We start from the raw sequence: 63,029 nt of genomic DNA, 5'->3' as shown, positions 1-63,029 counted from the left end.
TACAGAGCAGCATAGGCAAGATACAGTAGATGGTATCGAGTACAGTATATACACATGAGATGAGTATGTAAACAAAGTGGCATAGTTAAAGTGGCTAGTGATACATGTATTACATAAAGATGCAGTAGATGATATAGAGTACAGTATATACGTATACATATGAGATGAATAATGTAGGGTATGTAAACATTATATTAGGTAGCATTGTTTAAAGTGGCTAGTGATATATTTTACATCATTTCCCATCAATTCCCATTATTAAAGTGGCTGGAGTTGAGTCAGTGTGTTGGCAGCAGCCACTCAATGTTAGTGGTGGCTGTTTAACAGTCTGATGGCCTTGAGATAGAAGCTGTTTTTCAGTCTCTCGGTCCCAGCTTTGATGCACCTGTACTGACCTCGCCTTCTGGATGATAGCGGGGTGAACAGGCAGTGGCTCGGGTGGTTGTTGTCCTTCATGATCTTTATGGCCTTCCTGTAACATCGGGTGGTGTAGGTGTCCTGGAGGGCAGGTAGTTTGCCCCCGGTTATGCGTTGTGCAGACCTCACTACCCTCTGGAGAGCCTTACGGTTGTGGGCGGAGCAGTTGCCGTACCAGGCGGTGATACAGCCTGCCAGGATGCTCTCGATTGTGCATCTGTAGAAGTTTGTGAGTGCTTTTGGTGACAAGCCAAATTTCTTCAGCCTCCTGAGGTTGAAGAGGCGCTGCTGCGCCTTCTTCACGATGCTGTCCGTGTGGGTGGACCAATTCAGTTTGTCTGTGATGTGTATGCCGAGGAACTTAAAACTTGCTACCCTCTCCACTACTGTTCCATCGATGTGGATAGGGGGGTGTTCCCTCTGCTGTTTCCTGAAGTCCACAATCATCTCCTTAGTTTTGTTGACGTTGAGTGTGAGGTTATTTTCCTGACACCACACTCCGAGGGCCCTCACCTCCTCCCTGTAGGCCGTCTCGTCGTTGTTGGTAATCAAGCCTACCACTGTTGTGTCGTCCGCAAACTTGATGATTGAGTTGGAGGTGTGCGTGGCCACGCAGTCGTGGGTGAACAGGGAGTACAGGAGAGGGCTCAGAACGCACCCTTGTGGGGCCCCAGTGTTGAGGATCAGCGGGGTGGAGATGTTGTTGCCTACCCTCACCACCTGGGGGCGGCCCGTCAGGAAGTCCAGTACCCAGTTGCACAGGGCGGGGTCGAGACCCAGGGTCTCGAGCTTGATGACGAGCTTGGAGGGTACTATGGTGTTAAATGCCGAGCTGTAGTCGATGAACAGCATTCTCACATAGGTATTCCTCTTGTCCAGATGGGTTAGGGCAGTGTGCAGTGTGGTTGAGATTGCATCGTCTGTGGACCTATTTGGGCGGTAAGCAAATTGGAGTGGGTCTAGGGTGTCAGGTAGGGTGGAGGTGATATGGTCCTTGACTAGTCTCTCAAAGCACTTCATGATGACGGAAGTGAGTGAGTGCTTTCTTGGGAACAGGAACAATGGTGGCCCTCTTGAAGCATGTGGGAACAGCAGACTGGTATGGGATTGATTGAATATGTCCGTAAACACACCAGCCAGCTGGTCTGCGCATGCTCTGAGGGCGCGGCTGGGGATGCCGTCTGGGCCTGCAGCCTTGCGAGGGTTAACACGTTTAAATGTTTTACTCACCTCGGCTGCAGTGAAGGAGAGGCCGCATGTTTTGGTTGCAGGCCGTGTCAGTGGCACTGTATTGTCCTCAAAGCGGGCAAAAAAGTAATTTAGTCTGCCTGGGAGCAAGACATCCGGGTCCGTGACGGGGCTGGTTTTCTTTTTGTAATCCGTGATTGACTGTAGACCCTGCCACATACCTCTTGTGTCTGAGCCGTTGAATTGAGATTCTACTTAGTCTCTATACTGACGCTTAGCTTGTTTGATTGCCTTGCGGAGGGAATAGCTAGACTGTTTGTATTCGGTCATATTTCCGGTCACCTTGCCCTGATTAAAAGCAGTGGTTCGCGCTTTCAGTTTCATGCGAATGCTGCCATCAAGCCACGGTTTCTGGTTTGGGAATGTTTTAATCGTTGCTATGGGAACGACATCTTCAACACACGTTCTTATGAACTCGCACACCGAATCAGCGTATTCGTCAATGTTGTTGTCTGACGCAATACAAAACATATCCCAGTCCACGTGATGGAATCAGTCTTGGAGTGTGGAATCAGATTGGTCGGACCAGCGTTGAACAGACCTCAGCGTGGGAGCTTCTTGTTTTAGTTTCTGTCTGTAGGCAGGGATCAACAAAATGGAGTCGTGGTCAGCTTTTCCGAAAGGAGGGCGAGGCAGGGCCTTATATGCATTGCGGAAGTTAGAATAGCAGTGATCCAAGGTTTTGCCAGCCCTTGTTGCGCAATCGATATGCTGATACAATTTAGGGAGTCTTGTTTTCAGATTAGCCTTGTTAAAATCCCCAGCTACAATGAATGCAGCCTCAGGATGTATGGATTCCAGTTTGCAAAGAGTCGAATAAAGTTCGTTCAGAGCCATCGATGTGTCTGCTTGGGGGGGGAATATATACGGCTGTGATTATAATCGAAGAGAATTCCCTTGGTAGATAATGCGGTCGACATTTGATTGTGAGGAATTCTAAATCAGGTGAACAGAAGGACTTGAGTTCCTGTATGCTTTTGTGACCACACCACGTCTCGTTAGCCATAAGGCATACGCCCCCGCCCCTCTTCTTACCAGAAAGATGTTTGTTTCTGTCGGCGCGATGCGTGGAGAAACCAGCTGGCTGCACCGACTCCCATAGCGTCTCTCCAGTGAGCCATGTTTCCGTGAAGCAAAGAACGTTACAGTCTCTGATGTCCCTCTGGAATGCTACCCTTGCTCGGATTTCATCAACCTTGTTGTCAAGAGACTGGACATTGGCGAGAAGTATACTGGGGAGTGGTGCACGATGAGTCCGTCTCCGGAGTCTGACCAGAAGACCGCTACGTTTTCCTCTTTTACAAAGTCGTTTTTTTGGGTCGCCGGCTGGGATCCATTCCGTTGTCCTGGGTGAAAGGCAGAACACAGGATCCGCTTCGCGAAAGTCATATTCTTGGTCGTACTGATGGTGAGTTGACGCTGCTCTTATATTCAGTAGTTCTTCTCGACTGTATGTAATGAAACCTAAGATGACCTGGGGTTCTAATGTAAGAAATAACACGTAAAAAAACAAAAAACTGCATAGTTTCCTAGGAACGCGAAGCGAGGCGGCCATCTCTGTTGGCGCCGGAAGTAGGGGCACATTTCCATGAACTCTCACTTCACCTTTGTCATTATAGATATACAGTGGGGAGAACATGTATTTGATAACCTGCAAAATCGGCAGTGTTTCTTACTTACAAAGCATGTAGAGGTCTGTAATTTTTATCATAGGTACACTTCAACTATGAGAGACGGAATCCAAAACAAAAATCCAGAAAATCACGTATGATTTTTAAGTAATTAATTTGCATTTTATTGCATGACATAAGTATTTCATCACCTACCAACCAGTAAGAATTCTGGCTCTCATAGACCTATTAGTTTTTCTTTAAGAAGCCCTCCTGTTCTCCACTCATTACCTGTATTAACTGCACCTGTTTGAACTCGTTACCTGTATAAAAGACACCTGTCCACACACTCAATCAAACAGACTCCAACCTCTCCACAATGGCCAAGACCAGAGAGCTGAGTAAGGACAATTGTAGACCTGCACAAGGCTGGGATGGGCTACAGGACAATAGGCAAGCAGCTTGGTGAGAAGGCAACAACTGTTGGCGCAATTATTAGAAAATGGAAGAAGTTCAAGATGATGGTCAATCACCCTCAGTCTGGGGCTCCTTGCAAGATCTCACCTCGTGGGGCATCAATGATCATGAGGAAGGTGAGGGATCAGTCCAGAACTACATGGCAGGACCTGGTCAATGACCTGAAGAGAGCTGGGACCACAGTCTCAAAGAAATCCATTAGTAACACACTACACCGTCATGGATTAAAATCCTGCAGCGCACGCAAGGTCGCCCTGCTCAAGCCAGCGCATGTCCAGGCCCGTCTGAAGTTTGCCAATGACCATATGGATGATCCAGAGGAGGAATGGGAGAAGGTCATGTGGTCTGATGAGACAAAAATAGAGCTTTTTGGTCTAAACTCCACTCACTGTGTTTGGAGGAAGAAGGATGAGTACAATCCCAAGAACACCATCCCAACCGTGAAGCATGGAGGTGGAAACATCATTCTTTGGGGATGTTTTTCTGCAAAGGGGACAGGACGACTGCACCGTATTGAGGGGAGGATGGATGGGGCCATGTATCGCGAGATCTTGGCCAACAACCTCCTTCCCTCAGTAAGAGCATTGAAGATGGGTCGTGGCTGGGTCTTCCAGCATGACAACTACCCGAAACACACAGCCAGGGCAACTAAGGAGTGGCTCCGTAAGAAGCATCTCAAGGTCCTGGAGTGGCCTATCCAGTCTCCAGATCTGAACCCAATAGAGAATCTTTGGAGGGAGCTGAAAGTCCGTGTTTCCCAGCGAAAGCCCCAAAACCTGAAGGATCTAGAGAAGGCCTGTATGGAGGAGTTTGCCAAAATCCCTGCTGCAGTGTGTGCAAACCTGGTCAAGAACTACAGGAAACGTATGATCTCTGTAATTGCAAACAAAGGTTTCTTAAACAAATATTAAGTTCTGCTTTTCTGATGTATCAAATACTTATGTCATGCAATAAAATGCTAATTAATTACTTAAAAATCATACAATGTGATTTTCTGGATTTTTTGTCTCTCACAGTTGAAGTGTACCTATGATAAAAATTACAGACCTTTACATGCTTTGTAAGTAGGAAAACCTGCAAAACCGGCAGTGTATCAAATACTTGTTCTCCCCCTGTACTTCAAAGCAACATTTATTTCCTCATTATTGATATGACAGGCATGAGTATTAAAATTATATGGTGTCCCTCTGTTCCCATGCAGATAATCTTTCTACAGTATGGCAACTATGTACTCATGGTATGCTTTGATGGCTCCATGTTACGATGGGGGCTTATGAGCCTCTGTGTGGGAAGGTGAATTGGGACCTCCCCCTTTTCAACCCCTCATCTTTGATTTTGGGAAAGACTGTTTGTACCGGTGGCGGAGAGACACTCCCTCTGTCTGAGCATAAAGAAATACGATGTGGAGGAAGAGAGACAGGGAGGAGGTTCTTTTACTCTACTGTGTTTGTAAATCAATGTACCATGTCCCTCACAGCTCCTGGAAGTGCAGGCTACACAATAGCACATGGGGTTATTATAGTTCTAACCTTCAGCTATGGCCGTCAACAAGCTCCTTTATCTTGATGGGCATGTTCTTTTACACCATGTTGCCAGAGACACACTGAGAGATACTGTCAGATTTCTAATTCGTCAAAACAGATGCTATCTCCTCTTCACTACCTGTGTCCTCCAAGGGCCTTGTTCACAAAATATAGCTTGCTAGAGATGAATGGGGATGTAGTCATCATTTTTACAGTTATTCTTTCATTTAGAACATCTGCTTAGATTTGACTTCACACTCGCATAATAATGAGAAACCATAAGCCAGCAGCACCGGTACAGTGCAACTTATTGTTAGACTATGAAACATGCATAGTGAAACTACACTGAACAAAAATATAAACGCAACATTCAATAATTTCTAAGATTTTACTGAGTGACAGTTCATATAAGGAAATTAGTCAATTGAAATAAATTCATTAGGCCCTAATCTAAGGATTTCACATACGTAACTGGGAATACGAATATGCATCTGTTGGTCACAGATACAGTTGAAGTCGGAAGTTTATGTACACCTTAGCCAAATACATTTAAACTCAGTTTTTCACAATTCTTGACATTTAATACTAGTAAAAAATCCCTGTCTTAGGTCAGTTAGGATCTCCACTTTATTTTAAGAATGTAAAATGTCAGAATAATAGTAGAAAGTGATTTATTTCAGCTTTTATTTATTTCATCACATTCCCAGTGGGTCAGAAGTTTACATACAGTTAACTAGTATTTGGTAGCATTGCCTTTAAATTGTTAAACTTGAGTCAACCATTTTGGGTAGCCTTCCACAAGCTTCCCACAATAAGTTGGGAGAATATTAGCCCATTCCTCCTGACAGAGCTGGTGTAACTGAGTCAGGTTTGTAGACCTTGCTCGCACACGCTTTTTCAGTTCTGCCCACAAATTGTCTATGGGATTGAGGTCAGGGCTTTGTGATGGCCACTCCAATAACTTGACTTTGTTGTCCTTAAGCCATTTTGCCACACCTTTGGAAGTATGCTTTGGATCATTGTCCATTTGGAAGACCCATTTCCGACCAAGCTTTAACTTCCTGACTGATGTCTTGAGATGTTGCTTCAATATATCCACATCATTTTCATGCCTCATGATGGCATCTATTTTGTGAAGTGCACCAGTCCCTCCTGCAGCAAAGCACCCCCACAACATGATGCTGCCCCCCCTGTGCTCCACGGTTGGGTTGGTGTTCTTCAGCTTGCAAGCCTCCCCTTTTTTCCTCCAAAGATAACGATGGTCATTATGTCCAAACACTTCTACTTTTGTTTCATCAGACCAGAGGACATTTCTCCAAAAAAGTATGACCTTTGTCCCCATGTTCAGTTGCAAACTGTAGTCTGGCTTTTTTATGGCAGTTTTGGAGCAGTGGCTTCTTCTTTGCTGAGCTGCCTTTCAGGTTGTGTCGATATAGGACTCGTTTTACTGTGGATATAGATACTTTTGTACCCGTTTCCTCCAGCATCTTCACAAGGTCCTTTGCTGTTGTTCTGGGATTGATTTGCACTTTTCACAGCAAAGTACGTTCATCTCTAGGAGACAGAACACATTTCCTTCCTGAGCGGTATGACGGCTGCATTGTCCCATGGTGTTTATACTTGCGTACTATTGTTTGTACAGATGAACGTGGTACCTTCAGGCTTTTGGAAATTGCTCCAAAGGATGAACCACAATTCTTCTTCTGAGGTCTTGGCTGATTTCTTTTGATTCTCCCATGATGTCAAGCAAAGAGGCACTGAGTTTGAAGGTAGGCCTTGAAATACATCCACAGGTACACCTCCAATTGACTCAAATGATGTCAATTAGCCTGTCAGAAGCTTCCAAAGCCATGATATAATTTTCTGGAATTTTCCAAGCTGTTAAAGGCACAGTCAACTTATTGTATGTAAAACTTCTAACCCACTGGAATTGTGATGCAGTGAATTATAAGTGAAATAATCTATCTGAAAACAATTGGTGAAAAAAAATACCCTGATCAGGATGACTAGATGATGCAGATTATTTTCCCTGAGACAGTTTCTGACTTCGGTTGTGCAAAACCCACAGTTTCATCAGCTGTCCAGGTCACTGGTCTCAGACGATCCCGCAGGTGAAGAAGCCGGATGTTGAGGTCCTGGGCTTGCGTGATTACACGTGGTCGGTCGGTGGTTGTGAGGCTGGCTGGACGTTCTGCCAAATTCTCTAAAACAACGTTGGAGGTGGCTTATGGTAGAGAAATTAACATTAAATTATCTGGCAACAGCTCTGGTGGACAATCATCATTCCAATTGCACGCTCCCTCAAAACGTCAGACATCTGTGGCATTGTGTGACAAAACTGCACATTTTAGAGTGGCCTTTTATTGTCCCCAACACAATGACATGCTGTTAAATCAGCTTCTTGATATGCCACACCTGTCAGGTGGATGGATTATCTTGGCAAAGGAGAAATGCTCACTAACAGGGATGTAAACAAATTTGTGCACAACACGGAATAAGCTTTTTATGCGTATGGAAAATGTTTGGTTTCTTTTATTTCAACTCATGAAACATGTTACCAACACCTTACATGTTGCGTTTATATTTTTATTCAATGTTACCATGTAAGTATTACACTTTTTATAACTGTACAGTTACACATTATTTGTAAACAGGTTACTATTTGTTATTATTCATTTTATAGGGATATGATCCCTATATTTGATATTGGAGTTACCAGTTAAATACCACTGTATGTAACATGTTGGGTACGTTGCCTGAGGAGGATCCCTAAGCTCAGTGAGTTAGTTATCGGTCTCAAACAGGTTATTGGCATGGCCTCGTCAAACCTCCAGATAAAGGCTTTGGTTATCTTAACTGGATCAGACCTCTGTCGACACTGGAGTTCATCAAGATCATCAAGGACATCAACCACCCGAGCCACTGCCTGTTCACCCCGCTGTCATCCAGAAGGCGAGGTCAGTACAGGTGCATCAAAGCCGGGACCGAGAGACTGAAAAACAGCTTCTATCTCAAGGCCATCAGACTGTTAAACAGCCACCATTAACATTGAGTGGCTACTGCCAACACACTGTCAATGACACTGACTCTACTCCAGCCACTTTAATCATGGGAATTGATGGGAAATGTCACTAGCCACTTTAAACAATGCTACCTTATATAATGTTACTTACCCTACATTATTCATCTCATATGCATACGTAGATACTGTACTCTATATCATCGACTGCATCCTTATGTAATACATGTATCACTAGCCACTTTAACTATGCCACTTGGTTTACATACTCATCTCATATGTATATACTGTACTCGATATCATCTACTGTATCTTGCCTATGCTGCTCTGTACCATCACTCATTCATATATCCTTATGTACATATTCTTTATCCCCTTACACTGTGTATAAGACAGTAGTTTTTTTTGGAATTGTTAGTTAGATTACTTGTTCGTTATTACTGCATTGTCGGAACTAGAAGCACAAGCATTTCGCTACACTCGCATTAACATCTGCTAACCATGTGTATGTGACAAATAAAATTTGATTTGATTTGATTTGATTTTGAGTTGTGCAACTGTAAACATACCCTTCCTCATACAGCCCCAGACCATGTCATCTTATCAGCAATGTTTGGATGATGTTGTCCTCATTTCTTTTTCTGTTTATCTGGCTACTCTTATAGCTAAAACTTCACTTTGTTGCTGTGTTCCTCGCAATTTATTTGTTTTAGTGGGGGATTATTTTTCAAATAATTATTTCAATCTAAAAGATATAACAGTGCATTCGGAAAGTATTCAGACCCCTTGACTTTTTCCACATATTCAAAAATGGACTAAATAAATAAAAGCCCTCATCAATCTAGACACAATAATGACAAAGCGAAATAGGTTTTTAGAAATATTTGCTAAATATTTACATAAGTATTCAGTCCCTTTGCTATGAGACTCGAAATTGAGCTCAGGTGCATCCTGTTTCCATTGATCATCTTTGAGATGTTTCTCCTACTTGATTGGATTCCACCTGTGGTAAATTCAATTGATTAGACATGATTTGGAAAGGCCCACACCTGTCTATATAAGCAGTGTCCTCCATTATTCTTAAATGGAAGAATTTTGGAACAACCAAGACTCTTCCTAGAGCTGGCCACCCGGCCAAACTGAGCAATCGGGAGAGATGGGCCTTGGTCAGGGAGGTGACCAAGAACCCAATGATCACTGACAGAGCTCCAGAGTTCCTCTGTGGAGATTGGAGAACCTTCCAGAAGGACAACCATCTCTGCAGCACTCTACCAATCAGGCCTTTATGCTAGAGTGGCATAAACTCCTCAGTAAAAGGCACATGACAGCCCGCTTCGAGTTTGCCAAAAAGCACCTAAAGGACTCTCAGACCATGAGAAACAAGATTCTCTGGTCTGATGAAACAAAGATTGAACTCTTTGACCTGAATACCAAGCGTCTGGAAGAAACCTGGCACCATCCCTACGGTGACGCATGGTGGTGGCAGCATCATGCTGTGGTGATGTTTTTCAGCAGCAGGGACTGGGAGACTAATCAGGATCAAGGAAAAGATTAACAGAGCAAAGTGCAGAGAGATCCTTGATGAAAAGCGCTCTGGAGCAGGTTAGGACCTCAGACTGGGGCGAAGTTTCACCTTCCAACAGGACAATGACCCGAAGCACACAGCCAAGACAACGCAGCAGTGGCTTTGGGACAAGTCTCTGAATGTCCTTGAGTGACCAAGCCAGAACCCAGACTTGAACCTGATCGAACATCTCTGGAGAGACCTGAAAATAGCTGTGCAGCAACGCTCCCCATCCAACCTGACAGAACTTGAGAAGATCTGATCACTTTTTTTCACACTTTTACAGTTAGTTTCATCAGCTGTTGTACATATGATACGAATCACACAGGAAAACAGAATTTTGACTACACTGGTACGATAAAAATGCATTGCACCCACTACCCTCTTTGTATCTGAGATCAAATCAAGACAGGCTCTGCTCGAGCAAGGGGGACCAGTGATTATCAGGGGAGGGGATCAAAGTGGGTCTGTGCTGCAGGTGAATGCTGCTTGGTCTGACTCAGCGTCATGGCCCATTGTTCCTGCCCTCACTCTGAGTGTCATGGATGAGAACTCATCTGTCCAGGAGAGGGGCTTCTGGAGAACAAAACCACCAACTCAAAACACATGTAGTGTGTCATGTACAATGAGTCACAAGAACAGGCCAATGACAATCAAGGTACATTGAGCTACATTGAGATGGAGTAGTAGACAGCCCCTCCAGACACTGAGACCTCAGGCTTGGGAAAGCAGTGTCTCTGTGTCTGCTGATAAAAGCGAGCCCCTTGCCCTTTGGCAACATGCCTACAGGAGGCTATGTGATTGAGTGGGGTGAGGAGGCACCAAATACAAGCCATGGATTTCAGAGTTTGCTGGAAACAGTCAACTGGAGAGAGTACATTCCATGGCTGCCACAGAGGTGAGTGGGTGGCATTCCATTTTTCACCATGATATCTTACTCTAGGCTACCCTTACGCCACCCTGCCTATCTCAATGAAAACATTGTCAGTACAGAGATTGCTATTATTAACTGGCTTGACATTACTGAGAAATACAGTTTGGGTGGCTCTGTTTTACACATAACCACATGCTAGTGGCAAGAACAATAGTGCTATCTTGTGTATCAATATGACGTCAGGACAGGACAACAATAATGTCTGAGAGAGACAGATCTAGACAAGACATTTCCTAGATAGATGTTGTTTTTTATACTGAAGGTATGGCTACCTACAGTACCTGTATCTCCTGTTCCTGTTCCATCATCAAATATGTTATAAGTGTTTATTACTGATTTATAAAATATAAACAAAAACTAACTATAGTAGCCTACTTATAAAGCATTTGCAAAACCTTCATAAACCATTACAAAAATGCACCTTAAAATGTTACCAAAGTATCACCACAATTACGTGCAAGATTACCTGGCTGCCATGCGAGAGTCACATGCTGAACTCAACAACCATTTACTTGTGGGCATTCTACCAATAGTGTTAGTCCCATATTTGATCCTGAAGGATACACTAACTTTGATTTCCCCCATAGCTCCATGTGTCCATCCCTTGCCTGTCTCACATCCCTTGCCTGTCTCAAGTGTGATTGTGGGGGAAACCATTTCACATTTCACGTAGTCACCACAATGAGGAACTTACTTCAGTATAGGTCAATTAACTAAGGTCGATTTCCGAGCCCCCGAGGAGATCTAATTTGCATAATACAAACATCCCCATAAAAATCTATCAGTTTAATCTAGAGATTTTTTTTTCTTTCATGGGATGTGTCTCAATCAACCGCATCCTCTTATGTAACACTTCCACATTTGTGGTGAAAGGTGACAGAGCTAGAGTGGAATTTGTCAGAAGGTGAGACATCCGGAAAATTGGTCTTCTTACAAAATCATCTGTAGTGTCCGAACTATTATGAAATCTCTATGGAAAGATGAGACTCTCACGAACACATACATGTCTGTTGTTTTGCTCTAGGAAGCCCACTCCTCTGAAGGTCCCCCAGTACCAGTTGACAAAATGAATGGAATTGTATATATAGACAATGTTTAGTGCCAAATAAAAAGGGTTAAATACATGTAAAAAAAAAAAATAATTATCGTAATGTTTCCTGATCTTTCTTATATTGCTCAGATATAGGACAGACACTTTATAACAAACTTCCTTTAGATTTTTTTGGGGGGGACTATCAGTTGTTCCATGTAGTGAATCTGTTATTCAATGCGTTTGTATGGGCTAATAGCAGTTAGGGGAAGAAAAAAAAATCAAATACATGTTTTGTATATTTTTTTGATAATTTTTTTAATTAAAAATCAATCAGCTAACTAATCCTTGGTATGACCTTCTTAAAACAATCCCATATAACTATGTACAGGTTCCCAAACTGGGGTACGCGCAATGCCGTCGGGGGTACGCCAAATAAAAATGTGATTCACATTAAAAAATATATAAAAACTTGACCCCTTGCATGATGACGAGTTTCTCCCACAACTGGCCTATCTGGGTGATGTCTTTTCACGCCTGAATGATCTGAATCTAGGATTACAAGGACTCTCCGCGACTATATTCAATGTGCGGGAAAACATTGAGGCTATGATTAAGAAGTTGGAGCTCTTCTCTGTCTGCATTAACAAGGACAACACACAGGTCTTTCCGTCATTGTATGATTTTTTTGTGTGGAAATGAACTCAAGCTTACGGACAATGTCAAATGTAGTATATCGAAGCACCTGAGTGAGTTGGGTGCGCAATTACGCAGGTACGTTCCCAAAATGGATGACACAAACAACTGGATTTGTTATCCCTTCCATGCCCTGACTCCAGTCCACTTACCGATATCGGAACAAGACAGCCTCATCGAAATTGCAACAAGCGGCTCTGTGAAAATGGAATTTAATCAGAAGCCACTGCCAGATTTCTGGATTGGGCTGCGCTCCAAGTATCCTGCCTTGACAAATCGTGCTGTTAAGACACTGATGCCCTTTGCAACTACGTGTCTATGTGAGAGTGGATTCTCGGCCCTCTCTAAGAATGAAAAGTAAATACAGGCACAGACTGCTTGTGGAAAATGATTTAAGACTGAGACTCTCTCCAATACAGCCCAACATTGCAGAGTTATGTGAGTCCTTTCAAGCACACCCTTCTCATTAACCTGTGGTGAGTTATTCACAATTTTTGATGAACAAATACGGTTTTATATGTAAGATGGTTAAATAAAGAGCAAAATGATTGATTATTATTATATTATTATTTGTGCCCTGGTCCTACCACGACCCGGGTCGTGGGAGGTGACAAAAACTCACACTCATTCTTATGTTTAATAAATATATCATATAGTGTGTGTGTGGCAGGCTTACAATGATGGCAAAAAAACAACATTTGAGAGTGTGCTGACCCTGGTGCTAGAGGGGGTAAGCAGCTGGAGGTTGAATGTTTGAAGGGGCACGGGACTTTAAAAAGTTTGGGAACCACTGGCTTTTAGTAGAACCCCTCCCCGGCTCAGACAGGGTTTAGACTCTAGGTTTTTTTTAAAGACAAGTTGATGTCGAATCAAATCTCAGTTTAAATGGATAGATAGGGGCTATTTATCTGTTAAAGAAGACAAGCATTGTTGTTTAGAGAAGGCCCTCATCACTCAGGTTTTCCAGCCAAACCCTTATCTGCTCATGCAATTTGCTAGTATTATCAGAGTTTAACTACAGGTACAACCATTGTTTGCCTCGAGCAACAGTTTCTGTAGACCCTATTTCAAGCATTCATTCCTGCATGTAAGTATATACATTCAGTTTAAAGCGACACTTATGGCTCGCACAGGGAGAGGTGTTTGTCAAGAAATGGCAAAATAACTGTTGAGTCATACCTTATTTTCACAACCAGCCATGGCCGAGTACATAGTGTTCTTTATCTTAATCATCTCAGAGCTCAGAATAGTGCCATTTATGCTTGCTTAGCTGTAACTCAGCAAAATGGAAAGAGTAAACTTGAGTAAACACTGTTTCATTTTTAATAACCATAACTAGGCTACTCCCTAAATGAAATGGTGAGCTGCATGGGTACTGACAAATTTAGCACGACTTCTATTACTACAGCTGGCAAAACTTTTCATAGACCTTGACTCTGCAATATCATTTGAGTTACTTTAGTCTCAACTTCAAATCAGTCACTCTTTATTTTCTTGCAACATACATTTTCAGGAAAAAAACAAATAAATAACTATTTTTGCTGTGATAACATACTTATTAGAGGTATAGGCTACAAATATAAAAGAATGACAGCTGACAGTTTATGTCATAGGTAGGTTACAGTGTATAGCCATAGAAAAGTAGATCAAATACCTGTTACATAATTAGCTTAACATGCTCCCTCATAAGGAATAGTGACCATATTGACATTAATATTATCCAGTAGATTTAATGTTCACCACAGAGTTGGTCTCCATGTGCGATTAAAGTCATACACATATGGTCGGAATTGATATGTTTTGTACAACGTGGTGAGAAGTGATGCTCTGACTAAATCGTCCTCTGTATTTAGTCCTTCTGACTTTTGAAATAAATTCTTACAGTACTCCGTAGCTTGCTGCTTGCGTTTGGTTTTGTATCTTCTGTTCTGAAACCAGATTTTAATTTGCGTCTCCGTCAGTCTCAACGTGTTAGCAAGATTGGCTCTTTCAGGAGCGGACAGGTACTTCTGGTGGTTAAATTTAGTCTCCAGTTCTAGTACTTGCAGATGCGAAAAGGCAGCGCGCGAGCGTTTCTGTTTTCCCGCTGATGTAAAACGGTTCATAGCATCTGGGGTGCTGGAACTAGAGCTGGATATGGAATCTGTAAAAGAAAGTAATGATTAGCCCGTTTGTGGTCAAAATTTAGCAATTGACAGGTGAGCTGCCTACTCCACAGGTTCATATATCGAATATTACCTTTTATAAATTTGTATGATTCCAGGGAATCTGGCACACCCCCGTCAAAATATAAATTTGCCTACAGGCCTACACTTTCTTTAAGTTGCCTAAATAAGATCCCAATGTGCTCACCTTTCCGCGCTCCAAATGCGGTGTGCTTTGCGCAAAGTTCCGCCGACTGTGATACCTGATCGTGCTGTTGGTTATTCCATTGAGCGCATCCCTCCTTGGACTTGTGTGAAGAAGAGCACCTTACGTTTAGCCGTGTCTTTTCTTTAATGGACAAGATGTCCTCGATGAAAAATGAAGTTAGTGGCTTGACAGTCTCCGACATTTCTGCAGTTAGTAATCCAATTTATTTGCCAACGAATGTAGACTAAGGCTTGAAAGAAGCGCGCAAGCTAAGTACGGAATGTTGTCCCGACACTGGGCTGACTCATATCTTACTGGCGCCTCAATTTATACTAATACTGTAGTGGTCATGACAGCAGCAACGACTGGCGAGGCGGGTCATCTCGTCGAATCAAATGCATCTCTGCCACATAGCAAATTATTAGAATTGCATGAATTAGTTTAATTAAGTTGCACAATTTTCTCTATGCCTCAATGTCAAATGTGTAGAACTGCAGAAAACTTCACAAATGTAAAGTACCAGTCAAAAGTTTGGACACACCTTCTCATTCAAGAGTTTCTTTATTTTTACTATTTTCTCCATTTTAGAATAGTAGTGAAGACATCAAAACTATGAAATAACACAGATGGAATAATGTAGTAACCAAAAAAGTGTTAAACAAGTCAAAATATATGTTATATTTGAGATTCTTCAAAGTAGCCACCCTTTGCCTTAATGACAGCTTTGCACACTCTTGGCATTTTCTCAACCAGCTTCACCTGGAAAGGTTTTCCAACAGTCTTGAAGGAGTTCCCACTTATGCTGAGCACTTGTTGGCTGCTTTTCCTTCACTCTGCAGTCCAACTCATCCCAAACCATCTCAATTGGGTTGAGGTTGGGTGATTGTGGAGGCCAGGTCATCTGATGCAGCACTCCATCACTCTCCTTTTTGGTCAAATAGACCTTCCACAGCCTGGAGGTGTATTGGTTCATTTTCCTGTTAGAAAAAAATGATAGTCCCACTAAGCGCAAACCAGATGGGATGGCGTATCACTGTAGAATCCTGTGGTAGCCATGCTGGTTAACTGTACTTTGAATTCTAAATACATCACAGACAGTGTCACCAGCAAATCAAATGTCAATTTGCTCGTGTTTCTTGGCCCAAGCAAGTCTCTTCTTCTTATTTGTGTCCTTTAGTGATTTCTTTGCAGCAATTCGACCATGAAGGCCTGATTCACACAGTCTCCTCTGAACAGTTGATGTTGAGATGTGTCTGTTACTTGAACTCTGGTGAAGCATTTATTTGGGCTGCAATTTCTGAGGCTGGAAACTCTAATGAACATATCCTCTGCAGCAGAGGTAACTATTCCTTTCCTGTGGTGGTGCTCGTGAGAGCTAATTTCATCATAGAGCTTGAGAGTTTTTGCGACTGCACTTGAAGAAACTTTAAAAGTTTCGGATTGACTGACCTTCATGTCTTAAAGTAACGATGGACTGTCATGTCTCTTTGCTTATTTGAGCTGTTTTTGCAATAATATGGACTTGGTCTTTTACCAAATAGGACTTTCTTCTGTATACCAACCCTACCTTGTCACAACACAACTGATTGGCTCAAACAAATTAAGAAGGAAAGAAATTCAACAAATTAACTTTTAACAAGGCACACCTGTTAATTCAAATGCATTCCTGGTGACTATCTCATGAAGCTGGTTGAGAGAATGCCAAGAGTGTGCAAAGTTGTCATCAAAGCAAGGGGCAGCTACTTTGAAGAATCTCAAATCTGAAATATATTTGGATTTGTTTAACACTTTTTTGGTTACCACATGATTTAATATGTGTTATGTCATAGTTTTGATGTCTTCACTATTATTCTACAATGTAGAAAATAATAAAAATGAACAAAAACCCTTGAATGAGTATGTCCAAACTTTTGACTGAAACTGCATCTCTTCCCCATTGCAAAATGAGTAGAATTGCTTTTAAGGTGTTATAAAATTGCTAAATGTTTTCTCTGCCCCATGACAAAATGTGTAGAACTGCAGAAAAATTGCTTTAAAATGGCAACATTTTCTCTATGCCCCATTGCAAAATGTGTATAATTACAGGAAATTCACTTTAAAAAGTACATTTTTCTCTCCTCAGACCAGAGGGGGGCCACTAAAAGATTCGACCTGCTTGAGCCGGCCCTGTGTTGATGTAATTAGATTTTATTTGAGTCATTTAGCAGACAATCTTATCCGGAACAGTTAGGGTTAAGTGCCTTGCTCAAAGGCACAGACAGATTTTTCACCTAGTCAGCTCGGGGATTCGACTTTTCGCTTACTGGCCCAGCACTCTTAACGGCTAGGCTACCTGCCACCCATATGACCTAGATGACTAATGATAGGGACAGACCTGCTGTGCTCAATTACATTGTTTTATTATTTTAAGATCTCTTTATGTCATGCCAGTTCATATATGTGAGATGTGTGACTAAAATTGACCAAAATTATTTATATTTATTTGTTAGTACAAGAAATTCAATGTACAACTGTATTTACCAGTGTCTCCCTGATCTTTAGAAATCTTTAGAAATGGCAGGATTAATTAATAAAATATTACTGTTCAATAGTGGAAATACTATTGTGATGTGATCAGATAGGACTTGGAAGATCTGGGGATGTGGCCCTTTGTCTTGTGCCCGTTATTTCAGCTGTGAGATGTATTATTGAGAGATTTATTGCTAAGTGTTTGTAACAGGATAGTCATATTCATTACTGCCCTGGCCTGGGTTAAAGGCCCCTGTTACCGCAGGTCTAGGGGAGTAAGTGACCCTTGTGTCTTCGCCTGCAGTGGGCTGCTAGTGCCAGGGAGGGGTCAGGGTGGGTGGCCAGCCGTCTTGGAGTGGGTAATGTGTTCAGCAGATTTGGGCCGGCTCCTTAACCAACAAATACATTGTTCAACGGCTGTTTGTTTGTTGTGCTCTACCATTTTCTGCCTGACCTCTGCCTGGGAAAGGGGGGTGTTGCAGTGGCACTAGTCCTCTGAGAATTGAGACTCTGTTTGTAATAACAATAATCTAGGGATGACAAACAGATCCGTTTTCCTCCACATGCCCTCTGCCCTCGCCTATTACCTCCATCAGCTTCCCTTGACATCTCTCTTCCCTACCACACCACACCATGGAAAGCTACTCATTCTACGTTCAATTTTACTTTCCCTTTTTTTATTACACTGCAGATCAAATGCAAATAACATGTTTGTTTTAGAGATGTACTTACAATTATTGTCAATTCATTACACCCCCACTTTTGTTTATTCCCCGTATTTTATATGACAGATTGGATCTCAACAGAGGTCAGGTTGATTTGAGTTACCTTTCTAAGTAGATCATGTAGCCTAGTACATTAAGTAGAAAAACTTTACCAGTGCATGGATATTTTAGGGTCCAACTTAATTTCAAACATGAGTTGCTTTCATGTAAACATTGTATTAAGATGTTTTGTTTGATAAGGTTCACCTTGAATTCTTTCTCTGTCTACCTCTCTCCCCCAGATCCCTCTGTGAGTAAGTTTCACTGTAGGATGTATCTTCTCACAGTGTCTTTATCCCGTGTGTACGTCTTTGAGTCTCTTTCCTGTTTAATGTTTTCCCCTGATGCCTATCTTAATTGTAAATGCACAAACCCTGTTTATCCAGTATCCTGGCTATGTCATCCTCTACCCTGACTATTAAACAAGCGGAGTAATTAAGATTGCATTTCTCATATCATGTGGACACTGGTCTCTGTCTCTCCTATAGACCACCATTGTGTGCCTAAAGTTGATAGGATGGTGCAGATATGTAGTAGCTTTCACTTGGCTGGCCCCACCAGATGTTGACTTTTTAGAATCTGACCCTTTAGCCTAGGAAGGCATTAGTCTTCCACCCTACATAATAATGTGTTACAGTCTGTTGTTTTGTTTCCACCCAGTCAGGAAGTCTTAGTTTGGACTATCAGGCTTCTGTTTTTATTCAGTACCTCAGTGCTATGTTCCTGACTGAGTTGAGGAATAGTTGAATATGAAACCAAATTGATGTGGATATTTTGCACATTTTGACTTATCAAATATTTGTATAATTAACCCAAGATGGACCAAAGCCTGTTGTTTCCAATGGGAGCAAATTAATCCTAGTGGGCCGAACAAGCAAGGAGGTGAGCAGAGCCAAGCATGAGCTAGTGAGATCCTATTAGCGTGTTCTAGCATTTATTATCATATTTCCGTTAGGGCACTGAAGTGTGTGTGTGTGCAATAACTCAATTCGCCCCTGAATTATTCTAAAAAATGTGATTTTTGACAACTTTGGAAAAGGGTCAAGTCTACAAAATGCTGTCCACTCTGTTTGTTACAGAATCTAGTTTTGGAAACAGAACTTTATGTAGAGCAAATGTTTCATTGATGAGAAAATGAGAAGAATGTCAACCAAAAACATTTCTCAATTTTCTCCCACTGCTGGCCACTGGGCTTCTTCTCATCACCATATTTGGTAGTGAGTGGAAACTACAACCGGATGCTTCACATTTATACATCCGGTGAAATACTGTGTCTGGCTTATTGTTCTCTCTTTGTTATTAGTAGGCCTACAGTATCAATTGTATTTTGTGTTATTCATACTGTTTGTAATGAATACATTACACATTTAATGTACAAATCACTTTTCTCTACTTTTTGCCTCAATACAGCACCGCCAAAAGTTGTCCAGATGTTCCATGTTTCATTATGCACCCCTTATTGAAATGAGTCTGGCTAACACCTACTGTATCATGAAGTGGAGATGCCCTCTATTGGTGCAAATGCAGCACAGCAAAGGATCCAATACTTATCTCCTCACTTGGCACATAGCCCTTTTTTTACACACTCCTTTAGACCATAGGCTATGTACAGTACAACATAAATGTTGCAGGAGGCAGGCAGGGTCAGGTGCAGAAGTTGTGATTTTATTTACAGATGACAATAGGGATCCAGATGTTCAATTTACAAAGTAATCAAATGTCATATTTACATTAGGCTCCATTGTAAGCCTATAATAATAGTCCACAGCCTGACGCTCAGTCCGAACATTAATAGACATGGCTTGTGGTACAGGTATTGAGCGCATAAGGACCTTATCTTTCATAGCAGCGAGAAATAATAATTTAAAAAAGGTTAAATTGATACCATTTTTAGGGTTAGGGTTCCCACACAGCCATATTTCCAATATACAATGTTAGGCTATAGGACGAAAAGAAAAGCAAACAAAACAATAGGCTCGAGATTCACAAAAAGTGTGATATAGCCTTCTGCTATTTCCAAAGTTCCAGCTGATTTAACTTACTGAAGGAGGTATTTGTGGTTCACCTGACATTATTCAAACAGTACAAAATCTTGCAACTCTCGCTTCCTCAACTTTACATGTAGACCCTGACCTGCCCTGTGTCGAAAACTCTAGACGGCATTCTGCCTTCTCCCTAAAGTTTTCAGCCATTAGCTTCATCCACGACTGGCTCATGTGATCTACAATCCTAAACTGCATTTTAACATTTAGAAATGCCAATAATCATCGCTTGCAAAACAGTTCTCGAAGCCTATGGCCTGTATCTTTCATCATCGAGAAGGAATCCTTAAAAAAAAAACTTACTGTAGCAGTTTTGCACAGATCCATACAGCTATGGATGCCCACATCTGATGAAACTACACTTCAGCTACACTTCCCGAGTTACGCTTAAACACATGTGTTCAGAGCATGTTATATAGCTAATTAGCACAGGTGGTCGCCTGTCTTCCTGTTTTCCATAAACAAGAGTTGTAACATGGAGATATGGCAATGTGGGAACACAAACCCTAACCCTATAAAAGGTGTGTAGTATTTTAACCTTTTTTAAAAATGCGTTATTTATAGCTTGCTGTATTGAAAGATAGGTTCCTCATGTTTCCAAAACCTGTCACGACTTCCGCCGAATCGGTCCCTCTCCTTGTTCGGGCGGCGGTCGACGTCACCGGCCTTCTAGCCATCGCCGATCCACTTTTTATTTTCCATTTGTTTTGTCCTTGTTTTACACACCTGGTTTCAATCCCCCAATTACTTGTTCATTGTTTAACCCTCTGTTCCCCCATGTGTGTTTGTGAGTGATTGTTTATTGTATTGCGGTCCGTTATTGTGGCCTTGGATTTATTTGACATGTATTGTGATTATTGTTGAGTAAAATTGCGTACATTACTCATATCTGCTGTCCTGCGCCTGAGTCATCTACACCAGCTACACACAGACGCATTACAAAACCGTACCGATGTGTGTAAGAGCAAGCGCTGTGGCTCTTAACACAATTCCTCAGGCCAGAAGATACATACTATCGTCAATAGGCGCTAAAAGTAGATCGAATCTATGTATACTGTGTAGGGTAATTTAGGCCTACCAAATATATGCATCTGTTCTTTCTTTTCAAGAATCAATCCAGTAATAATCTACACATAGCAAAAGGTCAATTGAAACCGATCATCACTGCACTGTTGTCATCATTTATGTACTGTAATATGTTATGAGTCTTGTTACAGTGAGAAATGTAAAAAATAGACATTTAATGATAGTTGGAGTAAGACACCTAGGCTTAAAAGGATTTTCACACTTACAACAAGTGTTGTGGCCTTTTTGTTGTGTAGTAGCATTTTGTTGCTGTTTTCCTTGCAATTGTGTCATAAAAGTGGGGTCATGTAATTCTGAGGAAATTGGTTATCTCTATTTAGGATAAATGTTATGATTACTGCTCTATTTAAACAATATATTTATTTCACCTTTATTTAACCAGCTAGGCAAGTTCTCATTTACAATTGCGACCTGGCCAAGATAAAGCAAAGCAGTTCAACACATACAACAACACAGAGTTACACATGGAGTAAAACAAACATACAGTCAATAATACAATAGAAAAATAAGTCTATATACAATGTGAGCAAATGAGGTGAGATAAGGCAACAACAAAAAAAGGCCATGGTGACGAAGTAAATACAATATAGCAAGTAAAACACTGGAATGGTAGATTTGCAGTGGAAGAATGTGCAAAGTAGAAATAGAAATAATGGGGTGCAAAGGAGCAAAATAAATAAATACAGTAGGGGAAGAGGTAGTTGTTTGGGCTAAATTATAGATGGGCTATGTACAGGTGCAGTAATCTGTGAGCTGCTCTGACAAGCTGGTGCTTAAAGCTAGTGAGGGAGATGTGTTTCCAGTTTCAGGGATTTTTGTAGTTCGTTCCAGTCAAGTAGTTGAGAAAATATTATTTCAGATGTTGTTTATTTAGTAGATAGAGACTGAATACACCTGCTCTCCCGCCTGTCTGTCAGTGATATTTTGTGTGTCAACGGCTAATTTGTGTTGGCTTAGAGTCTGACATAGCTGACAGTTATGATTTTAGGAGGAAAGCCATCTATCCCTGTTGGCTTTGAACATTGTGTTCAGCCAGTTCTGCCTGTTTATATTGTGTGTGTCTGTAGAGATACAGTATGGTGGTCTCGCCAGCAGAGGGGGCTCCAAGGCCATATTATGTTTTTAAAACGTTCAACTCCCCAGGCAAAATGGTAATCAGTCACTGCATGTACGTACAGTATATACTGTAGACGGGAGTGAACATGGGGATCGATATGGATTACGCCTGGTTGGTTGTCATCTTGAAATTAGTTGCAGTGTTATGGCAGAAGGCTCCATTGCAAATATATTAGGTTGATTTGCACACTAAACCACAGGAGGCTGGTGGGAGGAGCTATAGGAGGAGGGCTCATTGTAATGGCTGGAACTTAATTAATGGAATGACGTCAAACATCCTGTTTCCATATGATTGATGTGTTTGATACCGTACCATTTATTCCATTCCAGCCATTACGATGAGCCTGTCCTCCTATAGCTCCTCCCACCAGCCTCCTCTGCACTGAACGTTCTAACCTGAATTATCTTTCACATGCAATTTTGTTGGTATCTTTTACTGTGTTCTTATTGTAGCTAGATGGACAGGAAATCTGAAATGTAATATGCCTACTGTTTGGTAAATGTTTGAGAAATGTAGAAAAACACAGCCACAATATAGGGATATAGGTGGAAGTAAAGGAGGACGGAAATGTAATATCTTTCCAGATTTTTTTTATCCCTGACTAAATAGACTTTGGCTATTTACTGACTTACTTACTGACTTACTTAGGCCATAGTAAGTAAGTAAGTCAAAAACCTTTGGTGGGCTGCCTGTATCACATCCTCATGGTGTGAATGTAGTCATCCTCATGAATGAACAGTGGTGTCTGTATCAAGCCATTTCCAATGTCCACATTCCATAGCGTTGCATTGTTCTGTGTATATCTTTCATACTTTTATCCCAATAACAGATAACATTGAGATGGCATGCCTCTGTTTCAATTACATCTCTGGTCACGAACACTGTTGACATAGTTTTACAACTGTTATTCTATTCAACATAATTTTAATCCTATGACACAGATTTCAGTCATTGGTGGAATAGATGGAAGAGTATTGATTAAATAGAGAGAACGCCAAGTTATTTTCTAACTGTTTTCACAACAGCATCAAACAACTTATCAATACAAACAGCACACGAATGAGTTGTTTAAAGTTGTTGAGAATGTTGTCTTTCCAGTATTTCAGTAAGCTGCAGCACATCCTAGCCAGGGGACAAAAGAGTGTTTATGGATGGTAGACAGTTGAGTGATGTGTCTTGAGTAAGAACATGTCCATCTGCAGATGTTTAGATCTAGGCCATGAGGGGGAAGTGCTTATGTCCTGGTTTGATTTGGACAAACTGTTCTAAACATCGCTTGACAAACTGTTCTAAACATCGCTTGACAAACTGTACTAAACATTGCTTGACAAACTGTACTAAACATTGCTTGACAAACTGTTCTAAACATCGCTTGATATCACAGATGAAGATCATTTAAAGCAGGGATCATCAATTAGATTCAGTTGCGGGATCATTTTTTCTCGAGAGGATGGTTTGTAGACTGCAAATTGACTCCAAGAAGCCCAAACAGATATAATATTTGACTAAAACATAATCATTTCAAACTTTGCTTTCATTTGAATACAGTATGTCTCTCTATTATGTGTAGGAATACTTGGGAAACTGTTTCCAAAGTTAAAATCACTTGAAGCTGATTTCCTAGTGTTTTTACAGTATTTACAGTATACACACACACACACACACACACACACACACACACACACACACACACACACACACACACACACACACACACACACATATATATATATATATATATATATATATATATATATATATATATATGTATATATATATATATATATATATATATATATATATATATATATATATATATATATATATATATATATATACAATATATATTCCTGCAATTATACACATTTTGCAATGAGGCATAGAGAAAATGTTGCCGTTTTAAAGCAATTTTTCTGCAGTTCTACACATTTTGTCATGGCGCAGAGCAAACATTTAGCAATTTTATAACACCTTTAATGCAATTCTACTCATTTTGCAATGGGGCAGAGATGCAGTTTCAGTCAAAAGTTTGGACATACTCATTCAAGGGTTTTTGTTCATTTTTATTATTTTCTACATTGTAGAATAATAGTGAAGACAAAACTATGAAATAACACATATGGAATCATGTGGTAAACAAAAAAGTGTGAAACAAATCAAAATATATTTGAGATTTGAGATTCTTCGAAGTAGCCACCCTTAGCCTTGATGACAGCTTTGCACACTCTTGGTATTCTCTCAACCAGCTTCATGAGGTAGTCACCAGTAATGCATTTCAATTAACAGGTGTGCCTTGTTAAAAGTTAATTTGTGGAATTTCTTTCTTTCATAATGTGTTTGAGCCGATCAGTTGTGTTGTGATAAGGTAGGGTGGTAAAGAGAAGAAAGCCCTATTTGGTAAAAGACCAAGTCCATATTATTACAAGAATAGCACAAATAAGCAAAGAGTAACAACAATCCATCATTGCTTTAAGACATGAAGGTCAGTCAATCCGGAAAATTTCAAGAACTTTGAAAGTGCAGTCGCAAAAACCATCAAGAGCAATGATTAAACTGGCTCTCATGAAGACCGCCACAGGAAAGAAAGACCCAGAGTTACCTCTGCTGCAGAGGATACGTTAATTAGAGTTAACTGCACCTCAGATTGCAGCCCAAATAAATGCTTCACAGAGTTCAAGTAACAGACACACCTCAACATCAACTGTTTAGAGGAGACTGTGTGAATCAGGCCTTCATGTTCGAATTTCTGCAAAGAAACCACTACTAAAGGACACCAATAAGAAGAAGAGACTTGATTAAACCAAGCAATACGAGCAATGGACATTCGACCGGTAGAAATCTGTCCTTTGGTCTGATGAGTCCAAATTTGAGATTTTTGGTTCCAACTGCTGTGTCTGCATTCTGCAGTGATACGCCATCCCATCTGGTTTGCGCTTAGTGGGACTATAATTCGTTTTTCAACAGGACAATGACCCAACACAACTCCAGGCTGTGTAGGGGCTATTTGACTAAAAAGGAGAGTGATGGAGTGCTGCATCAGATGACCTGGCCTCCACAATCACCCAACCTCAACCCAATTGAGATGGTTTGGGATGAGTTGGTCCGCAGAGTGAAGGAAAAGCAGCCAACAAGAGCTCAGCATATGTGGGAACTCCTTCAAGACAGTTGGAAAAGCATTCCAGGTGACTACTTCATGAAGCTGGTTGAGAGAATGCCAAGAGTGTGCAAAGCTGCCATCAAGGCAAGGGTGGCAACTTTGAAGAATCTAAAATCTTAAATATTTTTTTATTTGCTTAACACTTTTTAGGTTACTACAATATTCCACCTGTGTTATTTCCTAGTTTTGATGTCTTCACTTTTATTCTACAATGTAAAAAATAGTACAAATAAAGAAAAACCCTTGAAGGAGTAGGTTTGTCCAAACTTATGACTGGTATTGTATACAATAATTATGATTTTTTTGCTCAAATGTATTGTGAAGCTCAACAAAATCTCTTATAGATGTTTGGAACGTGATGTGCGAAAAATGCTAATATCGGTCCCATGACTTGAATGGGATTTGTACCGCAAATGCTAAAACGTTAGCATGTAGAAACGGTGCCAGGGAAATTAAACTAAACCATGGATTGCTGTCTTACCTTGTCCATAGATTTCTATTCTGGCTGAAAACCATGTTAACGCATTGAACAGCTTAAAAAATGTGTCTGGCTTTAAACTCAAATTCTTATTGGTGTGTGGATGCTTTATGTATTAATAGGTCATGTATTAAAAATGGTTGACCAATTCTTGCCGATTTGTACTTTTATTTTTTTGTACTACTAAATTGTCAACATTCTAGATTGTAAGTACATCCTCCGGTCACTACACACATTCTATTTTGTGTCTTTCTTAGACACATATACATTATGTCCTATGTGGTATTTACATTCTTGAACTGACTGATCATGTGTTCTTTGAGATTACCTCAGGTTGATGACTCATACATTTCACTGTCTGATATATTTGATGTAAAGACTGGGTGGCAGAGCTGAATCTGTAAATCCCAGTGACTACACCACTGTATGATGTTTCCCTGGCTGAACCGTTTTGCTCCAGTCCAGTAGAAAAGGATCTCTGTGACAGCATGGCTCACATTTTTGATCAGTGTGTAATGCCCTCACCTTATCAAATGAAATGTGTTTTGTGTCCATTCAGTTAGAACAAGTTATTTTCATGGAGTTTGAATCATTTAGATTACAGCATACTGGTAACTAGTCTTCAATTCCAAAACAAGCACCTCAATATAAATTACATTACTTCAGTGCAAATTGGGTATCTGATTTGTAATCAACATTGTGAAAAAAAATCCATTCATTTCAATCCTCAAAAGGGTGGACTTCTCTGTGATGACTACAGATCAGAGATGGTTACAGCATCTACCATTTATAGTCTGCTCTATTCTGTCCGTGATGTAAGCCCTAAGCCAGCTGATGAGCCCTGGTCTTTGAAAAGGGTATGTAATGCATCCCCATTCTCTGAGTCTCATCTCGCCCTTAACAAAGTGCCAACCTTATTCCATCTCCTCCTCAAACTGAGCTTCCGACACACACATCTTATCTGATCTTCTCAAGAGGTCTTGGTCTCCACTCTGTCTGCTGCTCAATTCTGCTCTGAGACACTCTCTCCCTTATCTCAGCTCTGATGTGCCTCAGCTCACCACTATATCTGCCCCACGGGGCTAAGGCAGGCAGCCACACAGGGAATCCACATTCACAGGTTGGCTATCAAATAAAATAACAATTTTAATTTGTTTAACTAGGCAAGTGAGTTAAGAACAAATTCTTATTTACAATGACGGCCTACCCCGGCCAAACCCTCCCCTAATCCGGATGACGCTGGGCCAATTGTGCACCGACCTATGGAACTCCCGATCACGGCCGGTTGTGATACAGCCTGGGATGAAACCCGGGACTGTAGTGACGCCACTGCGATGCAGTGCCTAAGAGCTGTGCCACTCAGGATCCCTGAATTATTAAATTGATGAAACATAAATCGACCAACAAATAATTTTTACATTTTATAAAAATATAATTATAGAGCTGTAATTGGATTTTAGGTAAGCAGAATATGAATACATAAGAAACAATGCAGTAGGCTATATATCGTTTTATCATGAAATCTGTTATTTTCAAGTCTTGACGTGAATGTGCAAATTTGGTGCACTTTAGGCTACATTCACTGATAGTTATCTAAACTGTGCAATCCAGTTAGCACAAGTGGTGTTAGTATCTCCCTCCTATCGAAGGCTGACAGGTTAGATTGGAAGCTGTTTCCCTATTTGATTGAAAGTTAAGAGGAAAAGAGCCACTGTGTCTACGAGTTTGTTTACCTTTACCCAAGGCCCATGACAGGACAGGCTCCTCGTCCTTATCGCGTGTGGCATTGTTCAGCGGCTTTGTCGACGGAACAATAATGACCATTTGGGTTGATAGCATTAAGATTGTGGAACCATTTAAATCGTTGGTCTTATGCCAGGTCATATGTCAATATAGAGATATCTTTAGCAACAATTTATATGGTCTAACAATATAAAACGAATATTTGAAAAACATGAAAACGCTATTTTACACTGCTATCAGTGAGGAAAAGTGAGCTTAGTTTTTTTTCCGTTTTCAGGGTAATATAACTTAATTCGTTAAGTGGAAAAAATACAGCAGTAGCGTGTTGATTGTAATTGTCGTTAATTGGATGAGCAATTAGTCCTACCTCATTACAAATAGGCTATTTTAAGAAGCCCAATATCAATTTGTGACGAGTATAGATTTAGGCTATTCATTGTCAACGTCAACTCAAGTCCATCTCAAATTCGTAAGTTAAATTCAGGCTCAACGATGAAAACCCTTTAATGGTTTCATAAAAAGATCAACGAACTATATGCTTCTAATAGAGATGAAGCAACGTTATAGCCTATTTGTTTTGGACCATTTATCCCCTGCACAGAGCGACCCCAAACATGTATTATCAATTTGGCCGTATAGTAATAATAATAAAACTATAATTGTATTATAAGACAAATAATACAATTATAATGCAATTTATAATACAACGTATAATACAATTAGTATTCCCATTAGGCCTTGACTGTTGATGTTGTTTTTTAAAATAATTTTAATCGGTTGTGTTATTTGTTGTAGATGTAGTTGTAGGTCTAATACAAGTCTAAATATAATATGATTGGGTTGCAGAGAGAGGATGGCGTGATCTCACAGCACAATAAAATATTAAATCAAGGTTTATTGTCATGTACAAAAATACCATGTCTTGAACAAAGTCCGTTAGAGCAATATTATCAACTTAGTTAAATAGCTAAACAAAACGAAATAGTTAAACAAGAAATTATAGTAGACCATTACACATAGTTAGAATAAAACACATATAGTCCAATATAAACGTGTTAAACAGTATATGCCTACACTTGGATTTGCCTGTTGGCCTATTCGTTGAGGTTTTCAACAAGTAACCTTGCAGCTGCATAGCCAAACCTAAACAAAAACCTAAAGGAAAAAAACTTGATGAGAGTTGGGTGGTTGTTTTGGAATAGTTTCTCACCACGCTCTTATCCCCGGTAAAGTTGCCTGAAAGTGTCCTTGTTGGAATGGCCCCTCTACATTTTCCATGAGGTTCATGTCAACTATATGGTTGTTGGACATTTGCGTGGCACTTGGTATGGATGGCATACTCGGATAACTGCAACCATGTGAGTTATTACCATATCCATATATGGTGTTGTAAGAGCCAATTGTCACGTTGTATGGCGCTAAATGAGGTCCTCCCATGCACGGTTTGCCATCTCGAACCAACACGGGCACTGCCACCCTTCGTGGTAGAGGCGGGTATCCAGCCAATTCCAGAGACTTGTCTTGTCTTTGCCGCTTGCACTTGTACCTCCTGTTTTGAAACCAGATTTTGACTTGAGTAGAAGTCAGCTTTAGAATATTGGCGAGGTGGTCCCTCTCTGGTGCAGAAAGGTACCTCTGCTGTTTGAAGCGCCGTTCCAGCTCAAAAACCTGCGTTTGGGAAAATAGCACGCGTGGTTTTCTGCGCAATCTTTGCTTTGGCTTGCCTGAATAGGTATTGTCATTTTTCCCATCACAACCCATCGAATCGTCAAGAAGCATACCTGCAATAATTAGAAATAGCAATGTTAGACACATTCCTTCATTGGAAAACTGCCTAGTTAAAAACTTCCCACTGAGCACAGACGTCAGTTCACCTTCAAGTTCTGATTTACATTTGGTGGAGTAGTCAGCTAACGTGAAATTAACAAACACATTCACCATGTCATTGGATTTAGGTTAAAAGTTGGGCAAAAAAATAGGAAATTACCTTACATTGATGACTTGCAAATCCAATCAGTTTTCCACGTTGATTCAACATCATCCCATTGTTTTGGGGGGGTTGAAATTACGTGGAAACAACGTTGATTCACCCAGTTTTTGCACAGTGGGTTAGGCCTACTTCAATTGAAATTGCTGCGTCACATGGATTAACTGCATTACGCATTATGCATATCAGCAATGTCACAATATAAAGCTCACACGGAGATTAATTTAAATGTGGTGAGAAGGTCAATTCATTACCATTTACTAGCCTTTATTTTCTCCTATAGGTAGGCCTCGTCATTGCCATTTATTCATATTTGTAAAACATTGTCAAAATAGGAGGTTTAGCTAGTTTATATTGAAAAAAATTAATTTTGTGCATGCCTATTAAAATGGCAATCAGCAGTAGAAACAATAGCAAAGCATCGTACCCTCACCTGTTTGGTTAACAAGCTGCGGGATGAGGCTGTAGAAATGTAACCATTCTCAAATTCATAGACAGAGCAATGGATGTAAGGACTGACAATCCATGAAATAAACATTACAGTTTTAACAATGTTTTGAGGCTATATAGTGTTTGCTTACATTTACTTTGTTTAGAGACATTGGAGTAAAACAAGCTTATATTTTTGGTTCTGATAGGGTACGACAGTTGAACCAAACTCATGAGGCACCAATATGTTATATTCTTCAATAATCAATGGGTACATATCATTAATTTATAAGTACAGAAATTAATGTAGCAACTGCTCATTGCCCCTTTAAAAAAATGTTAATAATATTGTTCATGAAAATAGATTTTGGTGGGGCATGAGGTTGAGAGACAAGCTGTCATGCAGCATCAAGAGGCAGGATTGGGGCCAATTCCATAAAGCTTCATTCAGGGTGTACTTCAGTTTGTTTCAAAATGATTCATGATTATTAAAAAACATTTTTTTTAATGCAGTTCTTGTATTACCAGTGCCCAATCGAATATTTTTTTTCGGAATTATCTGTCATTGGATGTCAGCGCTGCGTGTTTTAACAACATCGTTTGAATTTACCTGGGTCCCCATTTGTCTCCTCCTCAGCCGCTGAACTACAACTGCCCCTCAGGATGTCAATGTCCTCCGAACTCAGGGTGCATTTCATCTGTGTTGCTCCCGAGAAGCACGATTTATCCTGACTGTCAAGTAAGTCGAGGCTCCGAAGTGCACTGTGCATGCGCTGCAGAGACATCTGTGCGTCTTGATCTGGATAGAAGAAACCTTGGTGGGGGTGATGTTGCTGCTCCATCTTTAGAATATCCTTCACCGAGAATGGCGTTGAAGTCACTGGACTGGGAAGCATCACTAGTTTATACAGAGGATTATTTTTAAGACAGACAAATGTGTAACTGCACAGTTTCAGCGTGGTCAAATGAAATCAATCATACAACAGATATTAGCGATGCTCTCCAAATGTTCTTCAATAGGGATGTAATAATTCCTTAGATCTAGGTGAGTTGATAAGCACGGTCTGAAAGTCAACCTGGTCTCACTATCGTGTGTAGTATCATCAGGGCATACCTTTCAGCACTCCAAGAAACCGTCTCCAAACTGCCAATAGCCAAGTGTGTGATGCGCCTGTCTCATGCACTTTAACCACTCCTTTATCTCATCTTACACGGTGACACGAGACATCTCACTTTAACTGGGTAAGGATGGACAGAATGGGGGTGGGGTGCCAGGATGGGAAGTTATTACACCTACATTTTCTCCTAGCTATTGAAGATGATGATGACGAAGAAGAATGTTTGGCTGTTGGACACTCTTAGATAAAAAGGTTCCGGACAGAATCAAAAAAGGGTTATATTGCTTTCTTCATATATGGCACCCCTAAAGGTTCTATATATAACTCTTTTGTTGGGTTCTTTGATCAGAACCCTAGGGATTCTTCTTCACTGACCCAACATTGGTTCCATATCGGGTTCTATATGCAATGTCGGCTCTATATAGAATCGGTAAGGCTTCCTTATGCTTCGGATCGGCTGGTGTCTAGCTGAACTCGGCTAGGCGAACCGAACGAGTGTGGTCGCATACTCCCTTATAAGACCTTCGCTAGAAAATTAAGAAAAAGTGGCAATAGTAGACTACTGTTTGTCCCATCTTGAGACACCATAGCCAGTATGCACATCCTCAAAATAGTCACAAAATAGGCACTTCCTCAAAGATATCTCAAGAAATCTGTCATTGATTTTGACACGTTTGCCAATGAGATGCGTAATTTTACATCAATTTTACATCGTCATAATATATGCATTAACTGACCCGAACTGTTTCGGATGGGAAGCATGCTGAATGAAGCCTTTAGGGGTGCCACATATGAAGCAAGACAAGCATATAACAATTGTTTTCTAAGAGTGTATGATATAGACATCATAACTGAGATTATTGCAGGGGAGTTTAGGCTAATTGCGTTTTAAGACGATTTTAGGATTCGAAGCAGATGTGCGTGCTTCTAATAGCAGCCGCAGCAAACTAAATTCAACTCGCAACTGCGATAACTATCCATAACCAGATGGACTGCATGATGCCAAACCAGTGGCTCTCTATTCATGAGCTTCTGTTGAGACAGGGTAGGTTACTCAATTGTTGTTCAGGTCTTCATGGTTGAGTGATCTTGCCCGGCAAGGTGGATGTCGCTCAGGTTTACACTGATGCTGACTTCCAACGACCTATTAGTATGCTTAGGCCACAACAAACAGTAACATTACACCTAATGTTGTGGAAGTGGAGAGGCCGCGGCGCCAGCCTGCAATGCTTGGCTAATGCTGAGACGCGCCGGAAGAGAAAAGAGAGACCAGGGTTTAACATTAATGAGCTCTTCTACTGCCCCAATGTAATAGACAGGTTAGGGTCTCAATTCAATTTCCATCTCATCTAATGCAGGGAAAGGGAAAAATACATAATAAAGACATTCACATATTTTAGCCGAATTCGTGAATGGGATATAAATTAGTTGACCCCAACGTCCAGAGGTTTTGCAATGCCTCCTAAAATGTTCCTAAATTAAGATGAGCTTGCACATATGAGATCTTATGATTTTAAACCAAACTTTCCGTTTAAGTCCAACAAGAGGAATTAAAATAGGGTACCAGCAGTAGCATAGATGCATAGCCAACAGCTGCACATGTTTCTTTCATTTATTTATCAGTCATGACAATCGAAATCGTCAGTCATAAAATCGAAATGCTTACAGTATATTCAGAGTAAATAATTACTTATAATTTGTGCATACTTTCTTCCAATCCATACCCAATCTATTTCTCGACAATTTATCAAACGTAATAAATTGTTCCATGTAGGCCTTCCTGACCTTTATCAAAACAAGTTGGAAATGACTAGTACAAATAATCGAAAATACTACTTCATATGGTATGGATAGGGATTCTTAGGGATTCTCCTTCACTGAACCAACATTGGTTCCATATCGGGTTTTATATGCAACTGTTTTAACCACTCATGATCCCTGCTGGGGCGACAGGTAGTCTAGTGGTTAGAGCGCTGGGCCAGTAACCTGAAAGGTTGCTAGATCGAATCCCCGAGCTGACAAGGTAAAAATCTGTCGTTGTACCCCCTAGGCCGTCATTGTAACTGGAAATCAGTTAAGGTTGAAAAAATAAGAACACGATTTTATTAATACAATATAGAATTCGACCCAAGTCAAAGAATATTAGATGATCGTGAAATATATGTGACCAATGCTTTTTTGTTGTCAATATTTTTAGACGATTTGTAGTGGTATCAGAAAATATTAATTTAACTGTTTTAAATCAGATTTATTGACCAGCTCCACGAGTTTATCAAAACTCTCAATTCCTGTTTACTTGCAGGATTGTCTCCTCGTTTCACGCGTCAGTGAGGAATATAAACATGTCAATGCATGTTTGAAATAAATGTCTGCGTGATCGAAGCATCGTGTGTTTTAAGGGAACTTTAAAAATTCACCTGTCATTCACTCAGATTTTAGGATCATTTTTCTATAACAAGAATACAATATGAAAAAGTGTAACCAACTTTATTATGAGGCACAGGGCTGGGGAATAATTGTGATGACACATTTTCGGGGGGTGGATCATTTTAAATGAACGATATATACCCATTGATTCTTGTGGAATTTAACTTATAAATGCTGCATGAGCTTGGTTCTACTATCATACCCCATCAGAAGCCAAAATATAAGACTGTTTTACTCCATTGTTTATAAACAATGTAATTGTAACCAAACACATGTTAAAAGTATTATTTTAATATGATGGTCTGTCAGTCCTGGCATCCATAGCTCAGTCTATGAGTCTGAGAGTTGTACATTTCCTATCCCTCCCTCATCTGCTTACCAAACACAGTGGTGGGGTGTTCGCTTTGTTATTGTTTGAACTGTAGACTGTCCTTTTAAATTTAAAATAGCTGAATTCAAAATGAGGCATTCATAAATCAAATAACAAAATCCCCTTTTTAAAAATCCCCTATTTAACCAATACAATTAGGTAAAAAGGTTTGTTTGACAAAAGTTGTTTATTTGGAAGATTATGGCACATTTCACATACTACGCTGTAAGTTGTAACAAGCAAGCAAAAAACTTCAAAGCTCCTATACTGCAATTCATGTAGCAACTCTATAGGCATACATTTCAGCTGGGAATTGTTTGGAATGTTTCGAAGGCAGACGGTGTCCAGTTTGATGACTAAATGACTTAATGACACCCCACCTGTGTTCTGTGAACGCTTGGAGCTGATTAGCCTACAGAAGGCAGTGCTCTCTGAGTCTCTGCAGCTCCTCTTCTCTTACAGCACAGCCTCCCCTCTTAATCCCATCAATTGTCCCATCACTGTAACATAAGAAGCCAGTTAAGTAACGTTTACCACAAAATGCCCTAATTAATCATACTCCAAAATAGGGAGATGATAGCAGCTGAAAGGAGAGCTCGACTCATCCTCCATTGACTTAAGCAGAATCCCCTCTCTCATGACCAATTTGTCACCAAAGATCTTCATCAAAATGTTACGTGAGATTCCCAAGAATTACTATTGGCACAGCTTACAGTAGGGCTTCTGACGTTTACTATGACAGGCTGTGACTCTCAGACTAATAGTTTAAGGGCTGGTTAGTCTCGGTGTGTTGGATGGACCTCTGCTCTGTGTGATGGTGCAAAGGTCTACTTTTGGTGTGGAGGTGGAAATTGTTAATTTGCCAGTAGCAGACCAAGCTATACTCTTCTTGCTCCTCACAGGTGTTATGTTACGTACAATGCTTGTGTTTTCCCCTTATTGTCTCAGGTTGAGTCTTGTACTGTAGGCAGGAATTAGTGATTTCCACTAGATGGGCCAGCTGCAAAGTCAAAATTGTCTATATTGTAAAAAAAAATGTTGTTAATGTTATGGTTAGGGTTAGGCATTAGGTTTAGCAGTGTGGTTAAGGTTATCTTTAAAATCAGATTGTATGACTCTGTGGCTGTGTGAGCTAGTGACCACTCTGCAGAACTGCCTCCAGAACAAGAATCATGACAAAAACGCTAACCTGCATTATTTTCACAACTTCTTTATAAAGAAGTTAAAGAAGTTAGAGGGTTTGGATTAGATTCATTTGTTGGAATATGTATACATGGTATATCTTTAGTTTCGGTGTCTCACAGACCTCTTTGAGACTTCCCTGGAGAGGAATATCATTGTAGCATTGGGAGATGGGGGAGGGGACAGAGGATACAGAGATCTGCTTCTCGTCAAGGAAACAGCCACTCTTCTCCATTGCTGCTAGGCAGAGGTCTCAACAGGCGCCAGCCCCAAACCTCCTTTAGTGCTGTCACTCACCGTGGATCCCTTTCCCTTGTAGGGTTCCTCCTGCACTCAGTGCACTGTATATATACCACACGCTCTGCACCTGAGATGCGTCTGTCACTGGCCCCCTACACTGGCAGCCAGCCCTTATGGAGATTTATATCTGTATCTGGTCTGCAAACATAGGCTGCATTCACACAGGCAGTCCAATTCTGATATTCTTTTCACTAATTGGTATTTTGACCAATCAGATCATCTCTGAAAAATATCTGATGTGGTTAGTCAAAATACCAATGAGCGGAAAAAATATCAGAATTGGGCTGCATGTGTAAACGCAGCCATAGAAGCTTAAATGGGTGCAATTTATATGGCCATGCTTTTCTGTGCTCCAACATCAGATCTTCTCAATGTGTCTCAATAGTACTTCTTTTGATATTGATGTGTTAAGAATGTTGTGTTCATTTGATTAACCTCCATACTAAATTTATGAAACATATCTTTATGGTACATCAATTACGAGGTAGTTATTGAGAATGTACATGGTGAAATGGTAATTACACGTTAATAACCCAATATTTGGTACCATATAGTTACCAGTTGTGTAGATTTATTTGAAGTATAACAGAAAGTATTTGTTATCAAACCTTTTCCTTTTAGACACTAATGGAAACAGTTGGATACATTATTAATAGTGCAACCACTAGATGTCTCTGCAAGACTGGCCTAATATGAACTATGTCTCCAAATTCTCTTGAGAGTACAGCAGTCCTATACCTACAGGATAATAAAGGAAACACTTGAGTAAATGAGGGATTCAAAATGAGGGATACAGGTGTGGTTCCAGAGTTAACTAAGCAATTAACATCCCATCATGCTTAGGGTCATGCAGTGTATATAAAATGTTCAGTTTCCCATTATTTAGAAGAAGAGAAGAAGAGATCTCAGTGACTTTGAAAGTGACGACTCAAAGGAGCATAGTGGGTTTAAAATTGTGTGTGTGTGTGTGTGTGTGTGTGCGTGCATGCGTGCGTGCGTGTGTGTGTGTGTGTGTGTGTTTCAGTCACCAGATCTCAACCCAATTGAACACTTATGGGAGATTATTGAGTGGCGCCTGAGACAGCGTTTTCCACCACCAGCAACAAAACACCATATGATGGAATTTCTCGTGGAAGAATGGTATCTCATCTCTCCAATAGGGTTACAGACACCAGTATAATCTATGCAGAGGAGCATTGAATCTGTTCTGGAAGCTGGTGGTGGCCCATCGGCCTATTAAGACACTTTATGTTGGTGCTTCCTTTATTTTGGCAGTTACCTGCATGTCAAATATCTTTTTGATTTAGCTTGACTGATGTGCAGAGTGGGCACAATTTGCAATTTGGGACTTCAACATGATTCAATGGTTAATTGTGTACAGGCAAGCTAAATCAAGCACACATTAAAACTTCTTAGGGCTAGGTGTCCCACTAGGAGGACATTATACCCCGGCACAGGTTTCATACTTTCACATATAACAATTAAATATTCACTTACTTTTTGAAAATCTTCCTCTGATTTGTCATCGAAAGGGTCCCAGCTATAACATGTAGTGTCATTTTGTTAGATAAAATCCTTCTTTATATCCCAAAACGTCAGTTTAGTTGTCGCCATCGATTTGAGTAATCCACTCATTCAACTTGCAGAGAAAGGAATCCAAAAATCTACCCCTAAACTTTATTTCAACAAGTCATAATACGTTTCTATTTACTCTTCAGATACCCTAAAATGTAATCAAACTATAATATTTATTTCAGAAAGAAGTATGTTCAATAGGAAACCAATTTTAGCATGTGCGTAATGTCTTCATGGTGCCCGCAAAAACTAATTTCCAAGACTGTGTCCCTCTACTAAAACTGATATTTCTTATTAGTTTTTGAAGTTACAATCCTGAAACCTTGAACAACAACTGCTGACACCCTGTGGAGGCCATAGGAATTGCATCCAGAAAAATAATTTTCAACATGACCTTTCTCTTGCATTTCTAAGAGGATGGTCTCTCAAAAAAATAAAAATTATGGGTTGGTTTTTCTTTGGATATTATCCTACCTTATCTATTGTGTTATATTCTCCTACATTATTTTAACATTTCCACAAACTTCAAAGTGTTTTCTGTCCAATGGTACCAATTATATGCATATCCTGGCTTCAGGGCCCGAGCTATAGGCAGTTTACTTTGGGCATGTCATTCAGACAGGAAGTGGAGAAAAAAGGGGCCTAGCCCAAAGAAGTTTTTAAGTATTTGATAGTATTTGATATCAGAAAATAATTAAAGTAAGCACGAAAGTGATTTTCCATAACTGCATGTACAAGAGGAGGCTGGTGAATGGAGCTATGGGAGAGTGGGCTCAATGTAATGGCTGGAATGGAATTCATTGAAAAGAGTCAAACATGTGGTTTCCATATGTTTGATGTGCTTGATACCTTTCCATTTATTCCATTCAAACCATTACAATGAGCCCGTCCTCCTACTACCCTCCTCTAGCATGTACTATACTAGCCCCTTTTACAGTATGTTATTCCACTGGTAGTGCCCTGGTACAAGGGCTCAAGCAAGGCTTGGAAAACATCCCCATCTGGTGGTAGTGGTGAGACATCTTTTATTTTTACCTTTATTTTACTAGGCAAATCAGTTAAGAACAAATTCTTATTTTCAATGACGGCCTAGGAACAGTGGGTTAACTGCCTGTTCAAGGGCAGAACGACAGATTTTGTACCTTGTCAGCTCAGGGATTTGAACTTACAACCTTTCGGTTACTAGTCCAATGCTCTAACAACTAGGCTACACTGCCGCCCCGTCTGGCAGGTTCTACAGTTTTGTGTGGATGTAGACCTAAAAGACCTGGTCTGGAACTGGAACTGCATATTGTAGTTACTAAGCCAGCTGATTCTGATAATGGCTATGTCTGAATAAAACCTTGGGAATGCTGATAGTAATGTAGATGGATCCATGGTAACAGGCAGTGTTAGTTCACTCCATTGTTGTTAACCAAGGTAGGTTGTGCTTTACTGAAACCCAGAATATTCAAGAGCCTGCTGGTGTGGTACAAAGAGGGTACAAAAATAGGCTATTGTTAATATATTATATTGAAACCTTGAGTTAATTTTCAAACTTAAAGGTATATGGGTGAAATCGTTTCATAGATTAGGATGTGCTATATGTATTGTAATACGAATTACTATATAGTGCAGATTATGAAGACACTTTGAAGGGAAACTGATTGGAATTCATCGATGTGTTCGATTACATCGACATCCTCATTCCTCTGAGAGAGAGGCCAAGGGCACAATTCATTCAAACCCTTTATAAATACAGTATTTTGCAAAAGTATTCACCACCCGTGAACCATACGTGGTTTAATTAATTAGGACCCAAGTTTGTTGTATGGCATGTATGATTACCTAACTATAGCACACTGTTCTCCATCCGCTTTTTTTCATCTATCTGTAGTTACATTCCATCTCATTCTCGTCCCTGGGTATTTCCCCAGTCAAAAGAAGGGATTGTGGAGAGATTGCCTGTTGGATATAATCCTCCACTGCTCTTCTCAGTCACACTCCATTTCACTGCACATCTGATTTGTCACGCTGCCGATGAATATGTCAAGTTTTATGGGAAGAGAAAGACATAATGAATATCTAATGCAGAGGGAGAAGCAGGATCTGCTTACCGCATTGATAATAGTGCAATGATCTTATCACATTGTTGACAGACGGTGTACAGATATTTTGGAGGCATGCTGGCCAGCCTAATGATGTTAATGAAGAGTAATTACATGTAGTTCTTCCAAGATAGATTATATTTAATCTGCCACATTTCAGAACATCAAATCTGTGAGAATAAATTGGAAGGGTTACAAGAGGGTTGAGCTAGATGATCTGGGACCTTCATCCATCATCTGATTAAAGGCATGGTACAATAGGCCTCTAAGAAGACTTGCTTTTCTGTTTATGGCTTTGTCAAGCAAGTGCAGAATGCCCACTCATCACACATGTTGAGTAAGGTGTGCAGAGCACCTCTAGACAAAATACATGTGCTTCATGTCCACTATGTATTTTTATCCAGTGAAGAGAATGCCCCCCTGTGGTCAGATGCAACCACACCAGTAAATCTCTGCTTTAATTGTCTCCTCACAAACGCATGACGTGTTATCATAAATGACAAATAGAGAAGTACATGTTTGTTGCACTTGGATTCCTTTAAGGACATTTAAAGGCCCAATGCATTCAAAAACTAGATTGTCTTGAGTTTTATATCATATTGTAGAATAGCTGATGTAACTAACACTGGAAATTTAGGAAAAAATGTCCTGATAGTTGCTTGTTGAAAATGCAATCTACACAGTACCTTCTAATCAGCAGGTTTGCATGGGTGGTAGTTTCAGCTTTCAATGGGGACATCACCATGTGGTACATTGGTTAATAGACCAATAACAAAGAGAGTTCCAAATCTCTCTGCCAATAATAGCTCAAACACACCGGTAGGATTGTCAAACTTTTGCCTGCCGACAGTACTTAGCACCTCTGAACAGTGTCGGCAGTCCATCTCTTTTGTGTTCACACAGCAAAGACCTTGAAGTCATCAGCCACTCAGCCTTGTTAAAATACTCCAAACCAGAAGTTTGCAGTTAGAGTGCAGTATATCTGCAGATCAACTGCAGTACACTGCAGTTATTATGCAATTACTGCATTCAAAATACCACAGTTGACGGCATTTACTACACTTTTACTGCAATATTTTTTTGTAAGGGCAGTTGCGTTGTTTGGCAGTGCATGTATGTCTGTGTTGCTTTATGGTATAGTCAATGCTATCTAGCTGCGCTCATTTTTTACATTTAAAACCTCTTAAGGATCATTTAGTGTTGTGTATATCGTGCTGCACTTGCCACCCCATTTGTGTCATGTGAAGTGTGTGTGACTGCTTTGCTCAGTTAGCAAGCTAACAAAATAATCATTCTTCATGCACAAAACTCAAATCAAAATCAAATCAAATCAAATTTTATTTGTCACATACACATGGTTAGCAGATGTTAATGCGAGTGTAGCGAAATGCTTGTGCTTCTAGTTCCGACAATGCAGTAATAACGAACAAGTAATCTAACTAACAATTCCAAAAAACTACTGTCTTATACACAGTGTAAGGGGATAAAGAATATGTACATAAGGATATATGAATGAGTGATGGTACAGAGCAGCATAGGCAAGATACAGTAGATGATATCGAGTACAGTATATACATATGAGATGAGTATGTAAACCAAGTGGCATAGTTAAAGTGGCTAGTGATACATGTATTGCATAAGGATGCAGTCGATGATATAGAGTACAGTATCTACGCATGCATTTGAGATGAATAATGTAGGGTAAGTAACATTATATAAGGTAGCATTGTTTAAAGTGGCTAGTGATATATTTACATAATTTCCCATCAATTCCCATTATTAAAGTGGCTGGAGTAGAGTCAGTGTCATTGACAGTGTGTTGGCAGTAGCCACTCAATGTTAGTGGTGGCTGTTTAACAGTCTGATGGCCTTGAGATAGAAGCTGTTTTTCAGTCTCTCGGTCCCAGCTTTGATGCACCTGTACTGACCTCGCCTTCTGGATGACAGCGGGGTGAACAGGCAGTGGCTCGGGTGGTTGATGTCCTTGATGATCTTTATGGCCTTCCTGTAGCATCGGGTGGTGTAGGTGTCCTGGAGGGCAGGTAGTTTGCCCCCGGTGATGCGTTGTGCAGACCTCACTACCCTCTGGAGAGCCTTACGGTTGAGGGCGGTGCAGTTGCCATACCAGGCGGTGATACAGCCCGCCAGGATGCTCTCGATTGTGCATCTGTAGAAGTTTGTGAGTGCTTTTGGTGACAAGCCGAATTTCTTCAGCCTCCTGAGGTTGAAGAGGCGCTGCTGCGCCTTCCTCACGATGCTGTCTGTGTGAGTGGACCAATTCAGTTTGTCTGTGATGTGTATGCCGAGGAACTTAAAACTTGCTACCCTCTCCACTACTGTTCCATCGATGTGGATGGGGGGTGTTCCCTCTGCTGTTTCCTGAAGTCCACAATCATCTCCTTAGTTTTGTTGACGCTGAGTGTGAGGTTATTTTCCTGACTCCACACTCCGAGGGCCCTCACCTCCTCCCTGTAGGCCGTCTCGTCGTTGTTGGTAATCAAGCCTACCACTGTTGTGTCGTCCGCAAACTTGATGATTGAGTTGGAGGCGTGCGTGGCCACGCAGTCGTGGGTGAACAGGGAGTACAGGAGAGGGCTCAGAACGCACCCTTGTGGGGCCCCAGTGTTGAGGATCAGCGGGGAGGAGATGTTGTTGCCTACCCTCACCACCTGGGGGCGGCCCGTCAGGAAGTCCAGTACCCAGTTGCACAGGGCGGGGTCGAGACCCAGGGTCTCGAGCTTGATGACGAGCTTGGAGGGTACTATGGTGTTGAATGCCGAGCTGTAGTCGATGAACAGCATTCTCACATAGGTATTCCTCTTGTCCAGATGGGTTAGGGCAGTGTGCAGTGTGGTTGAGATTGCATCGTCTGTGGACCTATTTGGGCGGTAAGCAAATTGGAGTGGGTCTAGGGTGTCAGGTAGGGTGGAGGTGATATGGTCCTTGACTAGTCTCTCAAAGCACTTCATGATGACGGATGTGAGTGCTACGGGCGGTAGTCGTTTAGCTCAGTTACCTTAGCTTTCTTGGGAACAGGAACAATGGTGGCCCTCTTGAAGCATGTGGGAACAGCAGACTGGTATAGGGATTGATTGAATATGTCCGTAAACACACCGGCCAGCTGGTCTGCGCATGCTCTGAGGGCGCGGCTGGGGATGCCGTCTGGGCCTGCAGCCTTGCGAGGGTTAACACGTTTAAATGTCTTACTCACTTCGGCTGCAGTGAAGGAGAGACCGCATGTTTTCGTTGCAGGCCGTGTCAGTGGCACTGTATTGTCCTCAAAGCGGGCAAAAAGTTATTTAGTCTGCCTGGGAGCAAGACATCCTGGTCCGTGACTGGGCTGGGTTTCTTCCTGTAGTCTGTGATTGACTGTAGACCCTGCCACATGCCTCTTGTGTCTGAGCCGTTGAATTGAGATTCTACTTTGTCTCTGTACTGGCGCTTAGCTTGTTTGATAGCCTTGCGGAGGGAATAGCTGCACTGTTTGTATTCAGTCATGTTACCAGACACCTTGCCCTGATTAAAAGCAGTGGTTCGCGCCTTCAGTTTCACACGAATGCTGCCATCAATCCACGGTTTCTGGTTAGGGAATGTTTTAATCGTTGCTATGGGAACGACATCTTCAACGCACGTTCTAATGAACTCGCACACCGAATCAGCGTATTCGTCAATGTTGTTGTCTGACGCAATACGAAAGATCTCCCAGTCCACGTGATGGAAGCAGTCTTGGAGTGTGGAGTCAGCTTGGTCGGACCAGCGTTGGACAGACCTCAGCGTGGGAGCCTCTTGTTTTAGTTTCTGTCTGTAGGCAGGGATCAACAAAATGGAGTCGTGGTCAGCTTTTCCGAAAGGGGGCGGGGCAGGGCCTTATATGCGTCGCGGAAGTTAGAGTAACAATGATCCAGGGTCTTTCCACCCCTGGTTGCGCAATCGATATGCTGATAAAATTTAGGGAGTCTTGTTTTCAGATTAGCCTTGTTAAAATCCCCAGCTACAATGAATGCAGCCTCCGGATAAATCGTTTCCAGTTTGCAGAGAGTTAAATAAAGTTCGTTCAGAGCCATCGATGTGTCTGCTTGGGGGGGGATATATACGGCTGTGATTATAATCGAAGAGAATTCTCTTGGTAGATAATGCGGTCTACATTTGATTGTGAGGAATTCTAAATCAGGTGAACAGAAGGATTTGAGTTCTGTAGTTAGACGTGAAATATGTAGACTTGCTCTAGAAAAAAACATGTATTGCTTTAGTTAGAACAATTCTGATAAAAAGGGTGTGGATTAGACTGTAAAAAGTGCCACTATTTTTTCCTTTTTCTTGTCACTCCTGTCGGCTCCCTGATGTGGAGATTAATGCTCTCTGATTGGCTCAAAGGCAAGTTGTTGGCCACTGAGGAGCATTGCGATTAGTAGAAACGTCAGGTTCATTGGTACCAAAGTCAGTACGCAGCAGGTGAGTCTTTTGCTCTAGCAATAGAAGTAACGGCCTCCTACTCTGAAAAGTACCTATCAGCAGTCAGATTCTCCTAGCAAAATTCTTGCTTGAGAAATCATTTTTTCCTAAAAGCAATTTTTTGTCCATTTTAATGGAAATCTATTACAGTAAGGTACTTAATTGTTGCCCAGAATTGTTTTCATATTGATATTCAAAAACGGGAAGTCTTCCGACTAGCTTGGAAAGACAGTACCGTGCAGTATCGAAGAGCCCTCACTGCTGCTCGATCATCCTATTTTTCCAACTTAATTGAGGAAAATAAGAACAATCCAAAATTTATTTTTGATACTGTTGCAAAGCTAACTAAAAAGCAGCATTCCCCAAGTGAGGATGGCTTTCACTACAGCAGTAATAAATTCATGAACCTCTTTGAGGAAAAGATCATGATTATTAGAAAGCAAATTACGGACTTCTCTTTAAATCTGCATATTCCTTCAAAGCTCAGTTGTCCTGAGTCTGCACAACTCTGCCAGGACCTAGGATCAATAGAGACACTCAAGTGTTTTAGTACTATATCTCTTGACACAATGATGAAAATAATCATGGCCTCTAAACCTTCAAGCTGCATACTGAACCCTATTCCAACTAAACTACTGAAAGAGCTGCTTCCTGTGCTTGGCCCTCCTATGTTGAACATAATAAACGGCTCTCTATCCACCGGATGTGTACCAAACTCACTAAAAGTGGCAGTAATAAAGCCTCTCTTGAAAAAGCCAAACCTTGCCCCAGAAAATATAAAAAACTATTGGCCTATATCGAATCTTCCATTCCTCTCAGAAATTTAAAAAAAATCTGTTGCGCAGCAACTCACTGCCTTCCTGAAGACAAACAATGAATATGAAATGCTTCAGTCTGGTTTTAGACCCCATCATAGCACTGAAACTGCACTTGTGAAGGTGGTAAATGACCTTTTAATGGCATCAGACCGAGGCTCTGCATCTGTCCTCGTGCTCCTAGACCTTAGTGCTGCTTTTGATACCATCGATCACCACATTCTTTTGGAGAGATTGGAAACTCGAATTGGTCTACACGGACAAGTTCTGGCCTGATTTAGATCTTATCTGTCGGAAAGATATCAGTTTGTCTCTGTAAATGGTTTGTCTTCTGACAAATCAACTGTAAATTTCGATGTTCCTCAAGGTTCCGTTTTAGGACCACTATTGTTTTCACTATATATTTTACCTGTTGGGGATGTCATTCGAAAACATAATGTTAACTTTCACTGCTATGCGGATGACACACAGCTGTACATTTCAATAAAATATGGGGAAGCCCCAAAATTGCCCTCGCTAGAAGCCTGTGTTTCAGACATAAGGAAGTGGATGGCTGCAAACTTTCTACTTTTAAACTCGGACAAAACAGAGATGCTTGTTCTAGGTCCCAAGAAACAAAGAGATCTTCTGTTGAATCTGACAATTAATCTTGATGGTTGTACAGTCGTCTCAAATAAATCTGTGAAGGACCTCTGCGTTACTCTGTACCCTGATCTCTCTTTTGACGAACATATCAAGACTGTTTCAAGGACAGATTTACGTAACATTGCAATAATCAGAAACTTTCTGTCCAAAAATGATACAGAAACATGAATCCATGCTTTTGTTACTTCTAGGTTAGACTACTGCAATGCTCTACTTTCCGGCTACCCGGATAAAGCACTAAATAAACTTCAGTTAGTGCTAAATACACTGCTAGAATCCTGACTAGAACCAAACATTTTGATCATATTACTCCAGTGCTAGCCTCCCTACACTGGCTTCCTGTTAAGGCAAGGGCTGATTTCAAGGTTTTACTGCTAACCTACAAAGCATTACATGGGCTTGCTCCTACCTATCTTTCTGAGTTGGTCCTGCTGTACATACCTACACATACGCTATGGTCACAAGACGCAGGCCTCCTAATTGTCCCTAGAATTTCTAAGCAAACAGCTGGAGGCAGGGCTTTCTCCTATAGAGCTCCATTTTTATGGAATGGTCTGCCTACCCATGTGAGAGACGCAGACTCGGTCTCAACCTTTAAGTCTTTACTGAAGACTCATCTCTTCAGTGGGTCATATGATTGAGTGTAGTCTGGCCCAGGAGTGTGAAGGTGAACGGAAAGGCACTGGAGCAACGAACTGACCCTTGCTGTCTCTGCCTGGCCGGTTCCCCTCTCTCCACTGGGATTCTCTGCCTCTAACCCTATTACAGGGGCTGAGTCACTGGCTTACTGGTGCTCTTTCATGCCGTCCCTAGGAGGGGTGCGTCACTTGAGTGGGTTGAGTCACTGACGTGATCTTCCTGTCTGGGTTGGCGCCCCCCCTTGGGTTGTGCCTTGGCGGAGATCTTTGTGGGCTATACTCGGCCTTGTCTCAGGATGGTAAGTTGGTGGTTGAAGATATCCCTCTAGTGGTGTGGGGGCTGTGCTTTGGCAAAGTGGGTGGGGTCATATCCTTCCTGTTTGGCCCTGTCAGGGGGTATCATCGGATGGGGCCACAGTGTCTCAGCCTCCAGTATTTATGCTGCAGTAGTTTATGTGTCGGGGGGCTAGGGTCAGTTTGTTAGTACTGTCTTATACAGTGTCCTGTGTGAATTTAAGTATGCTCTCTCTAATTCTCTCTTTCTCTCTTTCTCTCAGAGGACCTGAGCCCTAGGACCATGCCTCAGGACTACCTGGCATGATGACTCCTTGCTGTCCCCAGTCCACCTGGCCGTGCTGCTGCTCCAGTTTCAACTGTTCTGTCTGCGGCTATGGAATCCTGACCAGTTCACCGGACGTGCTACCTGTCCCAGACCTGCTGTTTTCAACTCTCTAGAGACAGCAGGAGTGGTAGAGGTACTCTTAATGATCGGCTATGAAAAGCCAACTGACATTTACTCCTGAGGTGCTGACTTGCTGCACCCTCGACAACTACTGTGATTATTATTATTTGACCATGCTGGTCATTTATGAACATTTGAACATCTTGGCCATGTTCTGTTATAATCTCCACCCAGCACAGCCAGAAGAGGACTGGCCACCCCTCATAGCCTGGTTCCTCTTTAGGTTTCTTCCTAGGTTTCGGCCTTTCTAGGGAGTTTTTCCTAGGTTTTAGGCTGGGTTTCTGTACAGCACTTTGAGATATCAGCTGATGTACGAAGGGCTATATAAATACATTTGATTTGTTTTGATATTAAAATGGCTGAATTGGGTCTTTAAACATCTATACTTGTCGTAAAAGAGGCTAGTGCTCTGCACTGTGCAAGAGAATGGGCTGATGACTTCCATGTGAGTGCCTCTTTAAAAGCAGAACATGTTGGAATCACTCTATGCAGAGAAGCTGCATCACCTATTCCTTGGGACTGGAGTGCTGCTGATGAGAAAGCCCTACAGGACTCTTCCAAATTGGCATGAAATGATATCTGCCTCTGACTGAGATAGCGGTCATGCAGCCACTTGCGTACCGCTCTCTCTTTTCCTGGGGTACTCCAATGATACAGGCACTTTGCAGTATCAGCTCGTTTGTGCTCAAGTTTAAGAAAGTTCATTTTCATAAGGACATGCTCTATTTGTCCTTGTTTTCTACTTCATGGGTCCTAGCAGATTTGTCACAGCCAGAAAGCACTGAGGAGATATGGCTGGCTTGTGTAATATTCTATGGTATTGGTAGCAAGCTTCCCTATTCTGAATCAGACTGGAGATCAATATTGGCCATTGTGATATGCACATCTACTCTCAAGTGATGGAACTGCATATAAAGTCATCAGACAAATAGCAACTCATTACAGTACAATTATTTATAGATATTCACCGCTAATAATTGCACTTCTTTTTCAGATTTGAAGTTTAGATGTACAGTATGTGTTAGCAGAACAAAGTTTACATGTTAGTAAAATGAACGCAGTCAACACATTTGATACCATATGCCAGATATGATAATAGTTTATTTCTAATCAGCAAAGACACACAGATGATACATTTGTATCTTTCATAAGTTTCAGCACAGAGAAAACCCCCATACATATCTACAGTATGGGTATATATGTAGATGAGTATGTATTAAAGTGCAAGTGATTCACAAGGATCAATCATGCTTAACATACAGTAGCTACTGTATTAGGAACTTCAGCAAGCAATCTCCTCAAATGTCTTACTGATTAATTTCATCTACGAATTTGAAAGTAAAGTAACTGTCACTACGATTAAGATGTAATTCTTATTAATCACCCCAATAGTTTTAATTCTGGCAAAAGTATACATATACTGTATTTATATTGATTTCAAGTCTTGAGAAGAACGAGTACCATGAAGTTCCAGAGTTCAGGGAGCCCAGTCCCCAACCTGCCCTAAACGTATAGTGTATCAAAAGAAACTGCTGCTGATGATTTCACTATGGATAGATTTAGCTATAGATCTAGCTAATAATGCAGTAGGCCTACCACCCAAAATTCACCCTAATCTTGATTTGCAACAAATAGCGTAGCCCTTTCCTGCAGTCAAATGACCAAATGGGTGGAATTAGTGGCCTCATGGGTGGAATTATTCATAATTCATAAACATGTATATTTTTAACGCAAAAAATCCAGTGTTTCTTTGCAAAAGGTTTTGTTATATTTCAGTGTTCTGTGATGTATACAAAGTGTAATATTGGGATGCAAACTAAAAATGGAATACATTTCAACGCTATATCTTACAGGGTACAGGTGTCTTCATTTATCAAGCCCATAACCACGTGTGTGAGGTGTATGCTTTTGTTTCAAAGGGTGCGTTTGTAAATCCACTCAGGCTATCTACGCCGATTTCCGGGCACTCTCGTCTGAGTGTGCAAAAGCACAGAATAACTGAGCAATTTATGACCGGTGTCAGTAAATGTTGGCAAAAGACGTAATTAAATTGTTGCCAGCAGCACAATTAGTCAACAACGCTCTACATAACATGAAAATAAGCTCTGCTGGGGCGAGTAAACTGGTCAGAGTGAGGTGTTCTGTCATTTGTGTCTGGAAGTAGCTAGCAAGCAAGCAAACTTCAGCCAGTTAGCTTGGGTGTCTAAGTGCAGTTGTGAGGTCAGGAAGCTTGGATCAACCCTACTCCTCGGCCAGAGCGTGCGGTGTGTGCTCTGAAAAAGCTATGAATTTACAAACGCCCAGAGCACACTGGTACTTCAGAGTGAATTTATGAACACACCTAAAATAGATTTGTTTAAGACTACCAAGAAACATTGTGTGACCCTGATTTAGCCCACTGCAGTAAAAGGCTAATGAACAAAACATGTCTTGAAATAACAAAATATGACTTGTAAGTCTGTTAATTTAATTTAATTCTCAGACTTTCATACACCACCTTTAAACGAAACACACATTCTAAAATACGATAATGAACCATCTAGGTTTGGGCACATCCTCAACAGAACAGACATTCAATATAAGATACATTCTCTGAAGTTACCCAGAACTTGGATGTATAAGCATAGTCTCAAGGGAGAGGAAATAAACAGAATACAATTGGCATATATTCACTGCAAGCAACATTCAAAGAAATGTACAAATTCCAGAAGAAGTGCCAAACTGAATGTAAAATGCAAGTATACAGATTGATGCCAGGTTCTGTGAATGGGTTTTTACCAAAGATATCCAAGTAAATGTTTTAGGGGAAATTATAATCCATCATACAAGGGAGCAAGCTATTCTTTAGCAGCAACTGTTCTGGATTTGTCCAGCTATTACAGACAGAGATATTAACAGTACAGAAAGGATGTAGCCCCAACCCATCACAAGTGTTGAACGATTCAGTGGCCCTTTAGTGGTCATAAGAGATGCAAAGTGCACATGTAACATAAGTAATACAGTCTTAACATTTCTGAGGGATTTTTTTCCTTACTTTTTTATTTTGAATATACACAATATTGCTACTAAAAGCAAGATATTATATCCCAAGAAAAATACTAAACAAAAAAACAATACAACAGAGACCACAGCAACAAAGTCGGCAACAGAAAGGGGGAGTCCAGGGGCACGTTGTCTGCTACTTCACTATAAGTATGGGAGCAAATAAGCTGCTGCCACATATATATTCAGCATCAGCTGACTTTGTTTGTGACAAAGGGCATGTTTGTGTGTTACTGTGAATCCTCCATATGAGAGATTATTGCATAGGTTTGTGCGTTTTTAACATTTCAAATGATTTTGTACTGTAAAACCATCACATCTCTTTAACGTTCTTTCCCCCTGAAGTACGTCTCTCTCAGCCAGGCATGTGCACTGTGAGAATACACTGCTCAAAATCTTATGAATTAATCTCCCCCTGTTGTACGTCTCCCTCAGCCAGGCATGTGCACTGTGAGAATACACTGCTCAAAATCTTATGAATTAATCTCCCCCTGTTGAAGCAGTGAAGGAGTTATGTCACTAGGGTAAGCTTTCTGAGAGATACATTATTTTGCATGATGTTAAGAATAGATTCAGCAAATGCTTTGCAGTTCCGTCTTCAAGTTTAGCTGTTTGTTAAATGTACAATGAATGGCTTGACCACAATTTCTCTCTACCTTTATAACATTATTAACTGGGTTTGGAAAATAAACACAAAGTCCCCTTGCAACAGTACATAAGTGACAATGTTGTTCCCCTATGTCCAGCACAGAGGCATACCATGGGTCCTATTCAGTCAACAGAGCGGAAAGCGTGGAGAGTGGCAGATACTATAGTATTTGATCATGAGCCCCCATTGAAATAGGAGCCATGACCAAACTGCACTTTAAAATGTTATATCTGTAACTAAAACTACAGCAACATCATAAAATAACAAGTTAAATATAGTAGGAAAATAAATATCAATGTTATACCAACAAGGCTTTTAAATAGTCATTATCAACACTGGAAGTCAGTGTGTATGATCCAACCCCTCCGTGTCATATTCACCAGGGAGAATATTGTTCATCAGTCCAAGGGGGTGACCTCTATCAATCTCAGGGGGTCACCTGCTCATAAGTTACACTGCTGGTCCGTACTTATTGTGAACTGAGTGTTTCAGGACAGAACATATATAGTTGTATCTAAACAATGCTATATTCTCTGGTATTTGGCATTAGCTAAACACCTTCCACCACATTTAAGTCTGGTTTGAATAACATTTTGGGTGGTTTCAAGTTATTTGGTCGGTCTAAAGTAGTTTCCTGCGCAAAGTTGATTAGGATTGCTCTCATCTGAGGGACACGCCTCTCTCACAGAGCTAGCTGTGGCTATCTGAGACTAATAATTAATAAATAAATAAATCCTGTTTGTGTCAGTGACTACGTGACACTGATTTATATAGCACACTCATTTGACTAATCTCATAATATAGAAATATCTCACATAAACTGTATGAAATGTCTATTAATAATTATCTATTGATGAAGATATTGTTGATTTATCAATTGATATTCTACTAATGGGTGCACATTTGAATATTGCAACCAAAATTATTTGGGAACACTTGTGCTCTATAGAGATGAACCATACCTGCAGGTTTATGCTTGAAATCCTAGACAGAAAACTTAGAGGGACATCATCCTCACTAGGCTCTCAGATCATACTTGGCTCTCAGATGATTCTATATCAAGTATGGGAAGTGAACAGGAATGAACAGGGCCAAGTTGTGGTGCTACAATAACATGTTCAATGAACAAACAGTGTGAGTGATAAGAGTTAGGAAATAGTTTAGGGGAGGGGATCCTCTCAAACCTAAGGTACCTCACACAACAACTCAAACTTTGATGTTAAACATACTTGAAACACATTGGCTATTCTCTTAGAGGTGCATGTTATTTTCCAGTCTGGAGAGGAATGATTCTTAAATACCCAAGTGAAGAGACCACTGTTAGCGTGTTTATGTTTTTGAGGGGTGTGTGTAGTTTCCGGATCTGAGTGGGAGTTAGGAGCTGTCACCAGTGGCACGCTTCTTGCCTAAATGGCTGGCAGAGTCTCTGTTGCGTAGACCAGGCTGGATCTTATACATGTGTGGACCCATGGACCACTGCAAGCTCCCACGGCCCTCCACTCCAGTTGGAATGGCAGCAGCAATAGCAGCAGCAGCCGAGGGGCAGGGCTTGTTCTGCAGCAGCTGGAAGAGAATAGTCATCTCTGGGCCGAGCCTGGACACCATACTGGCCCTCACCAGGTCCACAGTCTCCTCATCACAGTCCATCAGGCTCTGGAGGAGCTTACCGTAAAACCTACAAGAGGATGCAGCATGCATTTTTGTTGCTGTACAATTTCAAAGTATGTTTTGGGAGCCCATTGAAATGTATTTCCTTCAATAGAGTGAGTGTATCAAATGGATAGCTTTTGTTGTACTAAGATAAAGTTAAACAGAAATGGAAGCCCTTTGACCCACGTTTTCTAGGAACTCACCTGTTGGGGAAGTGGCTTGGGAGCTGTGCCACCTCTCCAATGGCATCTGGGTTGATGCGGGCGATAGTGCAGATATCTAGCTTGCTGTAGCACTCCTCCTGAACCTCTGAGATCATTCTTTGGAAGGTGGAGCAGCGGCGGATGGTGGGGAACACCTTTGAGGTGATGCCATTGGCAATGCACTTGAGGCTCTCTTTAACAAAGGCTTTGCCCTGCACAAAACCACACATCATAGTCATACCACAGAACATGACTCAACTTCAGTTCACAGGTTCAATCTACTGCAACATATTGTGTCAGATTTGAAGAGAGGAAGAATGATCATACCTGAGTGTCAAATTTAGCTGCACTGTAGAGAAAGGACTTGCAGATGTCGTGCATGCCATCTGTGTCACACGTGGAGTTCTCCAGGCAGGCGAAAGCTCCACAGCCTACTTGGAGGGCACTGTTCAGACAGCGTGCCACATCAGCTGTAGACAGAGGGAAGGGATCATTAGAAGGGGGCAGACTACCATGTACCTCTCAACAAGAATTGAAAGATAAGTCTGTATTGGTTGTGAACCAAACAAGGAAGTGATCGGATGAGAATTTACATGCATAGTTGATTCTATGCCGATATCATCAATATTCAGACAAATTACAACTTGACTGGTCACTGGACACGTCAAACCCTTTAAGACTGGGAGACAATTTAAGATAATTACATTTCCTCTTCCTGGGAAAGAATTTTATGGATATTCCAGCATTTTGGTTCTTGGAACAGACTTGTGACCAACTGCACCACAAATACCCAAAGGTCTCTTATGGAGTCATGGCATGTCACACCCACACACACTGGTGCGAGTGTTGCTTATTCAGGATCAGGTTCTGCTGACTTTCACTTTTGGCACCAGACCCCTTGTTTCCATTACCCTCATGTGACAAGGCAATAATATTATGCTCAATTGGAAGGTGTGCCAAACCACCTCTGACACTCATCACCATGAACTGTGCACACTTAACAGTACAGTCAAGTACCCTGCCCACCATGGGTCACTGCCCCATTCCTCAGAAATAGATCTAATGTGCATGTGTCACATTAATATAGCCTCAGACTTAATATTAAAGAGCAAGCTGATATACACAGCTGTGTAAACTACTCTGACAAGGCAAAGATCTAAAGTATCCAGAAAACCCCAAAATGTCTTCCAATGAGTGCCTCTAATGTCCATTTAGTAAGACTGGGACAAGTTCATGGTAAGCATACAGCAATTGTGACAATGAGCTGATGTACTGTATCACAAATGGATGCACTCTCATTCATTGAACCTTTTGGGTCCAGCCGAGCCCACACTAATTAACTAGCAAATCAGCAATGAATCGCTATGGCTGTCAAGCAGATAAGTGATCTCTAAGTGGTAGAACACTCTAATCACGAATCAAACTGTCCCTCCACCGAGTTTCTCTCAGGTCGTTAGATAATGTCCACATTCTGTGGATGCACGCATAGAAATATAGAAATGGTATTTCTAAAGATGCACACCCCCTCTGTATCTCTTATTGGTAGGACCAAGGAGGCCAATGCTGCAGATACTTAGTCTGATGTAACCTCTGCATTGGTTTAAATAACAAATAAGGGCTTAATGATCACACCTAGATAACACCTCATATTCAATTATCTCCTAATTTAGGCCTTTCACTGCTCTGCTCATTTTATGGGACTGTTAATACAACTGCCTTTCTGAGAATGTAGGCTATAGAAAAACATATCATATACACATTTTTGGAAAGAGTGCATGAGCACTTATTCCATCAACTAATTTACCGGTAAACAGAATACATGGTGGTAGACAGCCCCCTGCAATGTAGACCTAGGCCATTATTTATTTTTATTTTTTATTGCTATACAATATCATCACTTTTAAGGGGCCGTGCTTAGTTGAAATACTATGGGCAGTTTCAGTTGGCAAGCCATTGAAAAGGGACTTAAAGGGAGCCTACTGAATGAGCAACCTGGACTTCACATAGTAAATGTAAATCCAGGAGACTCCATTTTGTATGATACAGTATGTTACGAATTACAATTCATATGATATGTTACAAATTGTAATTTGTGCAATATGTTACAAATTTGAAAAACATATAATATTTTATGAATTTCAATTTGTTGTGGCTAACCTTAGCTATGTGGCTAGGTGGCTAATGCTAACATTTGCTAAGTGGCTAACATTAGCTAGGCTAGGGGTTAGGGTTAGTGGTTTTGTTAATTTGGATCCCCATTAGCTTTAGTAGAAGCAGCAGCTACTCTTCCTGCAACCCACAAAAAAACATGACAAGTAACAAAACACTGATACACCGATAAACAAGGACAGTCACACAAATGTAAAATGCAATGATGCAACAATACAACTAAAAACGAATACAAATAATACAACAAAAAATCTGACCGTTAGAGTGTGTCTGCTTGTGTGTGTCCCTTCACAGTCCCCGCCGTTCCATGAGTTATTTAATCTGTTTTTAAAAGGACATTTTGCTGTTTGCTTTACTCTTGGAGATGGAAGAGAGATCCATGCGGTCATGGTTCTGTATAAAACTATGCGTTGCCGTGAATTCGTTTTGAACTCAGGGACTGTGAATAGACCCCTGGTGGCATGTCTTGTGGGGTATGTATGGGTGTCTAGTTAAATAAAGATTAAATAAATAAAATAAATGTATGGGTGTCTGAGCTGAATGTTATTTGATTATGCAGACAATCTAGAATTTTCATCACAGTAATATTTATCATAAAATCTAGACAAGATGCAGTACATTTCTTGTCAACCCTCAATCAGGAAAGACTGACATGCATGTTGATGTTAGTTCTGCATGTGCAGTTAAGGGCAAGGTGTGCTGTTCTGTTAGGAGCAGTTAGGTTAAAGGGTTAAGGTTAGGGTTAGCTAACATAATAAGTAGTTGCAAAGTAGTAAGTAGTTGCTAATTAGCTAAAGTTGTCTGTGATGAGATTCGAACACACAACCTTTGGGTTGTTGGAAGTTTGCATTATATGCCAACCGATCCACCCTGACAAGCGACCCTACTTTTGTTTTTGCCTTAAGTAACCTTCCTTGTTATATCATAAATAAGGGTCCTGGATTTACATTTACTATGTTATATCTAGTCTATGAGACCAGACTGGAATGAGTGGTTGGGGACGAGCATCATGTCCAGTGGTGACACGTCATTCATTGACTTAATAAAGCCATGTACAAACATGGTCTTTTTTTTGCTTTCTTGAGTAAGGCACCTCCAAAATGCAGGTGTTTCAGCCTAGCTCAGTGCTTTCTGTGTCGGTGGGGCAGCTTGCGGACAATACGGAGTGTAGGGGTTGGTAATGTTCTCTAGTTGCGCCGTGATTGGCTCAGTGTTCTGTCACTCATGGGGACACTATGTCAACGCAGAATCTACGGGTAGAGCTAAAACAAATGTAGGCCCCTTGTGTGCTGCCCTAGACTAACATTAGAAATGCCCATCCAAGAAGGCTCAATGTCATTGGCCACAGATAAAATGACATCAAACCACGTTACATCTTCCTTAGCTTTGATTGGACTGATCATGTCAACATCATACTTTCAAAATCTTAGCTAGACAAGCAGTCATGTTTCAAGTCAGCAATCTACTGGCAAATCCTTTTCAATTCTTGTCATATGAAGAGAAATTATAGATAAAACGTATCGGTGCTCATTGGCCATAAACATTACACAAGTTGGAAAATCGCAAATTCAACAATTAGTGTTAATGCGCCACTGCAGCCCCGGGTTCGATTACAGGCTGTTTGCCCCACCAAGATTTACATGCTAAAATCGCGACTGATCATGCCACACATTGCACACTGTGCTTCTTTGAGTCTGGATAGAACACCTGGTCAATGGCCAACATTCCTTCCTCGAAGAAATGAACGTCTCCACATAGAGAAGATATAGGCCTCTAGTAGCCAAACGGACATTTTAGCATGGGCAGCGCCATTGAGCGCTTCCATTTTAATGTAGTCAAGGATGGCTACAGGCTGCCACTTTTTATTTTAGGAACTCAGTCAGTGTCTCAACTTACCGTTGAGAATTAGAATAGTAAAATATACAGTTCGAAATTTGGTTGTGCATCAACAGTTCTTCTCTTGTTTAGTCAGTCAGTTAGCTATGTCAGCTAACATTTTTTTATTGTTAATTAGTCTAGCCAGTTATCTGAACTTGTAGTAATATTGACCGAATACCGACTGCACACGAAGGGCACGTGCCCAGGGGTCGACTCGTTCTGATCCAGTTCATATGACCTTCAGGTGGCCCACATTGATTTTGTTAGTCACGCTCACACAAAATGTGTAGAATTGCAGGTAGTTATCTTTAAAACTGCCAACATTTCTATCCACCCCATGGCTAAATGAGTAGAATTTCTGGAAATTAGATTTTTTTTTAATGCTAAAGTGTTTAGGGCCCCCAAAAGGCTAGAGACGGCCCTGAATGTAGTCAACTGGGTGTGACTTCCAACTTCATTGGCTGATCCCTCCAAATCTCGCTTAGGGCCCCCAAAAGTAGAGAGCCAGCCCTTAATGTAGTCAACTGGGTGGGACTTCCAACTTCATTGGTTGATCCTTCCATTAGGAGGTGGACAACTTCAAAATGGAGATTGTCTCAATGGCACTGCCCATGCTGTCACGGATGTTACAATGGCACAGATACAAAAATGAGTACTCTATCTATCTCTATGTCTTTCCACCCTCTTTGCTTTCACTTTGATAGGCCTATCCCCTTCAAGTTTGTTCTGGCATTAGGTGCTTCATTCATCCAGTCAAGACCGTAGCCAGTAGCCACAGGTGGGTGCAGTAGTCCGTATTTATTTATCTTACAGCAATAGTATCTTCACTTTACACTGGTGACTGCTTTGAAGAATACCAATACATTTAAAATGTGATGGGTCCATAGTTGTTTCCAAACACTTGCAAATAATTTATTGTGGTAAAAAAAAAATATATATCTTTAACGGTGCGTAAAGCAACAGTGCAGGTAGACGATTGTATGACATATGCAACACTGAAACGACATTACTTGTCGAGTATGTGACACAATCTATAAGCAAAACAAGTGTTTATAATACAGTAAAGGCAGTGACCAAATAACCATTGATGCATTGATCCACACGATACAAGTGGGCTCACCTGCATCAATGAATTTCCATATCTGTCCTAAAAGAAATATGAATCTCTCTCATGTTCTCTTCTCCGGTCACTCATCGGGTTTAACCAACCCACACGACCATTAATTCAAAGACATTTGTTCATAGAACATTTATTCAACAGCTGATGGTGGTATACAGCTTTCAAGCACAGGTGTCAGTCACTGCGAAACTCGCACTCATCTGTTGCCGGTAAAACACCGGTAACGGTGAGTAACCTATCCTTGTTCGAGCTATTCATTATTCTGTCGATCAAGGCGTTCGTTCACTTGGAAACAGAGCTGCATATCATGAAATGGCAAACATTTCCCCCCATACTGTGCAGTGCATACAAGGTAATATAGGATTAAAAAAAAATATGTGCATGAGAACACCGCATCCGCTCAAAAATATGCAATATTGTAAAAGAGACTGTTTGTTACTTACAAGGGGTATTTGCTGAAAAGCGGGCTCTTCTGGGTGAATACGACTCGTTCTGATCCAGTTCATATGCAGATGCAATCAGCACCATTAGAAGAAAAAGTCCGGTCCTCAAAGGCATTATTCAATAATCACTGATGATCTAACAAAATACAAATAGTGTTTCTTGCTTGTCTGATATATAGTTCATACAGCTCTGAAGATGTACAGTGCCGTGTTTTCAACAATGTAATTCTATTAGGTTACTAAGTAGGCTACCATCTACACAATGCGGCTTCCATGGACCGTACACTGATTTCTTTTGACGAGCATGACAGATAGAGCGCTGGTCTGCATGGGTTTATATCGGACTGCGCACATTACGAGTCTCCTGGATAGCCCAATCAAAACACAGCATCCACGACCACGCTTTCTCTCTCCACGACCATGCTTCCCCTCTCCAGTCGCCTAATTGAGTGATCATTTTACTGTAGCCTACATTGAAATTCAACTCATGTTGTCTTGGGCAGCCTATTACGCGACAATGATAGCCTACATACATTATTATTTGAGTTGATAAAACAATGAAGCTTTAGTGCCTCTTGTCATCTCAAGTCAAACTGAGTTCATTAGCCTATTTATTCAGTCAAAATTGACATTCATTTGTTTTAATAGTCAATGTCTTTCCGTGTATCTGTTCTCTTCAACCAACCGTTGACTGGCATATTCACTTGATTGATTGTTAATTAAGTTTCTGTGCGCCATATGCAAACTTCAGTAAGAGTGAAATATATTTAATGTTACCTGATGTTACCTGAACCCATGCAAACCAATATCATATAGTCCTTTTCTGCAATTTCCATTTGCTAAAATAGACAGGACAGATTGGTGGCAACATTGACTATGGGTAAGTTCTCGACAACCAATGGCATGGTCCAGTCCAATTTATGTCAACACGAATGTATCAATTGCATCTTGAAACAATGCTCAATTACTTTATTATGTTTATTTATTGCCTGCCGGAATGAATAGATGACATAATGTGTATACGTTATACTGCTTAGGCTAATAGATGTGATTTAATAACCTGCGATTTTAGTCAAATGGATTGCGCGCTTTGTCGTACATAAATGTCTTAGAAAAAATATCAACTGAAGTTATTCAAATGATTAGACTTTTATCGCATTGGCATTTTGCTGAACCATGCTCAATAAATGATACCATTGTTGCTTTAACGGATAGAATGTATTTAACGTTGAGATAAACTACCTCATTATTGACATAAAGTATGTTATGTATGGATAACCATCGTTGTTGACGTAGTCCCTGCTTCGCGGCATGCCGGTGAGAGACTTAGCCAGGCACGGATCCAAACGAGTTGGAGCTACATGTGCCAAAGGGATGCCAATAAAGTGTCATCCATGTCTGAGCATAGCAACATCCTTGATCTATTCAAACATAATCAATGGAAGGCAAACAAAGCCTAATAGAAACGTTTGGTTAACTGAATTCATGTACTTCAGTGTCAAATTGGTGATATTCCACATTACAGTGGCATTATGCCAAGGTGTAATGCTGGTATCTCCATGTCAGTATATCCATCCATCTACCCATTGGTAGATTTATGTATAGCCTATGCTACTCTACTAGAGTGACTTTGGTGTAAAGCCAATATAATACCTGAGCTTGATCCTCACTTTCTGGTCTTGGAAGCCACTATGTGCAGGCTTTGGTTTCAGTCCAGCACTAACACACCTGATTCAACTTATTGTATTTTTGGACCAAACCTGCCCATTCTATTTCAACAAGAGAAATACATATTTATCTCTTATCAAGACATCTTCATATCTAGGCCATAATAGCATTAGATCTGGGAGACAAGGAATAGAACATCATCTTGTTTAGAATCAAAGCATTTGATCAGTTGAGTTGTCTTTCATGTGGCACAGAAATACACAACTCACATCTAACATCACAAATACACAACTCTCACACATATCTAAATTAGTAGGCCTATAATATCTCCACAATCTTATATTGGCGGAATGCTTTTACATTAGTGAGCCCTCATTCACATTTTCATAGGCTACCTTGTGGAATATTATAATTACTTTTTTTTATTAATATATATATTTTACGGTTATGGTATTGGTATTTTCTTCATAGGCAGTCCCAGGAAACTTCCAAACGTAATAGAGGCCCAATATAGAATTCTCTCACTCCTGGAAGTCTGGTCCTCAGACACCATTTAGTAATTTACCTTGTTTCACTTTTTTTTCATGACAGGAAAAGTAAACTGGAACATACGAATGTGCCCTTGAGTGCTTAATATAAGAAATGTAGTGCCATTTTGGCTAAAGAAAGAATCCATATGTTTGCTCAGCATTTTACATTAAATTACTTGTTTTCTTTTCTGGTGTTTCAAAGAATAAATGTTCAAAGACTTTTATAAAAGCATCTCTCTCTCTCTTTGTTAGAATTGCTTTGGCGATGGTGATGCTTTAACCCTGATTGGTTTTACCCCAGAACACCGTTCAGAGCCAGGCACTTTGCCAAGTCTCCTCTTGGCAGCTTGTCTTTGCAGGGTAGTTCAAACATGGCAACATAGTCTCTGTTAGATATCTTTCATAGAAAACCCAAGGCTGTCCACTGTCGTACAGAGGCGTACTGCCCTGTGCTGCAGTGCAATGGTCAAATGAGTTCATCAAAATGTAACATCCCAAATTAATTAAACATAGATCCTTAAATCTCAGGATTTATTGAGTGCCTATTCCTGGGACTCTCTAGAAGTTGGTAAAATCCCTCTTTATGAGTACTCAAGTAAAGAATCTTCCTTTGGGAACATAGCCACAACACAAACCTATTTCAGGAGACAATATCTGTGTCGTCTGGATAAGTGATAGTGAATCCCCTTGTCATGCTGAATTAGGTAATTCCCCTAATTTCCAGAACACAGCAGAGACTGGCATCATGACTGGTATCATGCTAGTATTGAGAGAAGAGTTCAAAGACAGGACAAATCTGCCACAGAGAGTGAATACTCAATCACCTGGCACAGCACAACATGGCAGCTTTGCATTCATTTACATTGAGGTAGTATTAACAGATTTTCAGATTACAAGGCACTTTGCATCCGGTCCTGTCTGTAGTCCATCACAGATACAGTGCCTTCAGAAAGTATTCATACCCCTTGACGTATTCCACATTTTGTTGTGTTACAGCCTGAATTCAAAATGGATTAAATATACATTTTTCTCCTCACCCATCTAACACACAATACACCATAATGACTAAGTAAAAACATGTTTTTAGACATTTTTACACATTTATTGAAAATGAAATACAGAAATGTCTAATTTACATAAGTATTCACACCCCTGAGTCAATACATTGTAGAAGCACTTCTGGCAGTGCTGTGGGTCTTTCTGGTTAAGTCTCTAAGAGCTCTCCACACCTGGATTGTGGAACATTTGCCCATTATTCTTGAAAACATTCTTCAAGTTCTGTTAAATTGGTTTTTGGTCATTGCTAGACAACCATTTTCTGGTCTGGCCGTAGATTTTAAAGTATATTTAACCTTTTACTGCAGTGGGATAAATCAGGGTCACACAGTGTTTCTTGGTAGTCTTAAACAAATCTACTTTGAAACAAAAGTATATAGCTCACACACATGGTTATGGGCTTATAAAAAAGAAGACACCTGTACCATGTCAGATATAGAGTTGAAATGTATTACATTTGGAGTTTGAATCAGCGTATTACACTTTATATACATCACAGAAGACTGAAATACAACAAAACTGTTTGACATAGAAACACCAGGTGTTCGGCAGTTTAAAAAAATAAACGTTTATTAGTTATGAAATTATGAAAAATATGAATAATATTCCACCCATGAAGACACTAGGTTATTTGACTGCAAGAAAGTGCTACGTCAAAACTGTAACTCGGCCACTTGGGAACATTCACTGTCTTCTTGGTAAGCAACTCCAGTGTAGATTTGGCCTGTTGAAAGGTGAATTAATCTTTCAGTGTCGGCACTGTTAAAATGAAGTGCTTTGTAACAGCAAAACTAGTGGCAACTGAGCTGCCACCAACTTGAAGGAGATGAAACCTTAACTTTGCTGAAGTATTCAAACACAACATCCTGAGATGTTTTGAAACATTACATGGTGTGTTGTAACAGCACTTAATTAAGTGTTGTGCAACACCTTGCCAGGGACTGGGAACACTGACAGAAAAGGTTGAAAACACTATGTTGGTGTTTCGAGTTCTGTTTAGTGCAGAAGTAGATACCATCTCTATTGGTGTTGTGTCCTCTCTCTAAAGCTTCTAAACACCATTATGATGTTTTGAATCGTGTCTAGTGCAGAATTAGATCCCTTTTTCTGAAGTTTGGATGTTTAACATTGTTTTATGTATTTGATCATTTGCCATTTTATACTGTTTTGGCAGGCATTGTCAAGCACAGTGTTCAAACCACCAGTAGTAATTAGAGGTTGAACTGTAAGAATTGAGGATTCTGTGCTTGCCTCTTCCATTGACAATCATGAATGTGGGAATGGTTGCTGTCCTCATAGAACGTCAGTTTGCCTCACGGTTTTGATATCCATTCATCATGATCCATTGTACCTCATTGCACAACAAGCTAATACAAATATAGACATGTACTTTTCTTTCTTCAAACATGCATACAACATTGTGTGAAAGAATCATAAAGCCCCCCCAAAAATGAATATGCACAATTGTCTAAAACAGAGTTGCGTGGCAAGTGAGTAAATGCAAGGTGATTAAAACCAAAGACTTCAAATGAGTTCAACCACAAAATTTTCTCTCACTCTGGTTATCCTCATGAAAGATACTTAATTTTGAACGATGTATTAAGTTGGATGTATTCTTATATTATTTTGGTAAAATTAAATGAACAAATAATTGAATGACTTACTGTGTGGCTGTGGGGTTGAGTGGGTAAAATTCCAACGTTTCTAATCTGTCTAAATTAAGCATTGAAAAAATAAAGGTGGAATTCCATTAATAAAAACTCTCCATAGGCCCTTATCCTCAATCAATATTTAGGCTATAAACCATTTGCATTTATAAACCATTGATTGTATTAAAAACACAGTTTTTGTGTTTTGATGCTGCTTTTTACATGCACTGAACAAACATCAATATTCAGGTACTTAATTACTGTTTTAAAACACATTACATTGGGTTTACATCCAAGCACCAGATGTCAGGTACATTACTTTTCATAGTTTCATAACAAAGTCATTGTGTTTTGAGATTTTCTATCTTTACAGTGTGGTGGAAAGCACCATTCTCCATTCTGTTTATTTTGAATCCTGAGAAACTCCCCAGTCTTTAACA

At 40.6% G+C, this 63,029-nt stretch overlaps 3 protein-coding genes across 3 annotated transcripts; all 3 read right to left on the bottom strand.

Annotated features, from left to right (window-relative positions):
* Positions 1-13,987: 13,987 nt before the first annotated feature.
* On the bottom strand, positions 13,988-15,308 carry nkx3-1 (NK3 homeobox 1). The gene is made up of 2 exons (XM_024440609.2): positions 14,871-15,308; positions 13,988-14,661 (listed from the first exon to the last, which is right to left on the bottom strand). Exons 1-2 carry the CDS (start codon positions 15,070-15,072, stop codon positions 14,255-14,257), a joined length of 609 nt encoding a protein of 202 aa, XP_024296377.1. The 5' UTR covers positions 15,073-15,308; the 3' UTR covers positions 13,988-14,254.
* Positions 15,309-28,648: 13,340 nt separating this feature from the next.
* Positions 28,649-32,386, bottom strand: nkx2.7 (NK2 transcription factor related 7). The gene is made up of 2 exons (XM_024440608.2): positions 30,792-32,386; positions 28,649-29,546 (listed from the first exon to the last, which is right to left on the bottom strand). The coding sequence occupies exons 1-2, from the start codon at positions 31,075-31,077 to the stop codon at positions 28,972-28,974; spliced, it is 861 nt and encodes a 286-aa protein (XP_024296376.1). The 5' UTR covers positions 31,078-32,386; the 3' UTR covers positions 28,649-28,971.
* Positions 32,387-47,622: 15,236 nt separating this feature from the next.
* Positions 47,623-58,309, bottom strand: stc1 (stanniocalcin 1). Its single transcript, XM_024438821.2, has 4 exons — positions 57,687-58,309; positions 52,404-52,546; positions 52,077-52,288; positions 47,623-51,898 (listed from the first exon to the last, which is right to left on the bottom strand). Exons 1-4 carry the CDS (start codon positions 57,799-57,801, stop codon positions 51,598-51,600), a joined length of 771 nt encoding a protein of 256 aa, XP_024294589.1. The 5' UTR covers positions 57,802-58,309; the 3' UTR covers positions 47,623-51,597.
* Positions 58,310-63,029: the final 4,720 nt, after the last annotated feature.

Source organism: Oncorhynchus tshawytscha, linkage group LG12 (assembly GCF_018296145.1).
Source record: "Oncorhynchus tshawytscha isolate Ot180627B linkage group LG12, Otsh_v2.0, whole genome shotgun sequence".
Classification (NCBI taxonomy): domain Eukaryota; kingdom Metazoa; phylum Chordata; class Actinopteri; order Salmoniformes; family Salmonidae; genus Oncorhynchus; species Oncorhynchus tshawytscha.
The sequence above is the reverse complement of the archived record's forward strand: the minus strand, read 5'-3'. Positions and strand labels throughout refer to the sequence as shown.

Coding starts and splice junctions, on each gene's coding strand:
- nkx3-1 (XM_024440609.2), bottom strand. CDS start 15,072: ATGTCGGAGACTGTCAAGCCACTAACTTCATTTTTCATCGAGGACATC. Junction 14,662..14,870: donor CGCATTTGGAGCGCGGAAAG/GTGAGCACATTG, acceptor TTTCTTTTACAG/ATTCCATATCCAGCTCTAGT.
- stc1 (XM_024438821.2), bottom strand. CDS start 57,801: ATGCCTTTGAGGACCGGACTTTTTCTTCTAATGGTGCTGATTGCATCT. Junction 52,547..57,686: donor CTTTTCAGCAAATACCCCTT/GTAAGTAACAAA, acceptor CTCTGTCTACAG/CTGATGTGGCACGCTGTCTG. Junction 52,289..52,403: donor CAGCTAAATTTGACACTCAG/GTATGATCATTC, acceptor GGTTTTGTGCAG/GGCAAAGCCTTTGTTAAAGA.
- nkx2.7 (XM_024440608.2), bottom strand. CDS start 31,077: ATGCTTCCCAGTCCAGTGACTTCAACGCCATTCTCGGTGAAGGATATT. Junction 29,547..30,791: donor GGAGACAAATGGGGACCCAG/GTAAATTCAAAC, acceptor TAATTATTGCAG/GTATGCTTCTTGACGATTCG.